The sequence below is a fragment of the Rattus norvegicus genome, chromosome 5 (assembly GCF_021556685.1).
Source record: "Rattus norvegicus strain SHRSP/BbbUtx chromosome 5, alternate assembly SHRSP_T2T, whole genome shotgun sequence".
Lineage (NCBI taxonomy): Eukaryota > Metazoa > Chordata > Mammalia > Rodentia > Muridae > Rattus > Rattus norvegicus.
The window spans coordinates 40,450-112,538 of NC_141538.1; the positions used below are offsets into that span (position 1 = coordinate 40,450).

At 43.9% G+C, this 72,089-nt stretch overlaps 2 pseudogenes; one reads left to right on the forward strand and one right to left on the reverse strand.

Moving 5' to 3' along the window:
- Positions 1 to 39,150: 39,150 nt before the first annotated feature.
- LOC148005532 (large ribosomal subunit protein eL8 pseudogene) lies at positions 39,151 to 39,777 on the reverse strand (annotated as a pseudogene).
- Positions 39,778 to 59,452: 19,675 nt separating this feature from the next.
- On the forward strand, positions 59,453 to 59,898 carry LOC148005533 (ubiquitin-conjugating enzyme E2 variant 1 pseudogene; annotated as a pseudogene).
- The last annotated feature ends 12,191 nt before the right edge of the window (positions 59,899 to 72,089 follow it).

Below are 72,089 nucleotides of genomic sequence, written 5' to 3' on the forward strand. Positions count from 1 at the left end.
TAACCCTAACCCTAACCCTAACCCTAACCCTAACCCTAACCCTAACCCTAACCCTAACCCTAACCCTAACCCTAACCCTAACCCTAACCCTAACCCTAACCCTAACCCTAACCCTAACCCTAACCCTAACCCTAACCCTAACCCTAACCCTAACCCTAACCCTAACCCTAACCCTAACCCTAACCCTAACCCTAACCCTAACCCTAACCCTAACCCTAACCCTAACCCTAACCCTAACCCTAACCCTAACCCTAACCCTAACCCTAACCCTAACCCTAACCCTAACCCTAACCCTAACCCTAACCCTAACCCTAACCCTAACCCTAACCCTAACCCTAACCCTAACCCTAACCCTAACCCTAACCCTAACCCTAACCCTAACCCTAACCCTAACCCTAACCCTAACCCTAACCCTAACCCTAACCCTAACCCTAACCCTAACCCTAACCCTAACCCTAACCCTAACCCTAACCCTAACCCTAACCCTAACCCTAACCCTAACCCTAACCCTAACCCTAACCCTAACCCTAACCCTAACCCTAACCCTAACCCTAACCCTAACCCTAACCCTAACCCTAACCCTAACCCTAACCCTAACCCTAACCCTAACCCTAACCCTAACCCTAACCCTAACCCTAACCCTAACCCTAACCCTAACCCTAACCCTAACCCTAACCCTAACCCTAACCCTAACCCTAACCCTAACCCTAACCCTAACCCTAACCCTAACCCTAACCCTAACCCTAACCCTAACCCTAACCCTAACCCTAACCCTAACCCTAACCCTAACCCTAACCCTAACCCTAACCCTAACCCTAACCCTAACCCTAACCCTAACCCTAACCCTAACCCTAACCCTAACCCTAACCCTAACCCTAACCCTAACCCTAACCCTAACCCTAACCCTAACCCTAACCCTAACCCTAACCCTAACCCTAACCCTAACCCTAACCCTAACCCTAACCCTAACCCTAACCCTAACCCTAACCCTAACCCTAACCCTAACCCTAACCCTAACCCTAACCCTAACCCTAACCCTAACCCTAACCCTAACCCTAACCCTAACCCTAACCCTAACCCTAACCCTAACCCTAACCCTAACCCTAACCCTAACCCTAACCCTAACCCTAACCCTAACCCTAACCCTAACCCTAACCCTAACCCTAACCCTAACCCTAACCCTAACCCTAACCCTAACCCTAACCCTAACCCTAACCCTAACCCTAACCCTAACCCTAACCCTAACCCTAACCCTAACCCTAACCCTAACCCTAACCCTAACCCTAACCCTAACCCTAACCCTAACCCTAACCCTAACCCTAACCCTAACCCTAACCCTAACCCTAACCCTAACCCTAACCCTAACCCTAACCCTAACCCTAACCCTAACCCTAACCCTAACCCTAACCCTAACCCTAACCCTAACCCTAACCCTAACCCTAACCCTAACCCTAACCCTAACCCTAACCCTAACCCTAACCCTAACCCTAACCCTAACCCTAACCCTAACCCTAACCCTAACCCTAACCCTAACCCTAACCCTAACCCTAACCCTAACCCTAACCCTAACCCTAACCCTAACCCTAACCCTAACCCTAACCCTAACCCTAACCCTAACCCTAACCCTAACCCTAACCCTAACCCTAACCCTAACCCTAACCCTAACCCTAACCCTAACCCTAACCCTAACCCTAACCCTAACCCTAACCCTAACCCTAACCCTAACCCTAACCCTAACCCTAACCCTAACCCTAACCCTAACCCTAACCCTAACCCTAACCCTAACCCTAACCCTAACCCTAACCCTAACCCTAACCCTAACCCTAACCCTAACCCTAACCCTAACCCTAACCCTAACCCTAACCCTAACCCTAACCCTAACCCTAACCCTAACCCTAACCCTAACCCTAACCCTAACCCTAACCCTAACCCTAACCCTAACCCTAACCCTAACCCTAACCCTAACCCTAACCCTAACCCTAACCCTAACCCTAACCCTAACCCTAACCCTAACCCTAACCCTAACCCTAACCCTAACCCTAACCCTAACCCTAACCCTAACCCTAACCCTAACCCTAACCCTAACCCTAACCCTAACCCTAACCCTAACCCTAACCCTAACCCTAACCCTAACCCTAACCCTAACCCTAACCCTAACCCTAACCCTAACCCTAACCCTAACCCTAACCCTAACCCTAACCCTAACCCTAACCCTAACCCTAACCCTAACCCTAACCCTAACCCTAACCCTAACCCTAACCCTAACCCTAACCCTAACCCTAACCCTAACCCTAACCCTAACCCTAACCCTAACCCTAACCCTAACCCTAACCCTAACCCTAACCCTAACCCTAACCCTAACCCTAACCCTAACCCTAACCCTAACCCTAACCCTAACCCTAACCCTAACCCTAACCCTAACCCTAACCCTAACCCTAACCCTAACCCTAACCCTAACCCTAACCCTAACCCTAACCCTAACCCTAACCCTAACCCTAACCCTAACCCTAACCCTAACCCTAACCCTAACCCTAACCCTAACCCTAACCCTAACCCTAACCCTAACCCTAACCCTAACCCTAACCCTAACCCTAACCCTAACCCTAACCCTAACCCTAACCCTAACCCTAACCCTAACCCTAACCCTAACCCTAACCCTAACCCTAACCCTAACCCTAACCCTAACCCTAACCCTAACCCTAACCCTAACCCTAACCCTAACCCTAACCCTAACCCTAACCCTAACCCTAACCCTAACCCTAACCCTAACCCTAACCCTAACCCTAACCCTAACCCTAACCCTAACCCTAACCCTAACCCTAACCCTAACCCTAACCCTAACCCTAACCCTAACCCTAACCCTAACCCTAACCCTAACCCTAACCCTAACCCTAACCCTAACCCTAACCCTAACCCTAACCCTAACCCTAACCCTAACCCTAACCCTAACCCTAACCCTAACCCTAACCCTAACCCTAACCCTAACCCTAACCCTAACCCTAACCCTAACCCTAACCCTAACCCTAACCCTAACCCTAACCCTAACCCTAACCCTAACCCTAACCCTAACCCTAACCCTAACCCTAACCCTAACCCTAACCCTAACCCTAACCCTAACCCTAACCCTAACCCTAACCCTAACCCTAACCCTAACCCTAACCCTAACCCTAACCCTAACCCTAACCCTAACCCTAACCCTAACCCTAACCCTAACCCTAACCCTAACCCTAACCCTAACCCTAACCCTAACCCTAACCCTAACCCTAACCCTAACCCTAACCCTAACCCTAACCCTAACCCTAACCCTAACCCTAACCCTAACCCTAACCCTAACCCTAACCCTAACCCTAACCCTAACCCTAACCCTAACCCTAACCCTAACCCTAACCCTAACCCTAACCCTAACCCTAACCCTAACCCTAACCCTAACCCTAACCCTAACCCTAACCCTAACCCTAACCCTAACCCTAACCCTAACCCTAACCCTAACCCTAACCCTAACCCTAACCCTAACCCTAACCCTAACCCTAACCCTAACCCTAACCCTAACCCTAACCCTAACCCTAACCCTAACCCTAACCCTAACCCTAACCCTAACCCTAACCCTAACCCTAACCCTAACTAACCCTAACCCTAACCCTAACCCTAACCCTAACCCTAACCCTAACCCTAACCCTAACCCTAACCCTAACCCTAACCCTAACCCTAACCCTAACCCTAACCCTAACCCTAACCCTAACCCTAACCCTAACCCTAACCCTAACCCTAACCCTAACCCTAACCCTAACCCTAACCCTAACCCTAACCCTAACCCTAACCCTAACCCTAACCCTAACCCTAACCCTAACCCTAACCCTAACCCTAACCCTAACCCTAACCCTAACCCTAACCCTAACCCTAACCCTAACCCTAACCCTAACCCTAACCCTAACCCTAACGCTAACCCTAACCCTAACCCTAACCCTAACCCTAACCCTAACCCTAACCCTAACCCTAACCCTAACCCTAACCCTAACCCTAACCCTAACCCTAACCCTAACCCTAACCCTAACCCTAACCCTAACCCTAACCCTAACCCTAACCCTAACCCTAACCCTAACCCTAACCCTAACCCTAACCCTAACCCTAACCCTAACCCTAACCCTAACCCTAACCCTAACCCTAACCCTAACCCTAACCCTAACCCTAACCCTAACCCTAACCCTAACCCTAACCCTAACCCTAACCCTAACCCTAACCCTAACCCTAACCCTAACCCTAACCCTAACCCTAACCCTAACCCTAACCCTAACCCTAACCCTAACCCTAACCCTAACCCTAACCCTAACCCTAACCCTAACCCTAACCCTAACCCTAACCCTAACCCTAACCCTAACCCTAACCCTAACCCTAACCCTAACCCTAACCCTAACCCTAACCCTAACCCTAACCCTAACCCTAACCCTAACCCTAACCCTAACCCTAACCCTAACCCTAACCCTAACCCTAACCCTAACCCTAACCCTAACCCTAACCCTAACCCTAACCCTAACCCTAACCCTAACCCTAACCCTAACCCTAACCCTAACCCTAACCCTAACCCTAACCCTAACCCTAACCCTAACCCTAACCCTAACCCTAACCCTAACCCTAACCCTAACCCTAACCCTAACCCTAACCCTAACCCTAACCCTAACCCTAACCCTAACCCTAACCCTAACCCTAACCCTAACCCTAACCCTAACCCTAACCCTAACCCTAACCCTAACCCTAACCCTAACCCTAACCCTAACCCTAACCCTAACCCTAACCCTAACCCTAACCCTAACCCTAACCCTAACCCTAACCCTAACCCTAACCCTAACCCTAACCCTAACCCTAACCCTAACCCTAACCCTAACCCTAACCCTAACCCTAACCCTAACCCTAACCCTAACCCTAACCCTAACCCTAACCCTAACCCTAACCCTAACCCTAACCCTAACCCTAACCCTAACCCTAACCCTAACCCTAACCCTAACCCTAACCCTAACCCTAACCCTAACCCTAACCCTAACCCTAACCCTAACCCTAACCCTAACCCTAACCCTAACCCTAACCCTAACCCTAACCCTAACCCTAACCCTAACCCTAACCCTAACCCTAACCCTAACCCTAACCCTAACCCTAACCCTAACCCTAACCCTAACCCTAACCCTAACCCTAACCCTAACCCTAACCCTAACCCTAACCCTAACCCTAACCCTAACCCTAACCCTAACCCTAACCCTAACCCTAACCCTAACCCTAACCCTAACCCTAACCCTAACCCTAACCCTAACCCTAACCCTAACCCTAACCCTAACCCTAACCCTAACCCTAACCCTAACCCTAACCCTAACCCTAACCCTAACCCTAACCCTAACCCTAACCCTAACCCTAACCCTAACCCTAACCCTAACCCTAACCCTAACCCTAACCCTAACCCTAACCCTAACCCTAACCCTAACCCTAACCCTAACCCTAACCCTAACCCTAACCCTAACCCTAACCCTAACCCTAACCCTAACCCTAACCCTAACCCTAACCCTAACCCTAACCCTAACCCTAACCCTAACCCTAACCCTAACCCTAACCCTAACCCTAACCCTAACCCTAACCCTAACCCTAACCCTAACCCTAACCCTAACCCTAACCCTAACCCTAACCCTAACCCTAACCCTAACCCTAACCCTAACCCTAACCCTAACCCTAACCCTAACCCTAACCCTAACCCTAACCCTAACCCTAACCCTAACCCTAACCCTAACCCTAACCCTAACCCTAACCCTAACCCTAACCCTAACCCTAACCCTAACCCTAACCCTAACCCTAACCCTAACCCTAACCCTAACCCTAACCCTAACCCTAACCCTAACCCTAACCCTAACCCTAACCCTAACCCTAACCCTAACCCTAACCCTAACCCTAACCCTAACCCTAACCCTAACCCTAACCCTAACCCTAACCCTAACCCTAACCCTAACCCTAACCCTAACCCTAACCCTAACCCTAACCCTAACCCTAACCCTAACCCTAACCCTAACCCTAACCCTAACCCTAACCCTAACCCTAACCCTAACCCTAACCCTAACCCTAACCCTAACCCTAACCCTAACCCTAACCCTAACCCTAACCCTAACCCTAACCCTAACCCTAACCCTAACCCTAACCCTAACCCTAACCCTAACCCTAACCCTAACCCTAACCCTAACCCTAACCCTAACCCTAACCCTAACCCTAACCCTAACCCTAACCCTAACCCTAACCCTAACCCTAACCCTAACCCTAACCCTAACCCTAACCCTAACCCTAACCCTAACCCTAACCCTAACCCTAACCCTAACCCTAACCCTAACCCTAACCCTAACCCTAACCCTAACCCTAACCCTAACCCTAACCCTAACCCTAACCCTAACCCTAACCCTAACCCTAACCCTAACCCTAACCCTAACCCTAACCCTAACCCTAACCCTAACCCTAACCCTAACCCTAACCCTAACCCTAACCCTAACCCTAACCCTAACCCTAACCCTAACCCTAACCCTAACCCTAACCCTAACCCTAACCCTAACCCTAACCCTAACCCTAACCCTAACCCTAACCCTAACCCTAACCCTAACCCTAACCCTAACCCTAACCCTAACCCTAACCCTAACCCTAACCCTAACCCTAACCCTAACCCTAACCCTAACCCTAACCCTAACCCTAACCCTAACCCTAACCCTAACCCTAACCCTAACCCTAACCCTAACCCTAACCCTAACCCTAACCCTAACCCTAACCCTAACCCTAACCCTAACCCTAACCCTAACCCTAACCCTAACCCTAACCCTAACCCTAACCCTAACCCTAACCCTAACCCTAACCCTAACCCTAACCCTAACCCTAACCCTAACCCTAACCCTAACCCTAACCCTAACCCTAACCCTAACCCTAACCCTAACCCTAACCCTAACCCTAACCCTAACCCTAACCCTAACCCTAACCCTAACCCTAACCCTAACCCTAACCCTAACCCTAACCCTAACCCTAACCCTAACCCTAACCCTAACCCTAACCCTAACCCTAACCCTAACCCTAACCCTAACCCTAACCCTAACCCTAACCCTAACCCTAACCCTAACCCTAACCCTAACCCTAACCCTAACCCTAACCCTAACCCTAACCCTAACCCTAACCCTAACCCTAACCCTAACCCTAACCCTAACCCTAACCCTAACCCTAACCCTAACCCTAACCCTAACCCTAACCCTAACCCTAACCCTAACCCTAACCCTAACCCTAACCCTAACCCTAACCCTAACCCTAACCCTAACCCTAACCCTAACCCTAACCCTAACCCTAACCCTAACCCTAACCCTAACCCTAACCCTAACCCTAACCCTAACCCTAACCCTAACCCTAACCCTAACCCTAACCCTAACCCTAACCCTAACCCTAACCCTAACCCTAACCCTAACCCTAACCCTAACCCTAACCCTAACCCTAACCCTAACCCTAACCCTAACCCTAACCCTAACCCTAACCCTAACCCTAACCCTAACCCTAACCCTAACCCTAACCCTAACCCTAACCCTAACCCTAACCCTAACCCTAACCCTAACCCTAACCCTAACCCTAACCCTAACCCTAACCCTAACCCTAACCCTAACCCTAACCCTAACCCTAACCCTAACCCTAACCCTAACCCTAACCCTAACCCTAACCCTAACCCTAACCCTAACCCTAACCCTAACCCTAACCCTAACCCTAACCCTAACCCTAACCCTAACCCTAACCCTAACCCTAACCCTAACCCTAACCCTAACCCTAACCCTAACCCTAACCCTAACCCTAACCCTAACCCTAACCCTAACCCTAACCCTAACCCTAACCCTAACCCTAACCCTAACCCTAACCCTAACCCTAACCCTAACCCTAACCCTAACCCTAACCCTAACCCTAACCCTAACCCTAACCCTAACCCTAACCCTAACCCTAACCCTAACCCTAACCCTAACCCTAACCCTAACCCTAACCCTAACCCTAACCCTAACCCTAACCCTAACCCTAACCCTAACCCTAACCCTAACCCTAACCCTAACCCTAACCCTAACCCTAACCCTAACCCTAACCCTAACCCTAACCCTAACCCTAACCCTAACCCTAACCCTAACCCTAACCCTAACCCTAACCCTAACCCTAACCCTAACCCTAACCCTAACCCTAACCCTAACCCTAACCCTAACCCTAACCCTAACCCTAACCCTAACCCTAACCCTAACCCTAACCCTAACCCTAACCCTAACCCTAACCCTAACCCTAACCCTAACCCTAACCCTAACCCTAACCCTAACCCTAACCCTAACCCTAACCCTAACCCTAACCCTAACCCTAACCCTAACCCTAACCCTAACCCTAACCCTAACCCTAACCCTAACCCTAACCCTAACCCTAACCCTAACCCTAACCCTAACCCTAACCCTAACCCTAACCCTAACCCTAACCCTAACCCTAACCCTAACCCTAACCCTAACCCTAACCCTAACCCTAACCCTAACCCTAACCCTAACCCTAACCCTAACCCTAACCCTAACCCTAACCCTAACCCTAACCCTAACCCTAACCCTAACCCTAACCCTAACCCTAACCCTAACCCTAACCCTAACCCTAACCCTAACCCTAACCCTAACCCTAACCCTAACCCTAACCCTAACCCTAACCCTAACCCTAACCCTAACCCTAACCCTAACCCTAACCCTAACCCTAACCCTAACCCTAACCCTAACCCTAACCCTAACCCTAACCCTAACCCTAACCCTAACCCTAACCCTAACCCTAACCCTAACCCTAACCCTAACCCTAACCCTAACCCTAACCCTAACCCTAACCCTAACCCTAACCCTAACCCTAACCCTAACCCTAACCCTAACCCTAACCCTAACCCTAACCCTAACCCTAACCCTAACCCTAACCCTAACCCTAACCCTAACCCTAACCCTAACCCTAACCCTAACCCTAACCCTAACCCTAACCCTAACCCTAACCCTAACCCTAACCCTAACCCTAACCCTAACCCTAACCCTAACCCTAACCCTAACCCTAACCCTAACCCTAACCCTAACCCTAACCCTAACCCTAACCCTAACCCTAACCCTAACCCTAACCCTAACCCTAACCCTAACCCTAACCCTAACCCTAACCCTAACCCTAACCCTAACCCTAACCCTAACCCTAACCCTAACCCTAACCCTAACCCTAACCCTAACCCTAACCCTAACCCTAACCCTAACCCTAACCCTAACCCTAACCCTAACCCTAACCCTAACCCTAACCCTAACCCTAACCCTAACCCTAACCCTAACCCTAACCCTAACCCTAACCCTAACCCTAACCCTAACCCTAACCCTAACCCTAACCCTAACCCTAACCCTAACCCTAACCCTAACCCTAACCCTAACCCTAACCCTAACCCTAACCCTAACCCTAACCCTAACCCTAACCCTAACCCTAACCCTAACCCTAACCCTAACCCTAACCCTAACCCTAACCCTAACCCTAACCCTAACCCTAACCCTAACCCTAACCCTAACCCTAACCCTAACCCTAACCCTAACCCTAACCCTAACCCTAACCCTAACCCTAACCCTAACCCTAACCCTAACCCTAACCCTAACCCTAACCCTAACCCTAACCCTAACCCTAACCCTAACCCTAACCCTAACCCTAACCCTAACCCTAACCCTAACCCTAACCCTAACCCTAACCCTAACCCTAACCCTAACCCTAACCCTAACCCTAACCCTAACCCTAACCCTAACCCTAACCCTAACCCTAACCCTAACCCTAACCCTAACCCTAACCCTAACCCTAACCCTAACCCTAACCCTAACCCTAACCCTAACCCTAACCCTAACCCTAACCCTAACCCTAACCCTAACCCTAACCCTAACCCTAACCCTAACCCTAACCCTAACCCTAACCCTAACCCTAACCCTAACCCTAACCCTAACCCTAACCCTAACCCTAACCCTAACCCTAACCCTAACCCTAACCCTAACCCTAACCCTAACCCTAACCCTAACCCTAACCCTAACCCTAACCCTAACCCTAACCCTAACCCTAACCCTAACCCTAACCCTAACCCTAACCCTAACCCTAACCCTAACCCTAACCCTAACCCTAACCCTAACCCTAACCCTAACCCTAACCCTAACCCTAACCCTAACCCTAACCCTAACCCTAACCCTAACCCTAACCCTAACCCTAACCCTAACCCTAACCCTAACCCTAACCCTAACCCTAACCCTAACCCTAACCCTAACCCTAACCCTAACCCTAACCCTAACCCTAACCCTAACCCTAACCCTAACCCTAACCCTAACCCTAACCCTAACCCTAACCCTAACCCTAACCCTAACCCTAACCCTAACCCTAACCCTAACCCTAACCCTAACCCTAACCCTAACCCTAACCCTAACCCTAACCCTAACCCTAACCCTAACCCTAACCCTAACCCTAACCCTAACCCTAACCCTAACCCTAACCCTAACCCTAACCCTAACCCTAACCCTAACCCTAACCCTAACCCTAACCCTAACCCTAACCCTAACCCTAACCCTAACCCTAACCCTAACCCTAACCCTAACCCTAACCCTAACCCTAACCCTAACCCTAACCCTAACCCTAACCCTAACCCTAACCCTAACCCTAACCCTAACCCTAACCCTAACCCTAACCCTAACCCTAACCCTAACCCTAACCCTAACCCTAACCCTAACCCTAACCCTAACCCTAACCCTAACCCTAACCCTAACCCTAACCCTAACCCTAACCCTAACCCTAACCCTAACCCTAACCCTAACCCTAACCCTAACCCTAACCCTAACCCTAACCCTAACCCTAACCCTAACCCTAACCCTAACCCTAACCCTAACCCTAACCCTAACCCTAACCCTAACCCTAACCCTAACCCTAACCCTAACCCTAACCCTAACCCTAACCCTAACCCTAACCCTAACCCTAACCCTAACCCTAACCCTAACCCTAACCCTAACCCTAACCCTAACCCTAACCCTAACCCTAACCCTAACCCTAACCCTAACCCTAACCCTAACCCTAACCCTAACCCTAACCCTAACCCTAACCCTAACCCTAACCCTAACCCTAACCCTAACCCTAACCCTAACCCTAACCCTAACCCTAACCCTAACCCTAACCCTAACCCTAACCCTAACCCTAACCCTAACCCTAACCCTAACCCTAACCCTAACCCTAACCCTAACCCTAACCCTAACCCTAACCCTAACCCTAACCCTAACCCTAACCCTAACCCTAACCCTAACCCTAACCCTAACCCTAACCCTAACCCTAACCCTAACCCTAACCCTAACCCTAACCCTAACCCTAACCCTAACCCTAACCCTAACCCTAACCCTAACCCTAACCCTAACCCTAACCCTAACCCTAACCCTAACCCTAACCCTAACCCTAACCCTAACCCTAACCCTAACCCTAACCCTAACCCTAACCCTAACCCTAACCCTAACCCTAACCCTAACCCTAACCCTAACCCTAACCCTAACCCTAACCCTAACCCTAACCCTAACCCTAACCCTAACCCTAACCCTAACCCTAACCCTAACCCTAACCCTAACCCTAACCCTAACCCTAACCCTAACCCTAACCCTAACCCTAACCCTAACCCTAACCCTAACCCTAACCCTAACCCTAACCCTAACCCTAACCCTAACCCTAACCCTAACCCTAACCCTAACCCTAACCCTAACCCTAACCCTAACCCTAACCCTAACCCTAACCCTAACCCTAACCCTAACCCTAACCCTAACCCTAACCCTAACCCTAACCCTAACCCTAACCCTAACCCTAACCCTAACCCTAACCCTAACCCTAACCCTAACCCTAACCCTAACCCTAACCCTAACCCTAACCCTAACCCTAACCCTAACCCTAACCCTAACCCTAACCCTAACCCTAACCCTAACCCTAACCCTAACCCTAACCCTAACCCTAACCCTAACCCTAACCCTAACCCTAACCCTAACCCTAACCCTAACCCTAACCCTAACCCTAACCCTAACCCTAACCCTAACCCTAACCCTAACCCTAACCCTAACCCTAACCCTAACCCTAACCCTAACCCTAACCCTAACCCTAACCCTAACCCTAACCCTAACCCTAACCCTAACCCTAACCCTAACCCTAACCCTAACCCTAACCCTAACCCTAACCCTAACCCTAACCCTAACCCTAACCCTAACCCTAACCCTAACCCTAACCCTAACCCTAACCCTAACCCTAACCCTAACCCTAACCCTAACCCTAACCCTAACCCTAACCCTAACCCTAACCCTAACCCTAACCCTAACCCTAACCCTAACCCTAACCCTAACCCTAACCCTAACCCTAACCCTAACCCTAACCCTAACCCTAACCCTAACCCTAACCCTAACCCTAACCCTAACCCTAACCCTAACCCTAACCCTAACCCTAACCCTAACCCTAACCCTAACCCTAACCCTAACCCTAACCCTAACCCTAACCCTAACCCTAACCCTAACCCTAACCCTAACCCTAACCCTAACCCTAACCCTAACCCTAACCCTAACCCTAACCCTAACCCTAACCCTAACCCTAACCCTAACCCTAACCCTAACCCTAACCCTAACCCTAACCCTAACCCTAACCCTAACCCTAACCCTAACCCTAACCCTAACCCTAACCCTAACCCTAACCCTAACCCTAACCCTAACCCTAACCCTAACCCTAACCCTAACCCTAACCCTAACCCTAACCCTAACCCTAACCCTAACCCTAACCCTAACCCTAACCCTAACCCTAACCCTAACCCTAACCCTAACCCTAACCCTAACCCTAACCCTAACCCTAACCCTAACCCTAACCCTAACCCTAACCCTAACCCTAACCCTAACCCTAACCCTAACCCTAACCCTAACCCTAACCCTAACCCTAACCCTAACCCTAACCCTAACCCTAACCCTAACCCTAACCCTAACCCTAACCCTAACCCTAACCCTAACCCTAACCCTAACCCTAACCCTAACCCTAACCCTAACCCTAACCCTAACCCTAACCCTAACCCTAACCCTAACCCTAACCCTAACCCTAACCCTAACCCTAACCCTAACCCTAACCCTAACCCTAACCCTAACCCTAACCCTAACCCTAACCCTAACCCTAACCCTAACCCTAACCCTAACCCTAACCCTAACCCTAACCCTAACCCTAACCCTAACCCTAACCCTAACCCTAACCCTAACCCTAACCCTAACCCTAACCCTAACCCTAACCCTAACCCTAACCCTAACCCTAACCCTAACCCTAACCCTAACCCTAACCCTAACCCTAACCCTAACCCTAACCCTAACCCTAACCCTAACCCTAACCCTAACCCTAACCCTAACCCTAACCCTAACCCTAACCCTAACCCTAACCCTAACCCTAACCCTAACCCTAACCCTAACCCTAACCCTAACCCTAACCCTAACCCTAACCCTAACCCTAACCCTAACCCTAACCCTAACCCTAACCCTAACCCTAACCCTAACCCTAACCCTAACCCTAACCCTAACCCTAACCCTAACCCTAACCCTAACCCTAACCCTAACCCTAACCCTAACCCTAACCCTAACCCTAACCCTAACCCTAACCCTAACCCTAACCCTAACCCTAACCCTAACCCTAACCCTAACCCTAACCCTAACCCTAACCCTAACCCCTAACCCTAACCCTAACCCTAACCCTAACCCTAACCCTAACCCTAACCCTAACCCTAACCCTAACCCTAACCCTAACCCTAACCCTAACCCTAACCCTAACCCTAACCCTAACCCTAACCCTAACCCTAACCCTAACCCTAACCCTAACCCTAACCCTAACCCTAACCCTAACCCTAACCCTAACCCTAACCCTAACCCTAACCCTAACCCTAACCCTAACCCTAACCCTAACCCTAACCCTAACCCTAACCCTAACCCTAACCCTAACCCTAACCCTAACCCTAACCCTAACCCTAACCCTAACCCTAACCCTAACCCTAACCCTAACCCTAACCCTAACCCTAACCCTAACCCTAACCCTAACCCTAACCCTAACCCTAACCCTAACCCTAACCCTAACCCTAACCCTAACCCTAACCCTAACCCTAACCCTAACCCTAACCCTAACCCTAACCCTAACCCTAACCCTAACCCTAACCCTAACCCCTAACCCTAACCCTAACCCTAACCCTAACCCTAACCCTAACCCTAACCCTAACCCTAACCCTAACCCTAACCCTAACCCTAACCCTAACCCTAACCCTAACCCTAACCCTAACCCTAACCCTAACCCTAACCCTAACCCTAACCCTAACCCTAACCCTAACCCTAACCCTAACCCTAACCCTAACCCTAACCCTAACCCTAACCCTAACCCTAACCCTAACCCTAACCCTAACCCTAACCCTAACCCTAACCCTAACCCTAACCCTAACCCTAACCCTAACCCTAACCCTAACCCTAACCCTAACCCTAACCCTAACCCTAACCCTAACCCTAACCCTAACGCTAACCCTAACCCTAACCCTAACCCTAACCCTAACCCTAACCCTAACCCTAACCCTAACCCTAACCCTAACCCTAACCCTAACCCTAACCCTAACCCTAACCCTAACCCTAACCCTAACCCTAACCCTAACCCTAACCCTAACCCTAACCCTAACCCTAACCCTAACCCTAACCCTAACCCTAACCCTAACCCTAACCCTAACCCTAACCCTAACCCTAACCCTAACCCTAACCCTAACCCTAACCCTAACCCTAACCCTAACCCTAACCCTAACCCTAACCCTAACCCTAACCCTAACCCTAACCCTAACCCTAACCCTAACCCTAACCCTAACCCTAACCCTAACCCTAACCCTAACCCTAACCCTAACCCTAACCCTAACCCTAACCCTAACCCTAACCCTAACCCTAACCCTAACCCTAACCCTAACCCTAACCCTAACCCTAACCCTAACCCTAACCCTAACCCTAACCCTAACCCTAACCCTAACCCTAACCCTAACCCTAACCCTAACCCTAACCCTAACCCTAACCCTAACCCTAACCCTAACCCTAACCCTAACCCTAACCCTAACCCTAACCCTAACCCTAACCCTAACCCTAACCCTAACCCTAACCCTAACCCTAACCCTAACCCTAACCCTAACCCTAACCCTAACCCTAACCCTAACCCTAACCCTAACCCTAACCCTAACCCTAACCCTAACCCTAACCCTAACCCTAACCCTAACCCTAACCCTAACCCTAACCCTAACCCTAACCCTAACCCTAACCCTAACCCTAACCCTAACCCTAACCCTAACCCTAACCCTAACCCTAACCCTAACCCTAACCCTAACCCTAACCCTAACCCTAACCCTAACCCTAACCCTAACCCTAACCCTAACCCTAACCCTAACCCTAACCCTAACCCTAACCCTAACCCTAACCCTAACCCTAACCCTAACCCTAACCCTAACCCTAACCCTAACCCTAACCCTAACCCTAACCCTAACCCTAACCCTAACCCTAACCCTAACCCTAACCCTAACCCTAACCCTAACCCTAACCCTAACCCTAACCCTAACCCTAACCCTAACCCTAACCCTAACCCTAACCCTAACCCTAACCCTAACCCTAACCCTAACCCTAACCCTAACCCTAACCCTAACCCTAACCCTAACCCTAACCCTAACCCTAACCCTAACCCTAACCCTAACCCTAACCCTAACCCTAACCCTAACCCTAACCCTAACCCTAACCCTAACCCTAACCCTAACCCTAACCCTAACCCTAACCCTAACCCTAACCCTAACCCTAACCCTAACCCTAACCCTAACCCTAACCCTAACCCTAACCCTAACCCTAACCCTAACCCTAACCCTAACCCTAACCCTAACCCTAACCCTAACCCTAACCCTAACCCTAACCCTAACCCTAACCCTAACCCTAACCCTAACCCTAACCCTAACCCTAACCCTAACCCTAACCCTAACCCTAACCCTAACCCTAACCCTAACCCTAACCCTAACCCTAACCCTAACCCTAACCCTAACCCTAACCCTAACCCTAACCCTAACCCTAACCCTAACCCTAACCCTAACCCTAACCCTAACCCTAACCCTAACCCTAACCCTAACCCTAACCCTAACCCTAACCCTAACCCTAACCCTAACCCTAACCCTAACCCTAACCCTAACCCTAACCCTAACCCTAACCCTAACCCTAACCCTAACCCTAACCCTAACCCTAACCCTAACCCTAACCCTAACCCTAACCCTAACCCTAACCCTAACCCTAACCCTAACCCTAACCCTAACCCTAACCCTAACCCTAACCCTAACCCTAACCCTAACCCTAACCCTAACCCTAACCCTAACCCTAACCCTAACCCTAACCCTAACCCTAACCCTAACCCTAACCCTAACCCTAACCCTAACCCTAACCCTAACCCTAACCCTAACCCTAACCCTAACCCTAACCCTAACCCTAACCCTAACCCTAACCCTAACCCTAACCCTAACCCTAACCCTAACCCTAACCCTAACCCTAACCCTAACCCTAACCCTAACCCTAACCCTAACCCTAACCCTAACCCTAACCCTAACCCTAACCCTAACCCTAACCCTAACCCTAACCCTAACCCTAACCCTAACCCTAACCCTAACCCTAACCCTAACCCTAACCCTAACCCTAACCCTAACCCTAACCCTAACCCTAACCCTAACCCTAACCCTAACCCTAACCCTAACCCTAACCCTAACCCTAACCCTAACCCTAACCCTAACCCTAACCCTAACCCTAACCCTAACCCTAACCCTAACCCTAACCCTAACCCTAACCCTAACCCTAACCCTAACCCTAACCCTAACCCTAACCCTAACCCTAACCCTAACCCTAACCCTAACCCTAACCCTAAACCCTAACCCTAACCCTAACCCTAACCCTAACCCTAACCCTAACCCTAACCCTAACCCTAAACCCTAACCCTAACCCTAACCCTAACCCTAACCCTAACCCTAACCCTAACCCTAACCCTAACCCTAACCCTAACCCTAACCCTAACCCTAACCCTAACCCTAACCCTAACCCTAACCCTAACCCTAACCCTAACCCTAACCCTAACCCTAACCCTAACCCTAACCCTAACCCTAACCCTAACCCTAACCCTAAACCCTAACCCTAACCCTAACCCTAACCCTAACCCTAACCCAAACCTAAACCCCCTAACCCTAACCCTAACCCTAACCCTAACCCTAACCCTAACCCTAACCCTAACCCTAACCCTAACCCTAACCCTAACCCTAACCCTAACCTAACCCTAACCCTAACCCTAACCCTAACCTAACCCTAACCCTAACCCTAACCCTAACCCTAACCCTAACCCTAACCCTAACCCTAACCCTAACCCTAACCCTAACCCTAACCCTAACCCTAACCCTAACCCTAACCCTAACCCTAACCCTAACCCTAACCCTAACCCTAACCCTAACCCTAACCCTAACCCTAACCCTAACCCTAACCCTAACCCTAACCCTAACCCTAACCCTAACCCTAACCCTAACCCTAACCCTAACCCTAACCCTAACCCTAACCCTAACCCTAACCCTAACCCTAACCCTAACCCTAACCCTAACCCTAACCCTAACCCTAACCCTAACCCTAACCCTAACCCTAACCCTAACCCTAACCCTAACCCTAACCCTAACCCTAACCCTAACCCTAACCCTAACCCTAACCCTAACCCTAACCCTAACCCTAACCCTAACCCTAACCCTAACCCTAACCCTAACCCTAACCCTAACCCTAACCCTAACCCTAACCCTAACCCTAACCCTAACCCTAACCCTAACCCTAACCCTAACCCTAACCCTAACCCTAACCCTAACCCTAACCCTAACCCTAACCCTAACCCTAACCCTAACCCTAACCCTAACCCTAACCCTAACCCTAACCCTAACCCTAACCCTAACCCTAACCCTAACCCTAACCCTAACCCTAACCCTAACCCTAACCCTAACCCTAACCCTAACCCTAACCCTAACCCTAACCCTAACCCTAACCCTAACCCTAACCCTAACCCTAACCCTAACCCTAACCCTAACCCTAACCCTAACCCTAACCCTAACCCTAACCCTAACCCTAACCCTAACCCTAACCCTAACCCTAACCCTAACCCTAACCCTAACCCTAACCCTAACCCTAACCCTAACCCTAACCCTAACCCTAACCCTAACCCTAACCCTAACCCTAACCCTAACCCTAACCCTAACCCTAACCCTAACCCTAACCCTAACCCTAACCCTAACCCTAACCCTAACCCTAACCCTAACCCTAACCCTAACCCTAACCCTAACCCTAACCCTAACCCTAACCCTAACCCTAACCCTAACCCTAACCCTAACCCTAACCCTAACCCTAACCCTAACCCTAACCCTAACCCTAACCCTAACCCTAACCCTAACCCTAACCCTAACCCTAACCCTAACCCTAACCCTAACCCTAACCCTAACCCTAACCCTAACCCTAACCCTAACCCTAACCCTAACCCTAACCCTAACCCTAACCCTAACCCTAACCCTAACCCTAACCCTAACCCTAACCCTAACCCTAACCCTAACCCTAACCCTAACCCTAACCCTAACCCTAACCCTAACCCTAACCCTAACCCTAACCCTAACCCTAACCCTAACCCTAACCCTAACCCTAACCCTAACCCTAACCCTAACCCTAACCCTAACCCTAACCCTAACCCTAACCCTAACCCTAACCCTAACCCTAACCCTAACCCTAACCCTAACCCTAACCCTAACCCTAACCCTAACCCTAACCCTAACCCTAACCCTAACCCTAACCCTAACCCTAACCCTAACCCTAACCCTAACCCTAACCCTAACCCTAACCCTAACCCTAACCCTAACCCTAACCCTAACCCTAACCCTAACCCTAACCCTAACCCTAACCCTAACCCTAACCCTAACCCTAACCCTAACCCTAACCCTAACCCTAACCCTAACCCTAACCCTAACCCTAACCCTAACCCTAACCCTAACCCTAACCCTAACCCTAACCCTAACCCTAACCCTAACCCTAACCCTAACCCTAACCCTAACCCTAACCCTAACCCTAACCCTAACCCTAACCCTAACCCTAACCCTAACCCTAACCCTAACCCTAACCCTAACCCTAACCCTAACCCTAACCCTAACCCTAACCCTAACCCTAACCCTAACCCTAACCCTAACCCTAACCCTAACCCTAACCCTAACCCTAACCCTAACCCTAACCCTAACCCTAACCCTAACCCTAACCCTAACCCTAACCCTAACCCTAACCCTAACCCTAACCCTAACCCTAACCCTAACCCTAACCCTAACCCTAACCCTAACCCTAACCCTAACCCTAACCCTAACCCTAACCCTAACCCTAACCCTAACCCTAACCCTAACCCTAACCCTAACCCTAACCCTAACCCTAACCCTAACCCTAACCCTAACCCTAACCCTAACCCTAACCCTAACCCTAACCCTAACCCTAACCCTAACCCTAACCCTAACCCTAACCCTAACCCTAACCCTAACCCTAACCCTAACCCTAACCCTAACCCTAACCCTAACCCTAACCCTAACCCTAACCCTAACCCTAACCCTAACCCTAACCCTAACCCTAACCCTAACCCTAACCCTAACCCTAACCCTAACCCTAACCCTAACCCTAACCCTAACCCTAACCCTAACCCTAACCCTAACCCTAACCCTAACCCTAACCCTAACCCTAACCCTAACCCTAACCCTAACCCTAACCCTAACCCTAACCCTAACCCTAACCCTAACCCTAACCCTAACCCTAACCCTAACCCTAACCCTAACCCTAACCCTAACCCTAACCCTAACCCTAACCCTAACCCTAACCCTAACCCTAACCCTAACCCTAACCCTAACCCTAACCCTAACCCTAACCCTAACCCTAACCCTAACCCTAACCCTAACCCTAACCCTAACCCTAACCCTAACCCTAACCCTAACCCTAACCCTAACCCTAACCCTAACCCTAACCCTAACCCTAACCCTAACCCTAACCCTAACCCTAACCCTAACCCTAACCCTAACCCTAACCCTAACCCTAACCCTAACCCTAACCCTAACCCTAACCCTAACCCTAACCCTAACCCTAACCCTAACCCTAACCCTAACCCTAACCCTAACCCTAACCCTAACCCTAACCCTAACCCTAACCCTAACCCTAACCCTAACCCTAACCCTAACCCTAACCCTAACCCTAACCCTAACCCTAACCCTAACCCTAACCCTAACCCTAACCCTAACCCTAACCCTAACCCTAACCCTAACCCTAACCCTAACCCTAACCCTAACCCTAACCCTAACCCTAACCCTAACCCTAACCCTAACCCTAACCCTAACCCTAACCCTAACCCTAACCCTAACCCTAACCCTAACCCTAACCCTAACCCTAACCCTAACCCTAACCCTAACCCTAACCCTAACCCTAACCCTAACCCTAACCCTAACCCTAACCCTAACCCTAACCCTAACCCTAACCCTAACCCTAACCCTAACCCTAACCCTAACCCTAACCCTAACCCTAACCCTAACCCTAACCCTAACCCTAACCCTAACCCTAACCCTAACCCTAACCCTAACCCTAACCCTAACCCTAACCCTAACCCTAACCCTAACCCTAACCCTAACGCTAACCCTAACCCTAACCCTAACCCTAACCCTAACCCTAACCCTAACCCTAACCCTAACCCTAACCCTAACCCTAACCCTAACCCTAACCCTAACCCTAACCCTAACCCTAACCCTAACCCTAACCCTAACCCTAACCCTAACCCTAACCCTAACCCTAACCCTAACCCTAACCCTAACCCTAACCCTAACCCTAACCCTAACCCTAACCCTAACCCTAACCCTAACCCTAACCCTAACCCTAACCCTAACCCTAACCCTAACCCTAACCCTAACCCTAACCCTAACCCTAACCCTAACCCTAACCCTAACCCTAACCCTAACCCTAACCCTAACCCTAACCCTAACCCTAACCCTAACCCTAACCCTAACCCTAACCCTAACCCTAACCCTAACCCTAACCCTAACCCTAACCCTAACCCTAACCCTAACCCTAACCCTAACCCTAACCCTAACCCTAACCCTAACCCTAACCCTAACCCTAACCCTAACCCTAACCCTAACCCTAACCCTAACCCTAACCCTAACCCTAACCCTAACCCTAACCCTAACCCTAACCCTAACCCTAACCCTAACCCTAACCCTAACCCTAACCCTAACCCTAACCCTAACCCTAACCCTAACCCTAACCCTAACCCTAACCCTAACCCTAACCCTAACCCTAACCCTAACCCTAACCCTAACCCTAACCCTAACCCTAACCCTAACCCTAACCCTAACCCTAACCCTAACCCTAACCCTAACCCTAACCCTAACCCTAACCCTAACCCTAACCCTAACCCTAACCCTAACCCTAACCCTAACCCTAACCCTAACCCTAACCCTAACCCTAACCCTAACCCTAACCCTAACCCTAACCCTAACCCTAACCCTAACCCTAACCCTAACCCTAACCCTAACCCTAACCCTAACCCTAACCCTAACCCTAACCCTAACCCTAACCCTAACCCTAACCCTAACCCTAACCCTAACCCTAACCCTAACCCTAACCCTAACCCTAACCCTAACCCTAACCCTAACCCTAACCCTAACCCTAACCCTAACCCTAACCCTAACCCTAACCCTAACCCTAACCCTAACCCTAACCCTAACCCTAACCCTAACCCTAACCCTAACCCTAACCCTAACCCTAACCCTAACCCTAACCCTAACCCTAACCCTAACCCTAACCCTAACCCTAACCCTAACCCTAACCCTAACCCTAACCCTAACCCTAACCCTAACCCTAACCCTAACCCTAACCCTAACCCTAACCCTAACCCTAACCCTAACCCTAACCCTAACCCTAACCCTAACCCTAACCCTAACCCTAACCCTAACCCTAACCCTAACCCTAACCCTAACCCTAACCCTAACCCTAACCCTAACCCTAACCCTAACCCTAACCCTAACCCTAACCCTAACCCTAACCCTAACCCTAACCCTAACCCTAACCCTAACCCTAACCCTAACCCTAACCCTAACCCTAACCCTAACCCTAACCCTAACCCTAACCCTAACCCTAACCCTAACCCTAACCCTAACCCTAACCCTAACCCTAACCCTAACCCTAACCCTAACCCTAACCCTAACCCTAACCCTAACCCTAACCCTAACCCTAACCCTAACCCTAACCCTAACCCTAACCCTAACCCTAACCCTAACCCTAACCCTAACCCTAACCCTAACCCTAACCCTAACCCTAACCCTAACCCTAACCCTAACCCTAACCCTAACCCTAACCCTAACCCTAACCCTAACCCTAACCCTAACCCTAACCCTAACCCTAACCCTAACCCTAACCCTAACCCTAACCCTAACCCTAACCCTAACCCTAACCCTAACCCTAACCCTAACCCTAACCCTAACCCTAACCCTAACCCTAACCCTAACCCTAACCCTAACCCTAACCCTAACCCTAACCCTAACCCTAACCCTAACCCTAACCCTAACCCTAACCCTAACCCTAACCCTAACCCTAACCCTAACCCTAACCCTAACCCTAACCCTAACCCTAACCCTAACCCTAACCCTAACCCTAACCCTAACCCTAACCCTAACCCTAACCCTAACCCTAACCCTAACCCTAACCCTAACCCTAACCCTAACCCTAACCCTAACCCTAACCCTAACCCTAACCCTAACCCTAACCCTAACCCTAACCCTAACCCTAACCCTAACCCTAACCCTAACCCTAACCCTAACCCTAACCCTAACCCTAACCCCTAACCCTAACCCTAACCCTAACCCTAACCCTAACCCTAACCCTAACCCTAACCCTAACCCTAACCCTAACCCTAACCCTAACCCTAACCCTAACCCTAACCCTAACCCTAACCCTAACCCTAACCCTAACCCTAACCCTAACCCTAACCCTAACCCTAACCCTAACCCTAACCCTAACCCTAACCCTAACCCTAACCCTAACCCTAACCCTAACCCTAACCCTAACCCTAACCCTAACCCTAACCCTAACCCTAACCCTAACCCTAACCCTAACCCTAACCCTAACCCTAACCCTAACCCTAACCCTAACCCTAACCCTAACCCTAACCCTAACCCTAACCCTAACCCTAACCCTAACCCTAACCCTAACCCTAACCCTAACCCTAACCCTAACCCTAACCCTAACCCTAACCCTAACCCTAACCCTAACCCTAACCCTAACCCTAACCCTAACCCTAACCCTAACCCTAACCCTAACCCTAACCCTAACCCTAACCCTAACCCTAACCCTAACCCTAACCCTAACCCTAACCCTAACCCTAACCCTAACCCTAACCCTAACCCTAACCCTAACCCTAACCCTAACCCTAACCCTAACCCTAACCCTAACCCTAACCCTAACCCTAACCCTAACCCTAACCCTAACCCTAACCCTAACCCTAACCCTAACCCTAACCCTAACCCTAACCCTAACCCTAACCCTAACCCTAACCCTAACCCTAACCCTAACCCTAACCCTAACCCTAACCCTAACCCTAACCCTAACCCTAACCCTAACCCTAACCCTAACCCTAACCCTAACCCTAACCCTAACCCTAACCCTAACCCTAACCCTAACCCTAACCCTAACCCTAACCCTAACCCTAACCCTAACCCTAACCCTAACCCTAACCCTAACCCTAACCCTAACCCTAACCCTAACCCTAACCCTAACCCTAACCCTAACCCTAACCCTAACCCTAACCCTAACCCTAACCCTAACCCTAACCCTAACCCTAACCCTAACCCTAACCCTAACCCTAACCCTAACCCTAACCCTAACCCTAACCCTAACCCTAACCCTAACCCTAACCCTAACCCTAACCCTAACCCTAACCCTAACCCTAACCCTAACCCTAACCCTAACCCTAACCCTAACCCTAACCCTAACCCTAACCCTAACCCTAACCCTAACCCTAACCCTAACCCTAACCCTAACCCTAACCCTAACCCTAACCCTAACCCTAACCCTAACCCTAACCCTAACCCTAACCCTAACCCTAACCCTAACCCTAACCCTAACCCTAACCCTAACCCTAACCCTAACCCTAACCCTAACCCTAACCCTAACCCTAACCCTAACCCTAACCCTAACCCTAACCCTAACCCTAACCCTAACCCTAACCCTAACCCTAACCCTAACCCTAACCCTAACCCTAACCCTAACCCTAACCCTAACCCTAACCCTAACCCTAACCCTAACCCTAACCCTAACCCTAACCCTAACCCTAACCCTAACCCTAACCCTAACCCTAACCCTAACCCTAACCCTAACCCTAACCCTAACCCTAACCCTAACCCTAACCCTAACCCTAACCCTAACCCTAACCCTAACCCCTAACCCTAACCCTAACCCTAACCCTAACCCTAACCCTAACCCTAACCCTAACCCTAACCCTAACCCTAACCCTAACCCTAACCCTAACCCTAACCCTAACCCTAACCCTAACCCTAACCCTAACCCTAACCCTAACCCTAACCCTAACCCTAACCCTAACCCTAACCCTAACCCTAACCCTAACCCTAACCCTAACCCTAACCCTAACCCTAACCCTAACCCTAACCCTAACCCTAACCCTAACCCTAACCCTAACCCTAACCCTAACCCTAACCCTAACCCTAACCCTAACCCTAACCCTAACCCTAACCCTAACCCTAACCCTAACCCTAACCCTAACCCTAACCCTAACCCTAACCCTAACCCTAACCCTAACCCTAACCCTAACCCTAACCCTAACCCTAACCCTAACCCTAACCCTAACCCTAACCCTAACCCTAACCCTAACCCTAACCCTAACCCTAACCCTAACCCTAACCCTAACCCTAACCCTAACCCTAACCCTAACCCTAACCCTAACCCTAACCCTAACCCTAACCCTAACCCTAACCCTAACCCTAACCCTAACCCTAACCCTAACCCTAACCCTAACCCTAACCCTAACCCTAACCCTAACCCTAACCCTAACCCTAACCCTAACCCTAACCCTAACCCTAACCCTAACCCTAACCCTAACCCTAACCCTAACCCTAACCCTAACCCTAACCCTAACCCTAACCCTAACCCTAACCCTAACCCTAACCCTAACCCTAACCCTAACCCTAACCCTAACCCTAACCCTAACCCTAACCCTAACCCTAACCCTAACCCTAACCCTAACCCTAACCCTAACCCTAACCCTAACCCTAACCCTAACCCTAACCCTAACCCTAACCCTAACCCTAACCCTAACCCTAACCCTAACCCTAACCCTAACCCTAACCCTAACCCTAACCCTAACCCTAACCCTAACCCTAACCCTAACCCTAACCCTAACCCTAACCCTAACCCTAACCCTAACCCTAACCCTAACCCTAACCCTAACCCTAACCCTAACCCTAACCCTAACCCTAACCCTAACCCTAACCCTAACCCTAACCCTAACCCTAACCCTAACCCTAACCCTAACCCTAACCCTAACCCTAACCCTAACCCTAACCCTAACCCTAACCCTAACCCTAACCCTAACCCTAACCCTAACCCTAACCCTAACCCTAACCCTAACCCTAACCCTAACCCTAACCCTAACCCTAACCCTAACCCTAACCCTAACCCTAACCCTAACCCTAACCCTAACCCTAACCCTAACCCTAACCCTAACCCTAACCCTAACCCTAACCCTAACCCTAACCCTAACCCTAACCCTAACCCTAACCCTAACCCTAACCCTAACCCTAACCCTAACCCTAACCCTAACCCTAACCCTAACCCTAACCCTAACCCTAACCCTAACCCTAACCCTAACCCTAACCCTAACCCTAACCCTAACCCTAACCCTAACCCTAACCCTAACCCTAACCCTAACCCTAACCCTAACCCTAACCCTAACCCTAACCCTAACCCTAACCCTAACCCTAACCCTAACCCTAACCCTAACCCTAACCCTAACCCTAACCCTAACCCTAACCCTAACCCTAACCCTAACCCTAACCCTAACCCTAACCCTAACCCTAACCCTAACCCTAACCCTAACCCTAACCCTAACCCTAACCCTAACCCTAACCCTAACCCTAACCCTAACCCTAACCCTAACCCTAACCCTAACCCTAACCCTAACCCTAACCCTAACCCTAACCCTAACCCTAACCCTAACCCTAACCCTAACCCTAACCCTAACCCTAACCCTAACCCTAACCCTAACCCTAACCCTAACCCTAACCCTAACCCTAACCCTAACCCTAACCCTAACCCTAACCCTAACCCTAACCCTAACCCTAACCCTAACCCTAACCCTAACCCTAACCCTAACCCTAACCCTAACCCTAACCCTAACCCTAACCCTAACCCTAACCCTAACCCTAACCCTAACCCTAACCCTAACCCTAACCCTAACCCTAACCCTAACCCTAACCCTAACCCTAACCCTAACCCTAACCCTAACCCTAACCCTAACCCTAACCCTAACCCTAACCCTAACCCTAACCCTAACCCTAACCCTAACCCTAACCCTAACCCTAACCCTAACCCTAACCCTAAACCCTAACCCTAACCCTAACCCTAACCCTAACCCTAACCCTAACCCTAACCCTAACCCTAACCCTAACCCTAACCCTAACCCTAACCCTAACCCTAACCCTAACCCTAACCCTAACCCTAACCCTAACCCTAACCCTAACCCTAACCCTAACCCTAACCCTAACCCTAACCCTAACCCTAACCCTAACCCTAACCCTAACCCTAACCCTAACCCTAACCCTAACCCTAACCCTAACCCTAACCCTAACCCTAACCCTAACCCTAACCCTAACCCTAACCCTAACCCTAACCCTAACCCTAACCCTAACCCTAACCCTAACCCTAACCCTAACCCTAACCCTAACCCTAACCCTAACCCTAACCCTAACCCTAACCCTAACCCTAACCCTAACCCTAACCCTAACCCTAACCCTAACCCTAACCCTAACCCTAACCCTAACCCTAACCCTAACCCTAACCCTAACCCTAACCCTAACCCTAACCCTAACCCTAACCCTAACCCTAACCCTAACCCTAACCCTAACCCTAACCCTAACCCTAACCCTAACCCTAACCCTAACCCTAACCCTAACCCTAACCCTAACCCTAACCCTAACCCTAACCCTAACCCTAACCCTAACCCTAACCCTAACCCTAACCCTAACCCTAACCCTAACCCTAACCCTAACCCTAACCCTAACCCTAACCCTAACCCTAACCCTAACCCTAACCCTAACCCTAACCCTAACCCTAACCCTAACCCTAACCCTAACCCTAACCCTAACCCTAACCCTAACCCTAACCCTAACCCTAACCCTAACCCTAACCCTAACCCTAACCCTAACCCTAACCCTAACCCTAACCCTAACCCTAACCCTAACCCTAACCCTAACCCTAACCCTAACCCTAACCCTAACCCTAACCCTAACCCTAACCCTAACCCTAACCCTAACCCTAACCCTAACCCTAACCCTAACCCTAACCCTAACCCTAACCCTAACCCTAACCCTAACCCTAACCCTAACCCTAACCCTAACCCTAACCCTAACCCTAACCCTAACCCTAACCCTAACCCTAACCCTAACCCTAACCCTAACCCTAACCCTAACCCTAACCCTAACCCTAACCCTAACCCTAACCCTAACCCTAACCCTAACCCTAACCCTAACCCTAACCCTAACCCTAACCCTAACCCTAACCCTAACCCTAACCCTAACCCTAACCCTAACCCTAACCCTAACCCTAACCCTAACCCTAACCCTAACCCTAACCCTAACCCTAACCCTAACCCTAACCCTAACCCTAACCCTAACCCTAACCCTAACCCTAACCCTAACCCTAACCCTAACCCTAACCCTAACCCTAACCCTAACCCTAACCCTAACCCTAACCCTAACCCTAACCCTAACCCTAACCCTAACCCTAACCCTAACCCTAACCCTAACCCTAACCCTAACCCTAACCCTAACCCTAACCCTAACCCTAACCCTAACCCTAACCCTAACCCTAACCCTAACCCTAACCCTAACCCTAACCCTAACCCTAACCCTAACCCTAACCCTAACCCTAACCCTAACCCTAACCCTAACCCTAACCCTAACCCTAACCCTAACCCTAACCCTAACCCTAACCCTAACCCTAACCCTAACCCTAACCCTAACCCTAACCCTAACCCTAACCCTAACCCTAACCCTAACCCTAACCCTAACCCTAACCCTAACCCTAACCCTAACCCTAACCCTAACCCTAACCCTAACCAACCCTAACCCTAACCCTAACCCTAACCCTAACCCTAACCCTAACCCTAACCCTAACCCTAACCCTAACCCTAACCCTAACCCTAACCCTAACCCTAACCCTAACCCTAACCCTAACCCTAACCCTAACCCTAACCCTAACCCTAACCCTAACCCTAACCCTAACCCTAACCCTAACCCTAACCCTAACCCTAACCCTAACCCTAACCCTAACCCTAACCCTAACCCTAACCCTAACCCTAACCCTAACCCTAACCCTAACCCTAACCCTAACCCTAACCCTAACCCTAACCCTAACCCTAACCCTAACCCTAACCCTAACCCTAACCCTAACCCTAACCCTAACCCTAACCCTAACCCTAACCCTAACCCTAACCCTAACCCTAACCCTAACCCTAACCCTAACCCTAACCCTAACCCTAACCCTAACCCTAACCCTAACCCTAACCCTAACCCTAACCCTAACCCTAACCCTAACCCTAACCCTAACCCTAACCCTAACCCTAACCCTAACCCTAACCCTAACCCTAACCCTAACCCTAACCCTAACCCTAACCCTAACCCTAACCCTAACCCTAACCCTAACCCTAACCCTAACCCTAACCCTAACCCTAACCCTAACCCTAACCCTAACCCTAACCCTAACCCTAACCCTAACCCTAACCCTAACCCTAACCCTAACCCTAACCCTAACCCTAACCCTAACCCTAACCCTAACCCTAACCCTAACCCTAACCCTAACCCTAACCCTAACCCTAACCCTAACCCTAACCCTAACCCTAACCCTAACCCTAACCCTAACCCTAACCCTAACCCTAACCCTAACCCTAACCCTAACCCTAACCCTAACCCTAACCCTAACCCTAACCCTAACCCTAACCCTAACCCTAACCCTAACCCTAACCCTAACCCTAACCCTAACCCTAACCCTAACCCTAACCCTAACCCTAACCCTAACCCTAACCCTAACCCTAACCCTAACCCTAACCCTAACCCTAACCCTAACCCTAACCCTAACCCTAACCCTAACCCTAACCCTAACCCTAACCCTAACCCTAACCCTAACCCTAACCCTAACCCTAACCCTAACCCTAACCCTAACCCTAACCCTAACCCTAACCCTAACCCTAACCCTAACCCTAACCCTAACCCTAACCCTAACCCTAACCCTAACCCTAACCCTAACCCTAACCCTAACCCTAACCCTAACCCTAACCCTAACCCTAACCCTAACCCTAACCCTAACCCTAACCCTAACCCTAACCCTAACCCTAACCCTAACCCTAACCCTAACCCTAACCCTAACCCTAACCCTAACCCTAACCCTAACCCTAACCCTAACCCTAACCCTAACCCTAACCCTAACCCTAACCCTAACCCTAACCCTAACCCTAACCCTAACCCTAACCCTAACCCTAACCCTAACCCTAACCCTAACCCTAACCCTAACCCTAACCCTAACCCTAACCCTAACCCTAACCCTAACCCTAACCCTAACCCTAACCCTAACCCTAACCCTAACCCTAACCCTAACCCTAACCCTAACCCTAACCCTAACCCTAACCCTAACCCTAACCCTAACCCTAACCCTAACCCTAACCCTAACCCTAACCCTAACCCTAACCCTAACCCTAACCCTAACCCTAACCCTAACCCTAACCCTAACCCTAACCCTAACCCTAACCCTAACCCTAACCCTAACCCTAACCCTAACCCTAACCCTAACCCTAACCCTAACCCTAACCCTAACCCTAACCCTAACCCTAACCCTAACCCTAACCCTAACCCTAACCCTAACCCTAACCCTAACCCTAACCCTAACCCTAACCCTAACCCTAACCCTAACCCTAACCCTAACCCTAACCCTAACCCTAACCCTAACCCTAACCCTAACCCTAACCCTAACCCTAACCCTAACCCTAACCCTAACCCTAACCCTAACCCTAACCCTAACCCTAACCCTAACCCTAACCCTAACCCTAACCCTAACCCTAACCCTAACCCTAACCCTAACCCTAACCCTAACCCTAACCCTAACCCTAACCCTAACCCTAACCCTAACCCTAACCCTAACCCTAACCCTAACCCTAACCCTAACCCTAACCCTAACCCTAACCCTAACCCTAACCCTAACCCTAACCCTAACCCTAACCCTAACCCTAACCCTAACCCTAACCCTAACCCTAACCCTAACCCTAACCCTAACCCTAACCCTAACCCTAACCCTAACCCTAACCCTAACCCTAACCCTAACCCTAACCCTAACCCTAACCCTAACCCTAACCCTAACCCTAACCCTAACCCTAACCCTAACCCTAACCCTAACCCTAACCCTAACCCTAACCCTAACCCTAACCCTAACCCTAACCCTAACCCTAACCCTAACCCTAACCCTAACCCTAACCCTAACCCTAACCCTAACCCTAACCCTAACCCTAACCCTAACCCTAACCCTAACCCTAACCCTAACCCTAACCCTAACCCTAACCCTAACCCTAACCCTAACCCTAACCCTAACCCTAACCCTAACCCTAACCCTAACCCTAACCCTAACCCTAACCCTAACCCTAACCCTAACCCTAACCCTAACCCTAACCCTAACCCTAACCCTAACCCTAACCCTAACCCTAACCCTAACCCTAACCCTAACCCTAACCCTAACCCTAACCCTAACCCTAACCCTAACCCTAACCCTAACCCTAACCCTAACCCTAACCCTAACCCTAACCCTAACCCTAACCCTAACCCTAACCCTAACCCTAACCCTAACCCTAACCCTAACCCTAACCCTAACCCTAACCCTAACCCTAACCCTAACCCTAACCCTAACCCTAACCCTAACCCTAACCCTAACCCTAACCCTAACCCTAACCCTAACCCTAACCCTAACCCTAACCCTAACCCTAACCCTAACCCTAACCCTAACCCTAACCCTAACCCTAACCCTAACCCTAACCCTAACCCTAACCCTAACCCTAACCCTAACCCTAACCCTAACCCTAACCCTAACCCTAACCCTAACCCTAACCCTAACCCTAACCCTAACCCTAACCCTAACCCTAACCCTAACCCTAACCCTAACCCTAACCCTAACCCTAACCCTAACCCTAACCCTAACCCTAACCCTAACCCTAACCCTAACCCTAACCCTAACCCTAACCCTAACCCTAACCCTAACCCTAACCCTAACCCTAACCCTAACCCTAACCCTAACCCTAACCCTAACCCTAACCCTAACCCTAACCCTAACCCTAACCCTAACCCTAACCCTAACCCTAACCCTAACCCTAACCCTAACCCTAACCCTAACCCTAACCCTAACCCTAACCCTAACCCTAACCCTAACCCTAACCCTAACCCTAACCCTAACCCTAACCCTAACCCTAACCCTAACCCTAACCCTAACCCTAACCCTAACCCTAACCCTAACCCTAACCCTAACCCTAACCCTAACCCTAACCCTAACCCTAACCCTAACCCTAACCCTAACCCTAACCCTAACCCTAACCCTAACCCTAACCCTAACCCTAACCCTAACCCTAACCCTAACCCTAACCCTAACCCTAACCCTAACCCTAACCCTAACCCTAACCCTAACCCTAACCCTAACCCTAACCCTAACCCTAACCCTAACCCTAACCCTAACCCTAACCCTAACCCTAACCCTAACCCTAACCCTAACCCTAACCCTAACCCTAACCCTAACCCTAACCCTAACCCTAACCCTAACCCTAACCCTAACCCTAACCCTAACCCTAACCCTAACCCTAACCCTAACCCTAACCCTAACCCTAACCCTAACCCTAACCCTAACCCTAACCCTAACCCTAACCCTAACCCTAACCCTAACCCTAACCCTAACCCTAACCCTAACCCTAACCCTAACCCTAACCCTAACCCTAACCCTAACCCTAACCCTAACCCTAACCCTAACCCTAACCCTAACCCTAACCCTAACCCTAACCCTAACCCTAACCCTAACCCTAACCCTAACCCTAACCCTAACCCTAACCCTAACCCTAACCCTAACCCTAACCCTAACCCTAACCCTAACCCTAACCCTAACCCTAACCCTAACCCTAACCCTAACCCTAACCCTAACCCTAACCCTAACCCTAACCCTAACCCTAACCCTAACCCTAACCCTAACCCTAACCCTAACCCTAACCCTAACCCTAACCCTAACCCTAACCCTAACCCTAACCCTAACCCTAACCCTAACCCTAACCCTAACCCTAACCCTAACCCTAACCCTAACCCTAACCCTAACCCTAACCCTAACCCTAACCCTAACCCTAACCCTAACCCTAACCCTAACCCTAACCCTAACCCTAACCCTAACCCTAACCCTAACCCTAACCCTAACCCTAACCCTAACCCTAACCCTAACCCTAACCCTAACCCTAACCCTAACCCTAACCCTAACCCTAACCCTAACCCTAACCCTAACCCTAACCCTAACCCTAACCCTAACCCTAACCCTAACCCTAACCCTAACCCTAACCCTAACCCTAACCCTAACCCTAACCCTAACCCTAACCCTAACCCTAACCCTAACCCTAACCCTAACCCTAACCCTAACCCTAACCCTAACCCTAACCCTAACCCTAACCCTAACCCTAACCCTAACCCTAACCCTAACCCTAACCCTAACCCTAACCCTAACCCTAACCCTAACCCTAACCCTAACCCTAACCCTAACCCTAACCCTAACCCTAACCCTAACCCTAACCCTAACCCTAACCCTAACCCTAACCCTAACCCTAACCCTAACCCTAACCCTAACCCTAACCCTAACCCTAACCCTAACCCTAACCCTAACCCTAACCCTAACCCTAACCCTAACCCTAACCCTAACCCTAACCCTAACCCTAACCCTAACCCTAACCCTAACCCTAACCCTAACCCTAACCCTAACCCTAACCCTAACCCTAACCCTAACCCTAACCCTAACCCTAACCCTAACCCTAACCCTAACCCTAACCCTAACCCTAACCCTAACCCTAACCCTAACCCTAACCCTAACCCTAACCCTAACCCTAACCCTAACCCTAACCCTAACCCTAACCCTAACCCTAACCCTAACCCTAACCCTAACCCTAACCCTAACCCTAACCCTAACCCTAACCCTAACCCTAACCCTAACCCCTAACCCTAACCCTAACCCTAACCCTAACCCTAACCCTAACCCTAACCCTAACCCTAACCCTAACCCTAACCCTAACCCTAACCCTAACCCTAACCCTAACCCTAACCCTAACCCTAACCCTAACCCTAACCCTAACCCTAACCCTAACCCTAACCCTAACCCTAACCCTAACCCTAACCCTAACCCTAACCCTAACCCTAACCCTAACCCTAACCCTAACCCTAACCCTAACCCTAACCCTAACCCTAACCCTAACCCTAACCCTAACCCTAACCCTAACCCTAACCCTAACCCTAACCCTAACCCTAACCCTAACCCTAACCCTAACCCTAACCCTAACCCTAACCCTAACCCTAACCCTAACCCTAACCCTAACCCTAACCCTAACCCTAACCCTAACCCTAACCCTAACCCTAACCCTAACCCTAACCCTAACCCTAACCCTAACCCTAACCCTAACCCTAACCCTAACCCTAACCCTAACCCTAACCCTAACCCTAACCCTAACCCTAACCCTAACCCTAACCCTAACCCTAACCCTAACCCTAACCCTAACCCTAACCCTAACCCTAACCCTAACCCTAACCCTAACCCTAACCCTAACCCTAACCCTAACCCTAACCCTAACCCTACCCCTAACCCTAACCCTACCCCTAACCCTAACCCTAACCCTAACCCTAACCCTAACCCTAACCCTAACCCTAACCCTAACCCTAACCCTAACCCTAACCCTACCCCTAACCCTAACCCTACCCCTAACCCTAACCCTAACCCTACCCCTAACCCTACCCCTAACCCTACCCCTAACCCTAACCCTAACCCTAACCCTAACCCTAACCCTAACCCTAACCCTAACCCTAACCCTAACCCTAACCCTAACCCTAACCCTAACCCTAACCCTACCCCTAACCCTAACCCTAACCCTAACCCTAACCCTAACCCTAACCCTAACCCTAACCCTAACCCTAACCCTAACCCTAACCCTAACCCTAACCCTAACCCTAACCCTAACCCTAACCCTAACCCTAACCCTAACCCTAACCCTAACCCTAACCCTAACCCTAACCCTAACACAGAGAGTGTGTCCAAATTAACAAAATCAGAAATGAAAACGGAGACATAACTACAGAATCAGAGGAAATTAAAAAATCATCAGATCTTACTATAAAAACCTATATTCAACAAAACTTGAAAATCTGCAGGAAATGGACAGTTTCCTAGACAGATAATAGGTACCTAAGTTAAATCAGGAACAGATAAACCAGTTAAACAACCCCATAACTCCTAAGGAAATAGAAGCAGTCATTAAAGGTCTCCCAACCAAAAAGAGCCCAGATCCAGACGGGTTTAGTGCAGAATTCTATCAGACCTTCATAGAAGACCTCATACCAATATTATCCAAACTATTCCACAAAATTGAAACAGATAGAGTGCTACTGAATTCCTTGTATGAAGCCACAGTTACTCTTATGCCTAAACCACACAAAGACCCAACAAAGCAAGAGAACTTCATACCAATTTCCCTTATAAATATCGACGCTAAAATACTCAATAAAATTCTGGCAAACTGAATCCAAGAGCACATCAAAACGATCATCCACCATGATCAAGTAGGCTTCATCCCAGTCATGCAGGGATGGTTTAATATACAGAAAACCAACAATGTAATCCATTATATAAACAAACTGAAAGGAGGAAACCACACGATCATTTCATTAGATGCTGAGAAAGCATTTGACAGAATTCAACACCCCTTCATGATAAAAGTCCTGAAAAGAATAGGAATTCAAGGCCCATACCTAAAATTAGTAAAAGCCATTACAGCAAACCAGTAGCTAACATTAAACTAAATGGAGAGAAACTTGAAGCAATCCCACTAAAATTGGGGACTAGACAAGGCTGCCCACTCTCTCCCTACTTATTCAATATAGTTCTCGAAATCCCAGCCAGAGCAATCAGGAAACAAAAGAAGATCAAAGGTATACAGATTGGAAAGGAAGAAGTCAAAATATCACGATTTGGAGACGATATGATTGTATACTTAAGTGATCCCAAAAGTTCCACCAGAGAACTACTAAACCTGATAAACACCTTCAGCAAAGTGGCTGGGTATAAAATTAACTCAAATAAATCAGTAGCCTCCCTCTACACAAAAGAGAAACAAGCAGAGAAAATAATTAGGGAAATGACACCCTTCATAGTAGTCACAAATAATATAAAGTACCTCGGTGTGACTTTAACCAAGCAAGAGAAAGACCTGTGTGATAAGAACTTCAAGCCTCTGAAGAAAGAAATTGAAGACGATCTCAGAAGATGGAAAGATCTCCCAAGCTCATGGATTGGCAGGATTAATATAGTAAAAATGGCCATTCTACCAAAAGCAATCTACAGATTCAATGCAGTCCCAATCAAAATACCAATCCAATTCTTCAGAGGGTTAGACAGAACAATTTGCAAATTCATCTGGAATAACAAAAAACCCAAGATAGCTAAAATTATCCTCAACAATAAAAGGACTTCCAAGGGAATCACTATCCCTGAACTCAAACAGTATTACAGAGCAATAGTGATAAAACACTTCATGATGGGGTTGAGGATTTAGCTCAGTGGTAGAGCGCTTCCCTAGAAAGCACAAGGCCCTGGGTTCAGTCCTCAGCTCCAAAAACAAAACAAAACAAAACAAAAACAAAAAAACCCTGCATGATATCAGTAGAGAGACAGACGGATAGACCAGTGGAATAGAATCGATGACCTAGAAATGAATTCACACACCTATGGTCACTTGATTTTTGACAAAGGAGCCTAAACCATCCAATGGAAAAAAGATAGCATTTTCAGCAAATGATGCTGGTTGAACTGGAGGTCAGCATGTAGAAGAATGCAGAAAGACCCATGCTTATAAGCCTGTACAAAGGTTAAATTCAAGTGGATCAAGGACCTCCACATCAAACCAGATACACTCAAACTAATAGAAGAAAAACTAGGGAAGCATCTCGAATACATGGACACTGGAAAAAATTTCCTGAACAAAACACCAATGACTTATGCTCTAAGATCAAGAATCGACAAATGGGATCTCATAAAACTGCAAAGCTTCTGTCAGGCAAAGGACATTGTTTTTAGGACAAAACAACAACCAACAGATTGGGAAAAGATCTTTACCAATCCTACAACTGATAGAGGGCTTATATCCAAAATATACAAAGAACTCAAGAAGTTAGACTGCAGGGAAACAAATAACCCTATTAAAAGATGGGGTTCAGGGGTTGGGGATTTAGCTCAGTGGTAGAGCACTTGCCTAGTAAGTGCAAGGCCCTGGGTTCGGTCCTCAGCTCCGAAAAAAAAAGAAAAAAGAAAAAAAATGGGGTTCAGAGCTAAACAAAGAATTCACAGCTGAGGAATGCCAAATGCCTGAGAAACACCTAAAGAAATGTTCAACATAGTCATAAGGGAAATGCAAATCAAAACAACCCTGAGATTTCACCTCACACCAGTCAGAATGCCTAAGATCAAAAACTCAGGTGACAGCAGATGCTGGTGAGGATGTGGAGAAAGAGGAACACTCCTCCATTGTTGGTGGCATTGCAGACTGGTACAACAATTCTGGAAATCATTCTGAAGGTTCCTCTGAAAATTGGACATCAAACTACCTGAGGACCCAGCTATACCTCTCTTGGGCATATACCCAAAAGATGCCCCAACCTATAACAAAGACACGTGCTCCACTCTGTTTAAAGCAGCCTCATTTATAATAGCCAGAAGCTGGAAAGAACCCGGATGCCCTTCAACAGAGGAATGGATATAGAAAATATGGTACATCTACACAATGGAATATTACTCAGCTATCAAAAACAAGGACTTTATGAAATTCATAGGCAAATGGAGGGAACTGGAAAATATCATCCTGAGTGAGGTAAGCTAATCACAGAAAAACACACATGGTATGCAATCATTGATAAGTGGATATTAGCCCAAATGCTTGAATTACCCTAGATGCACAGAACACATGAAACTCAAGAAGGATGACCTAAATGCGAATGCTTCACTCCTTCTGTAAAAGGGGAACAAGGATACCTTGGGAGGGAATAGGGAGGCAAAGTTTAGAACAGAGGCAGAAGGAACACCCATTCAGAGCCTGCCCCACATGTGGCCCATACATATACAGCCACCCAATTAGACAAGATGGATGAAGCAAAGAAGTGCAGACCGACAGGAACCGGATGTAGATCTCTCCTGAGAGACACAGCCAGAATACAGCAAATACAGAGGCGAATGCCAGCAGCAAACCACTGAACTGAGAACAGGACCCCCGTTGAAGGAATCAGAGAAAGAACTGGAAGAGCTTGAAGGGGCTCGAGACCCCATATGTACAACAATGCCAAGCAACCAGAGCTTCCAGGGACTAAGCCACTACCCAAAGACTATACCTTGACTGACCCTTGGCTTCATCCTCATAGGTAGCAATGAATAGCCTAGTAAGAGCACCAGTGGAAGGGGAAGCCCTTGTTCCTGCCAAGACTGAACCCCCAGTGAAGGTGATTGTTAGAGGGAGGGGGTACTCGGGGGAGGATGGGGAGGGGAACACCCATACAGAAGGGGAGATAAAGATGGAAGAAAAAAAAAGAAACCCAGTAAAATAATGTCCTGTTTTATTTTTAAGATGGGTTGGCTATTAAAAAGGTTTTGTCATTTTGTGTTAAAAAAAATAAGGGAGAGATGGCTTAGTGGTTAAGAGCACTGACTGCTCTTCCAGAGGTCCTGAGTTCAATTCCCAGCAATCACATGGTGGCTCACAGCCGTCTGTAATGGGATTCGATTCCCTCTTCTGGTATGTCTGAAGACAGCAGCAGAGTACTTATAAAATAAACAAATAAATCTTTAAAAAAATAAAAATAAACCTTGATGCCAGTCTAAAAAAAATAGAATTCCTCAGTTTCTGGTGATGCAGAACAGCAAATTCATCACACATCTCTGTGGAAAGAAAATTTTAGGCACACATACACTTCTGTTCTGTTGGGGAAAGATTTCTCCATAAATCAGCCATGCTAACATTCTCTTTATTAATGAGAATTAATGATTTGGAAAAATGGATCTTTTCCTGTTCATGATATATTTAGAAATATTTTCTCTAATGGTGTAAATCTGCACTAGTTTCTCTACTGATTCTCAGTTTTGCACAGACGGCACTTAAGTGAAGAACAAATGTCACCTGTACCATAGCTACAGAAAGGAAGGATCATGGCAGCAATGGGAAGGGCATCCATTTGGATAACTGAATTCTACCACATTGATACACTAATTTAAACCAAGACCGAAGATATATGTAAGTCAAATCATCTAACAAAATATTCTTGAGACCGTGTCTCATCTTCCACATAGAACTAACCAAATATGCTTGAGTGACCACTGAGACATAGATCACAGATTTCTTCCCCTCTGATTTTGCAAGAATGTATCACCACATCTGTATTTAATTTTATACTTTTTAAAAATTTTGTAATTATATTTAAGTACAGAAAACTTAAGTGTACATTTAACCCAATTTAGTGTCGAGTTCCTTAGCCTTTGCCTTTTCCAACTTGGCAATGCGAGTCACAGACTTAGGACCCAGGACGTTGCCTCCCCAGTGGCGGCGGATCTTGTCATATCTGTCATTATAATTGGTCCTAATAGCTTCCACCAGCTTAGCCAGAGCACCCTTGTCTTCCCAGTTAACCTGTGTGAAGACAACAGTGGTGCATGTCTTCCTGCGGACCAGGCGCCCCAGACTGGCTTTTCCTTAGATGATGCAGTAGGGCACCCCCATCTTTCGAAAAAGGGCCGGCAGGAAAACCACCAGCTCAATGGGGTCTACATCATGGGCAATCACCACCAGCTGAGCCTTCTTGTTCTCCACCAAGGTAGTGACTGTATTGACCCCTGCTCCTAGGACAAGTGGTCTCTTAGTTAAGATGTCCACTTTACCAGCAGCTTTCTTCTCAGCGTGGGCCAGCAGCCTTTGCTTCTCCTGCTTTGTCTCTGGCCTGTACTTGTGGGCAAGCTTAAGCAGCTGAGTCGCTGTTTGCCTGTCCAGGGCCTGGGTGAACTGGTTGATGGCAGGAGATATTTTGAGCTGCTGATAGAGGATGCCTCTTGCTGTAGCCTGATGTAGCAGGGCCATTGACGAAGCATGTGAGATCTCTTTTGGGCTGGATGTCCTGTCCAATGCCGAAGTTCTTAGGCCTTTTCTCAAACAAAGGATTGACCAAGTTTTTGGCCCCCTGTTTCTTGACTACGGTGAGGGCCGGGGCCACCTTCTTCCCCTTGGCCTTCTTTCCTTTGGGCATCTTGCTCGGCTGGAGGAGAGAGCAATTTTGTACTTTCATAATTTAATTAATACATATATATGTGAGATGGTGCTATCTGAGACTAGAAGAGAATATCCAATTTCCCTGGGAATGTAGTTATAGTCACTTGTGAGACAGCTGACCTGGAAGCAAGTGAGATCTCTAGGACAGCTCAAAAAAACTTAATTGTGGGGAGGTGGGGGAGAGTCCGCTATCCATAAGTTTTTAACATGTTTTCTTGCAGCATCAAACTCAAGTTCTCAGTCTAGACAGATATTTACTTTACCAAATAATCTACTACCTCAGCCCCAGTCAACAGTTTTAACTGAGAATGTAAGATATGAATAGAACACTATCAAGCTTGAGATAGTTACCACGAGTTACAGATTTCTTCACAACCACTTAGAAATAGTAGGGATTGGCATGCTTATAGCTGTTCATGAACTTGAATTTTCTAGAGATAGTACTCATTAAAAAAAAAACATTTGTGTTAAAATATTCTGCAAATTTTAGCTTGTATAAATTAAAATTTAAATAATACTTATATTTGTTTATTTGTATGTGTGTGGATGCACTTGAACCGAACCATGTTTGTTGGAGGTCAGAGGACAACTTGTACTCAGTTCTCCTATTTCTCCATGTTGTTCATGGGGATAAACCATGGGCACTATCAGGTCCGCAGGCTTGGCAGAAGCACTGAGCAAACTCTACTGCACTATGAATACATTTTTAATTAGATTTTTTGTTAAAGTTTGCATGCATGTGTTTGTGTCTGTGTCTCTGTGCCTGTATGATTTCATGTGTATCACACATATCCTGGAACCCAAGAAGAGGCATAACATCCTTTGTACCTGAAACAGGCAGTTGTAATCAGCCTGATATATGTGCTCTGAACCAACCCCAGTTCTCTGCAATAGCAGTAAGTGCTCATAGATGCTGATCCAAATATCTACAACCTTATAAACATATTTGATAAGTATTCTGAAAAGGCAATCATGAATACACAGATGTGTGTGTGTGTGTGTGTGTGTGTGTGTGTGTGTGCATGTTCCACTGAAAATTTGGAATGAGGTTTTCATTCCTCAAGTTCTTTAGAAATAAAAAATTCTGCTAAGAAAATCATTAGCTCAAAAGACAATGAAAGTAACATAAATTATTTAGCTCTTTCAAGTATGAAAATCATTTTAATTCAGCTGAGCAATTCTGTGCTCAATATACACTAGTTGTCTCAGAGGGCTGGAAAAATTCTGTAACATTCATTTTGTACATAAAGTCCTTGTCTAGGGCTGGAGAGATGGCTCAGTGGTTAAGAGCACCCGATTATTCTTCCACAGGTTATGAGTTCAATTCCCAGCAACCACATGGTGGCTCACAACCATCTGTAAAGAGATCCAATGCCCTCTTCTGGTGTGTCTGAAGACAGCTACAGTGTACTTATATATAATAAATAAATCTAAAAAAGAAAAAGTCCTTGTCTATGGAAACTATTTTTTGACTTTTAAATCAAACATTGAATTTCTGAAAATAATTCTTACTACCAAAATTCTGGCTTTAGCAGAGGAAAGTTTACAACTAGTCAAAGTGGATTATATTACACTGCAGTGTGGATGAAAAACTCAGCAGGAGAAATAGATTCTTTTTTGTTTCAAAACTGTTGATCCTGGCTGTAGTGTCACTGGGAAATTTCACTATATCTGTGTATCACACTGCATAGTAGGGTGAGATGATATTATCGAAATGGATCATATTTAATTGTTTTTAGCAGACATTTGCTTATTTCTTGTGGTATAAATATAATGTGGGGGTTTCTACACCACCTTAGATCATTTAGTTCCCACATAAAAGACACAAAACCTTCATATTTATTGTAAGACTTAGTAGCATTAAAGCTGGGTGGATATCAACTCTCTATTATGTCTACTTCCCTATCAATAACTCTGAGATATAACTTTCCATGATTCAGGTAGGCTACTCTTACTCCAAATGGCCAGCCCTCATGCCCATGTTCTCATGAACCATCTACTTCATGGCATCTCCTTCTTTCTTCTTCTCTCTGATCTCCTCCTCATGGTCTCTGCATCAGACTTCAAGCCCAGGAACTGCAGCTCTGCCTGCCTCTCTTCAGCTCAGCTACAGACTGTAGGCATCTTTATTCATACAGTAGTTTTAAACTAAGGAGGAATGTTATATTAGCATCAGTTGGTGCATGTGAGGATCTCCACATCCCTGGGAACAAACAGATTTTTGTGGTAGTATTTAGCATCATACATAGCAACAGAACACACATCAACAATTAGCAGTTTACCACTGTCACTATTTTTTCATTATTTATGTTTCATTCTTCTTCATTTGGTGGTGTTTGTATAAGAATTTAGTGATTCAGACTTTATCTAGTTTCTGATGAGAAATCAGGAAGGCCGAATGGTTAATTGAAATTGTCATTCAGAACAGTGTACCATACAGGTAAGATGTTTGCCACCAAACCTGGCAGTTTTATTGATTCCTAGTTCTTCTACGGTGGAAGGGAAGCTCTAACACCACAAACTGTATTCTGTCTTGTACATAAGATCAAGGCACATATACTAACACTTTCATAGGCATACAAAAATAAGAATAATGTTAAAAAAGTAAGATTGACATAAAAATGTAAGAAAACCAGAATATAAGGTCAAAATATGAGCAGAGTGGTCATTCAATGCTGCCATCTTAAAATTTTCTCACATATGAACTTAGCTGAGCTAATGAAACTGTGTAACCTTAAATGATTGTATAAGCTGTATATTTCTGCTGGTCTGGGCTCTTCACATTCCTCCTGCGTGAGGACCATGTCAAGCCCCAGTGCATTGGTATCCCAAAGTAAACCTCTTGTTTTTCCATCAAGACTGAGTCCCGCATGTTTGTGGGGTGGTGGGTATCCTCAGGATTGGAGCGAGAGACTCCTCGGGCTGAGGGTCTTTCAAAACATATCAGATCCCAGCTGTACCTCATTAAACTTAGAAGAAGATGATAATGAGCTCCAAAGAAACTCCATTTAGAGCTGTCTTCATTTGTGGCAAGCTAGCCTATGGGCAAAGAAAGTGCCCTAACTTAATCGGCAGACAGAATGCCATCCAGAAAAGAAAAGAAATCAAAATGAAAACAAATGCATTGAACTTGATTGCCAAGCTTTGCCAATACAGGGTAAGCAAATCCTTGGTAATTCCGGCTTCACATAAGGTTTGTCAGATACTTTGAACAAGAGGGCTGAAGACAGTGCTCCAATGTCTTGGAATACTTTGAAGTAGTCTCGACAGCCAACTGTCTGCCATTTTTAAAACTTTGAAAGTGTTTGTCTGCACTTCCTACTTAATCAGGAAATATTTCTTCTTAGTTGTCTTTTGGGGTTGAATACAAGATAATCATAGTCTCAATAAAAGCTTAAGTTGTTATATTTAAGAAGATTTATTAGACCTAAAAAGATGGTGTTAGGTTGTTAATGCAACTTAGGATAAAATGTGATTTAGATCCAGAACTCTGAACTCACCAGGATAGGATAGATAATAGGATATTTTTTTAAATTACCACATACTATGGACTTGACATTGTAAATATATATCACACCTTATAACTATTATAATTTTTATAATTTTATTCAATTTATATTTGAAAAAGAGACATTTATTGTACTTCAAAGGGGGATTATTGAGAGAATATCTAATATCGATATGACTATGGCACTTGTTAATAATAAATCTGACGGCTTATTATTTAGGTGGTAAATAAGAAGTGGAAAATCTGGGAGAAATCATAATTCTGAGATAGAATGCGGCAGGAGATTCACCTTGGAAGACGTGAGGAGAGAGACACATAGTACCTGAACATGGTTAAGTGGGCATGTTACAGGATGTAGGTTAAAATAAGTCAGTTATTCTAAATTGTGATCTAGTTAGAGAAGAGCCTCACTATATAGTCAAGGTATTTGTAAATATATCTTGAGTCTGAGTCTTAGTTCTCGGAGCATGGCGCTGTGTGGAAGAACTGGATCAAACCGCTACATTATATTGTTCATGAGTTTTAAGCCAAGCTAAGTTTACAGGGAATATTGTCTAAGCACATACTCAAATAATAAATTATAGATGCCATAAGTTATTAAAAGTTATGATTTTTGTAGTAGAATCATCCCTCATATTTGAGTTGAGGTCTTGCAGTTGATTTGGTAAACTAACCTGAAATTGATTAAATGAATGTATTTGAATTTAATTGATAAATTATTGATATTTATGTCCATGGAAATGGTTAAAGGGATAACTTTGTATGGTAAACTGTAGAAAAACACAGAATACATGTCATTACAGTGGATTTAAACTTTTTTTCTCCCAGATTTCAAGTTGTATTAAAAAGCTTACAGTAATAAAAAAAAAGCATATTATTGAAATAATAGACACATTGGTCAATGTATAGAATTGAAGACTCAGATCCAGATGTAATTCCATACAGGTAAAAACACCTTGTTTTTGACAAAGCAAACAAAATTACACACTGGGGAAAAGGTCAGCATCTTGACAGACAGATGGTGTGAATAGCAGCATACAGAGAAATGAAAATAGATCCATGTCACTCACCCTGAACACAACTCAACTCCAAAGGGATCAAGGACCACACTCAAGTCACTGAAAGACCAAAAGCCCTGAACCTGACCTCTTTTTTTCTTTTTTTCTTTTCTTTTTTTCTTTCTTTTTTTTGACTCCGTATTTCTGAACCCAAAATTCAGTTTCACAGACTGGATGTTTTCCTATCCTGAGTCTCACTGGTCACAGAGCTTCCCACAATGCCTTCTCCCACCACCTCCCACCAGCAACTGCACAGATGTTGGCTGACCTGCTTCGTGGACACCAGGATACATCCTCAATTTTTCCCTCTGCACATCAAAATGTGAACGTTCACGGTCTGTAGCTTTCCTGCCATAGATGTCCAAGAGGAAAGACATTTCTCCTGTCCTGTCAGGATGCTGGAGGTGTTGTGAGTGCCTGTGTGGCTCATTTGTTTGTTTTCTGGGATTTTCCTTTGCGTGTTTGCTTTCTGAGATAAGGTGTTACAAAGCTCAGCCTGGCCTCAAACACACTGATGTAGCCAAAGATGACCTTGAGCACTTTGCTCCTCCTGCTTCCACCCTCCAAGAGCTTGGAATATAAGAATCCCATGAATCCTTGCTCTTTGCTTTGGGGACTATGGAGATGGCCCGGATTGGGATCCTTCTCTCTCAAGTGTTCTTAGCTCACCTGCCCAGGGCTGGAGTTTCCCAGACAGTTGCTCCTGCAACCTCAGAGTCAGTCTGCTCACCAGGAGGCTGCATTAGATAACTTGATCACTTTTCTTTCATCAGGGTTGTTATTAGTTTTTTAAAATCTGTTCGAGTCTCAGCCTGATTGTTCTCCTGTGAGCTGACTTTTTAAAACATCAAAAAACAAAAACAAAACAATACAAACAAACAAAAACCTTAAAGTTTTACATTTCTCTGGGCCTTAAATGACTATCCCCAAATACCAGCACTTTCGTAGCTCTTAATCTCATCAGAGTCCTCATGAGCTCTCAGCTTTCTCTGCAGTTGAAGGCAGACTGGAAGAACCAGGGAGTAGTCTGAATGAATGTCACTGAGTCACTGTATGCAATGCTCTCTACTCTGCAGAAGGTTAGCTGCCACTTCTAGGGAAATCATTGGAACGCACTGGGTGGCACATAAATAATTAAGGGGCGACTTTTAATTAAGGCTTTGTAGTGAAAACGGCTTTGTGCAACATTAAGAGCTTTTGAATAACTAACTTTGATTCTCTTTTCAACCTGAACTTGTCATCCCTGAAAACTTCACAAATAGTGACTTTTAACAGCTTTGGTCTTTTGATGATACCAGAGACTCACTTCTTTCTTGTAAATGAATGCTTTGTGAAAAGTCAGCAATCTGTTGAGGTGGCCAGCACTTCTCCTTTCAGGGAGATGATGGTATTCGTTATTCTTCTCATTGCTGTGACAACATATTCGACTAAATCAACTTATCCATGGTTTGTGTCTAGTGGCCAGTTAGGACACCGGACTCATGGAGGAGGGGAAGGCAGGGCAGTCAGAGCAGCTCTGGCTATGGTGACAGGAGCCTGAGGCAGCTTACTTCTGGTTCTCTCTGTCTGCTCTGGATTTCTGTTACAAGATGTGATCTTGCAGTTTTTCGTCCTGCTTTGATACTTCCTAGACATGATGAAGTCTTCTCCCTCTGGAACTAGATAAGACAAATTGTCCTGTAATTATCCATTCCTTATAAGATATTCATAGCTACCTGTGGGCTATTTAATGCCACACAGAATCTGGATCATCTTTGTCTTCCTCCATCTTCCTTCCTTCCTCTGTGAATTTAAACTTTTACAATCAATGGTTGCACTCAATGGTCTCAACACAACATTGGTTGATTGTATAAGGGAGAGAAACTGGGTGTGTCTGTGTTTGCGTGCACGCACATGCGTGGTGTTTAAGCTCTTTCTTCTTACTATTTTTTTTGGGGGGGCCCAGGACCTTGCGCTTCCTAGGTAAGTGCTCTACCACTGAGCCAAATCCCCAACCCGTTTAAGCTCTTTCTTGTGTTGTTTCTTTTCAGCTATTTTGGGGACTGTGTAAATGTTAATAGCTTTTCTTACACATTTTGTCAAAAACAAATTTAAGCAAAGATTCCTCTGATAAGAAAAATGCTCATGCTATTTTCAGTGAAAGATTTAATAATGCCTCAGGTCATAATTGAAAGTATACTATATAAGAAGTGGAGAGATCACTTGGTAGTTGACAGTGCTTGCAGCTTTTCACTGGCCTCTAGTTCAGTTTGTAGCAAACACACTTAGTGGATAGCAACAGTTTGTAACTTCAACTGTGAAAAATCCAAGGCCAACTTTTGAACTTTTTGAGCAACTTCTCTCATCTGTCCACATCCATATATATGTATCCATAAATTTAAAAAAATAAAACGTTTTAAAACTTGTTTCATACAAATATTAAATAAATTAAACTTACTTTTGTCTCTGGTACATATCCTGAGTACTCTGAAATCTCAAATATTATAGTATTTGGGTTAGTTCCTGAAATTGTCTTAATGATCATTAGCTCACTAACAACACTGATGTCAGATAGGATCTCCAAAAGAAACCTAGACATTTTTCAGTAGCCAATTCTCACAGATACACAACTAGCATGTATGTAAACTATTTGATAAGTAAGTTCAGACTTACTTTACGAGTTTCAGGAAAACCAATTTATTTGACTGTGCTTATAAAATATAATAATCAGCTTTATATAATCCAGTGGTGTTTTCTTAGAGAAAAATCAGAACTTTGTCTCTTTATTATCAAGTCGTGTGTGTGTGTGTGTGTGTGTGTGTGTGTGTGTGTGCGTGTGTGTGTGTGTATGTGTGCGTGTTCAAATGCCATAATTCCCTTGTCTTGTGTTGGTTCCTCAGAAAATTGCTAATGATGAGATTTTCTAAGTAGGTTAACAGTTCTATAAAGTTATTCATAGTTTTCTTCTAAATTTATTAAACATGTATTCCTGAAAAAACCTACCGTGTATAAAACAGATCAGTGTGCATTTGTGGACATAGAGGAAGTATATGACCTCCCTAGCCTTGTCAATTTGACATGACCTAGATTCATCCAAAAAAGACATCTCAATGAAATAATCTGTCTTCAACATCCTGTCTGTAAGAGACTGCTTTGCTAATTGATTTAGAAAGACTCAGTCTATTATTGGTGGTACCAATCCCTCTGAAGGTTCACTCAGGATGTATTACAAAGTTAGTTAAGTATGAGCCTGAGCTAACCAGAGTGACTCCCCAAGCAGCCTGCCTCCATTGTTACTGTTTTAAGAGCCCACTTCAACCTTTCCCTAAATGTCTAATCTAGAAATACTCTTTCTTTCCCAAGTTGCTTTTAGTTCTAATGTTTTTCATAGCACATAAAGAAAACTAGAAGAGAAATTGAGACCAAAAGTTGTGGTATGAACATTTTTTAATATGAATTTCTGTCAAGACATACCAAAACATGTAAAAGGCATAGAAAAAAATGAATGTTCATCAAAACAAATAAATAATATATATTTTCCTTACTGGGATTATAGCTAGATTCGTTTTTTACATATTCTTTATAGTATAGCTGATGGAACAAGGTACACATGTTAAGCCAAATTTTGAAAAACCTTACTATGTCCATTGGACTATTCACACGCTTTGGAGGTTATGAGTTATTGTAGCCATGTAGCTTTAAAAATGAACCCATGCTAAAGTCAGCTATGTATTGGCATTGACGGTGTCTGTTCCTATCCTGGTACAGAGTCTGAGATCCATGACTGTGTGTTTTTCCTAGCCAACGCCTCTCTCACAAATGCCAGCTCTACCTTTCCAATCTCCAAGATCACTCTCTTGCCAGTTCACCACCCCATAGCCAGTTCCGGGCACATTCTTGCCAGCCTGGGCTCTCCAGTGGTTTTCTCTCCTCTGGAGCTTGGACTTTTCTTTCCATTCAAAACCCTAGCTGAATGCCGCCTGGCTACGTTCTTTCCCTCATGCTCATCTAGGTCACTTAGAATGGAAAACACCAGTACTCTTTGTTTAAAATAAACAGATGACACAACCACTAGGTGTGAAATCTATCCTAAACTCACCAATTATTCTATGTTAGAAATCTTCTTGTGGTGGAGGCTGCTACCAGGGGTAACAGTTCCCAGTCTATATCCTGCCTCCTCTCCCTCTTGCCTCCCTGTTTAAAGCCTCTTTCTTCTTCCTTAGCCCCCTTTTCCTCTCTAGGACCCGGAAGACTCACCTCCTCCTTCTCATTCAATAATTGGCTTCTTTTCATCTTTATTAGCCAATCAATTAATTAAGGGAATTCCCATACAAGTGATGTGTTCAAATTGAGTAGCTATGGAAAAAGATTTATTAACATGTCTGTAAACGTTGGGACAGAGTATCCCTGTATCATGGGAAAAAGAAAGAGTGGTAGAGAAAGATGCATTATGTCTTCCTCTGTCCTCTGTCACCAAACATACCCAGACATTATCATGTATATCACACACATACACACACACACACACAAACACACACACAAACACACACACACACACACACACACACACACACACACACAAAATAAGAGCAGTTCACTCCTTCTTTAAAAGAGGAACAGGAATACCCTTGGCAGGGAATAGGGAGGCAAAGTTTAGAAGAGGGGCAGAAGGAACACCCATTCAGAGCCTGCCCCACATGTGGCCCATACATATACAGCCACCAAACTAGATAAGATGGATGAAGCAAAGAAGTGCAGTCCGACAGGAGCCGAATGTAGATCGCTCCTGAGAGACACAGTCAGAATACAGCAAATACATAGGCAAATGCCAGCAGCAAACCACTGAACTGAGGACAGGACCCCAGTTGAAGGAATCAGAGAAAGGACTGGAAGAACTTGAAGGGGCTCGAGACCCCATGTAAACAACAATGCCAACCAACCAGAGCTTCAGGGACTAAGCCACTACCTAAAGACTATACATGGACTGACCCTGGACTCTGACCCCATAGGTAGCAATGAATAGCCTTGTAAGAGCACCAGTGGCAGGGGAAGCCCTTGGTCCTGCCAAGACTGGACACCTAGTGAACGTGATTGTTGGGGGGAGGGTGGTACTGGAGGGAGGATGGGGAGGGGAAGCCCATATAGAAGGGGCAGGGAGGGGTTAGGGGGATTTGGACCCAGAAACCGGGAAGGAGAATAACAATCGAAATGTAAATAAGAAGTACTCAAGTTAATAAAGATAAAAAAAAGAAGAGCAGTATGTGTTATCATAAAGCTAGGTTCTTCTATTTAAAGATTCTACCACATAAAGAGGAAACATATATTCAGACATACCCATGCCATACTTTACAGAGAAGATAAAACCAAGGGCAAGAAATAGATGTATGTAAACTTATCTGTGGGTCCAATATAGTTTTTAATATCAAATATAATCTAGAAGTAGATTAAAGTTAGTTTTTACCTTATGGCCAAGGAATATTTGTTAGGACCAAATTGGGATTATCTAAGGATCCAACTTGCCAATGTCTTCATTGGACATGAGGACAAAGGACCATTTTTCTTTCTAACATCCTATCTGTATCATTATGACAAATTACACATGAAATATCTTTTTCCCTTTGCCTGTTCTTATGCCAAAATATCTGAAAAAGACTACTTAACAAATAAATGGCTTATTTGAGATTAGAGTTCATGATACAGTGCACAGGAGAAGTAATAATACACAGCTAGTAACCCACCCTCTATTGTCAGCAAGCAGAAAGAGGTGAATGCTGATGTTGCCTATACATAGGTGGAGTCTTTCCCCATTAATCAATTAAATTCAGAACCCACATTACAGATATTTCCTGAAGTTTGTCTCCTAGGTGATTTTAGATCCTGTCACGTTGACAACAAAATTAATCGCCGTGATGAGTATAAATATTCATGAAAAGAATGAAATAAAAATTTTTGCTTTCAGTATAAAGACCATGCTGCAGATAGACGTGTTTCTTTCTTTTTTTTTTTTTTTTGGAATTGGGAACCGAACCCAGAGCCTTGCGCCTGCTAGGCAAGCACTCTACCACTGAGCTAAATCCCCAACCCAGATAGATGTGTTTCTTAAATTAAACTCTTTTCGAAAACCAAAAAAGGCCTGAAAGGTCAAAACTTTTATGCCTTCCAACTTTTCAAAAACATACAAGATTAAACTATCATATTTTTAAGTAAATTTTTATGGCAATACAATGATACTTTCTCCATGTTACTTGATAAACCCTAATTTTTTTCTGTTTTTGTGAGTGTAGTGTTTTTATTATCCACTGTTATTTGTAGAAATTTAGTGTTTACTTAGTGTGCATTCCTTTTGGTATAGGTGACTGTAGAAACTAGAGGTTGCCATCCAAAGTCTTCTTCATTTCTTTCCTACCTTATTTGTTATTTATTTATTTAAAGTTTTACTTCTTTAATTAAAAAATAAAATTACAGAAAATACATTTTGGTTGTATTTTTTCTTCTCATTGAAATCTACACAAATACTCCAAACCTATCTACAAATCCGTGTTTATGCTTTTTCTAGAACTCTATCTTTCCCTTTCTTAAGAATATAAAGCCTACCCAAAAATCAACTAAAAATAAACACAAAAGTAATAAGACAAAATAATACCCAAACAAACAAAATAAGACAAGGTATACACAGAGACACACAAAGAATTTTAGAGTCAACAATGTGCTGCCCAACATTCCAGGGTATGTTTTTTTTTCCTTTCTAGTGAGTGAAGTTGGTATACCATGATACTCCTTTGGAGAAAATTGGTTTTCACTTTGTCAGCAAGTTTCAATCACCAACAGCTTCTTGCCTGGGGATGAGACTTTGTATATATGTTTCCTTCTCAGTGCTAGCTTTTTAATCTGGTTTGAGCTTGCGCAGAACTTGTGCAAGCTGTCAGAGTTCCTATGACTTCATATGTGTATCTGTATGATTGTGTTTTGAAAATACGATTTCTTTGAAGTCATCACCTACCTCTGGCTCTTTCATTCTTTCTGCCTCCTCTTCCATATAGATGCCTGACATTTTAGGTAAGGCGTATGATAAAAAAATCTCACTTATGATAGAGAGCTCAAAATTCCATCACTATCCGAACTCTATATTAGTTCCCTTCAACTGAAAGAAAGCTTCTCTTACTAAGGCTGAACATGGCACAGATCTACACGTATAACAACAGTACATTAGCAGGAGCCATTCACTTTATTGCTATGTTCCTTTAGAATAATAAAATTATTGCTTTTCTCTTAATGTATGTGAAAATACACACACACACACAAACACACTCATATATATACATATATATACATATATACATATATATATATTATCAGGTTTGTGGCTACTTTATCAGTGTCAGATATGAATTCTGTCTCACAGAGGGGGGTTCAAATACAATGTAAAAGAAAAGAGGTTGTTTATTCACACATTTATACCACTATTAAGTGAAGACATTTTTTAACCAACTGACTGTTATAGATTATAGGACTTATATCTAAATATTTTTTTCCCTTCCAGCATCACAAACTCTAGTCAATAGGAATGAAACATTTATCTGGGCTCTGGCTCTACTTCTCCATGTTTGACATTGTATGTTATCCTCAGCACTATACATTTATGATCATGTTATAGAGAGTAAATAATGCCCAGAAGAATGGCCTGTGATGGGAGGGGTGATCTATGGTATCGTCCTTCATCAAAGATTTAACAATATGCAAGGTATTCCTGGCCGAACGTTTTACATGGTGACATATGATACCTATTTAGAACTTCATCTTTGATGACTCCATCTATCTTCTTTTCATATAATGTGTGTGTGTGAGTGTGTGTGTGTGTGTGTGTGTAGCTTAGGAAGGTTCTACAGTGGTAGTGTCCCAAATGTATATTCAAGGGGTGTTTATAGTTACTTGTCTGTCACAGTAGTCCCTATAATAGCCTACCACCTCATCCCTTCCCCCTTTAATCCTCTTATTAAGGTTCCTCTTTATCTCCTTTAAATATCTTCTTCTTGACATAAGTTTTCATAGCAGAAGCTGTATCTTGAAAATTGGTTAAACTGACTATTCCTAGCACACAAGAGCTATTTCTGCTTAACTTCCTTATTTTCTCACTGGTAGAATTAGAAATTTTTTAGTTGTCCTCCTTTTTACATTGCATACTGCTTGACTACTTTCTTTTGTCAACTTGAAACAAACTAGGGTCATCTGGGAAGAGGAATCTTCAACTGAAAAAAAATGAGCCCAGTGCCAACTTTGGCAGGGTCTTCTTTCTTGTCAGTTTTTCATAAGGCAGGAGAAAGGAAAGAGCATCAGGAGAGGATACGACTGTTCCTTACAAGATACAGGGATAAGACTTTGTCTTATGACACATTTAGGGTTGCTGTGTAATAATAAAAAAAAATTACTTATCTGAGACTAAATTACCTTGCTACTGTAGCTGAACTGCCTAGAAACTGCAAGTTTCTGGCACTTAACACCTCTTCCTAAAACAGCAAAGGATTAAGTAAGTAGACTTTGTGCTATCTCAGCAGGAACTGCACAGATAGAACTTTCCACCAGCTAGTCAAAAGTTACAGGAAAAGGGGGGTACTTTGAGAAGTGATTATAATATTTATTACTAAGTTGTAAAACATTTCTTATGAAAGCTATTTAAGGGGAGAAGCAGAAAGATCCTGAATGGGAAAAGGGAAAAATTCTCTTTCTCATCTTTTTGTCCTCAGTACTTATACAACTTTCAGTATACATGATCACATGTTAAAAAGTTCACCACACGTTCACACATAAAAGCAAATCATAAATGACATAGAAGTTTACAACTGAGAGTGTTTACATGTATAGCCATTAGGAGTAATTATCTAGTTAAATATCCACCACCTGTCACATCTTCACAGGTTCGTAGAGAGTTGAAAACCATAACTAAGCTATTAGTGAAGTTTTGTATAGATTAACCCAGACGATATTTTATCTTCTTTTACCTATAATAAATTGTTAGTTCCCTTTACGTGACCTTAGTTAATTGTTTTGACAATCTCTTGGAATGTGTTCTGAGTAATAGAAAGTATGGTTACTGTCTAAGAATCAATTACTTGGTGACACATGGGAGACTGACAGAATTCTCATTGCAGTTTTGCAATGAGAAAGGGATCTACTAGCAATACTACTATTAAGAGAGCTTAATAATCACTGATATTTCAGTAATTTATGTAGGATCATCCTTAAGAATTAAGAAGTCATCTATTTGTCTATATAGCATCACTGCAAGAGAGTACATCTTCATAGATCTGCAGCTATCTGCTCAAAAGGGATGGACTAGTACCTAATGATTGCTATATATGTTTAATAATAACAAGAAACATATATTAATATCAGGAATCTTTCCTAAAATGAATTCTCTTGGGCTTCGCCTATAAAGCAAAACTGTTGCAGACTATAATCTGAAGCATACCTCCTACTATGGATTCTGACAAAAATGTTCCCAAAAGACTGGTTCCTGGGCCTTTTCCTTGTAAAGAATGAGTATTGGAGTTTGGAATATTGTGGGGCCTCACCTTGGCAGTTTGTTTTGGGTTGTAGAAGATAGCAGGCTGAGAATGACATGGATAACAAAGAATTAAGCAGTGTTTCTTTGTGGCAGCTTTGGTTTCTATCTTCAAGTTTCTGCCATCACTTTCCCTTATGATGATCTAATCTTAAGACAAAGTGTTTCTGTATTAAGTTGTAATTGGTTATGATGTTTTATCCTAGTAATAGAAATCAAGCTGCAGGACATGGTTTCTGGTGCTCAAACTCAGGTCTTGATGAAGTGTGGCAAGCCCTTTGTTGACTAAACCATCTTTTCAGCATCAACCCTTAATATTTCTAAAAGATAGTATTTTCAGTGTAAACAAAGTGCAGTTTTCCATAAGGATATATCATAGGTCTGAAATTTTAATTGAAGGAACCTGGATATTACAAAACAACACACACTTTAGCAAAATCTCTCCTGGTCAACTGCTATTACACTGAGTGTGCATCTGTGAATTTGCAAGACAAAACAGTTGTCAAGGAAGTGTGGTATAGTGATTAGCATGCCAAACAAATTAGAAAGGGAAGGAGCAAAATGCTTGACTGGTTTGTTAGCTAAAATTAATTTGCATGGGGATTTTGTACATGACACACAGTGTCTTTACCTGTGAAAACTGAACAAATAGACAGAGCTGTGATATGAATGTGTGTGTGTGTGTGTGTGTGTGTGTGTGTGTGTGTGTGTCTCAAATATCTTGAGTCACAGCTCCTCCTCCACATGTCTTGTACATTAGATGAATTGTTCATTATTATTTTTCTGGCAAGGAAGAAAGAAAAAACTCGGTGTGGCAGCACACAGCTGTACTTCCAGCATTCGAGAAGTAGGCACGCAAAGAACAGAAATTCAAGGTCATTTTCAATTACACAGTAAAATTAAAACCAACATAATGTTCATGAGATGCTGCCTCAACAATTTAAAGCTAGAAAATGTTGTGCTTTAGGAAGTGGATGGGGGCTGGAGATAAACTTCAGAACAATGCATCCCTAGCATGTACAAGGCACTGATATACATTCTTCTATAACTTAACCAGATATAATGACTTGAGCTGTTCATCCCAGGACTCAGAATAAGTTTTTATCATACATAAGGAATTAGAGGCTTGCCTTACCCTAGATCTTCTAAGAAACGGCAAGTGTGTGTGTGTGTGTGTGTGTGTGTGTGTGTGTGTGTGTGTGTGTGTGTGAGAGAGAGAGAGAGAGAGAGAGAGAGAGAGAGAGAGCAAAAAGAGGAGGAGGGGAGGAGGGAGGCGGAGGAAGAATGAAGAAGAAGAAGAAGAAGAAGAAGAAGAAGAAGAAGAAGAAGAAGAAGAAGAAGAAGAAGAAGAAGAAGAGGAAAAGTCATGTGGAGTTTCATAGAATATGTATTCTATGAGGTTTTAGATAAGCAACTGTTTTCAGTAGAGGCATTCTTTTCAGTTATATTTTGAATACTAATTGATAACAGACTTTCTGTGAAAGAACAGCATCAAGAAGAGAGTCCAAATAACAATTGCTATCATGTATGGTTATTAGTTTGACATAGTTCCCACTACGACTATTGCATGATCAATTTAATTTTCTCCTCACAGTGAACAGAGGAGGAATGTTACATCTCTAAGAATATGTAGATTTTCACAGTGTTATATCTTTTAGACATCCACAGATGAAACACAGGTCTGTCAGAAACCAACTATGTTGATCACCATGTTACCTTGCAGCATTAGCTAGAGTATGCTTTGCTCAGTTTGAATCTTCTCCTTTTAGATATCATTTCCAGTTCTTTCTATACTGAAATGGCCAGTGAATGCAGCAATATTTCAAATCACTGCTTCAGTTAGATCAGGTATCTGGAATTAGTCAGATGGATCAAGAGAAAAGAGACAACATTGATTGCTGACACTGCAGTGCATCGGGAGGAAATCCTCAGTCTGACAGAGAAGATCAGTCATTTCAACTACTTGTACCCAGAACTAGCAAAATTTCTGACTTTTTAGTTTATTTTTTCACAGGACACCTTTGTAAACATGTCAGTTAGAGAAATGCTTGTTGGCTGCTTAAGCCTTAGCTGTGTAGATACAGTGTGCCTAAACTTTTATTTCTGCTTGAACTTACTATTTCCAGAAGCCCAAATCATGTCATGATACAAAAAAAAAAAAAAAAAAGAAATGAAATGAATTAACAATTTGAAGTAACATTTTAAATCAGTTGGAAACATTCTAGATTATGATTATCAAAACACATTGATTTCTGTTTAGGAGGAGACATTTGAAATTATGAAAAGTAAATAGCAATGGCCACATTCTAAAAGCTCTTAGTCGACATCGGGTAGGTTTTATATCAGACCTTAGAAATTCCAAATCCTGACTGTAAATACAATTTACCAAGTTTACAGAGAGTGAAAACAGCAGTCATCAGAATTACTCAGAAGTGATGATAAGAGATAACCTAGTGTGGGAAAGAATTTGCTGCAGAAAGAAAAGAATTCAAATTTCTGTGCCCGCACTTTAAAACAGTCATGGTTGTATACAGGTATAACCCCAGTGCTATGATGACAGGGAAAGGATTTCTGGAGCTTGTGCACGGCAAGATAGCATCAGTATAAGTGAAAGGCTTTGAATTGAGAAAATTGTGTAGAAAGTTATAAAAGAGAATACTATTTTCTTTCTCTGTCTTCTGCTTGAACACATAGGCATGAAGACATAGACAGACAGACAGACACACACACACACACACACACACACACACACACGCACACCATATCACACACACTAATTCTTGGTGGTCATGTACTGAGGCATATTAAATTAAAAATTTATAACCTTGAACTCATGGATATGTCCACTTGACCTTTATAATTGCCATTGATCATGAATACTATTTTGTGAACCATGAATCCACATATGTAAAATAAATCAGTTGTCAGAATAAAGAAAGGGCATGACATATTAATATTAGAAATTTTAAAAAACATTAGTTTATTATTTTTTGGGGTGTGTGTGTGTGTGTGTATGTGTGTGTGTGTGTTGCATGTGTGTGTGTTCACGTAGGTCTTCTGATTCCACAGCATGTTTATACGCCAGATGGCCAACTTCTGTAATGGGTCATTATCTATGGATTCCTATGTTTAAAGTGAGGGTGTTAAGCTTGTTTTGCAAGTCCTTTTTCCCTCTTGCTGGCCCAACATAATTGTCAAAATTTAAATGAATTTCTTATAAGCAATTGATGAAGGTTATTTACTCATCATGAAGTTAGAAGTTCATATTGAAGCTCAGCAAGCCTCTGGAGTGACAATTCCATTTTTTGTCAGCATAGGAGACTTGGATATCATTTGATAAGGGCTTATGACTAGTTATATTAATATTCATAGAATGACCAAATTGTTTGATCCTTGAAGAAGTTACCATTAAATTGGAAGACAAAGAACAAGAGCCACATAAGTCCAGCAGCTACTGAGATGCAGTCACTGACTGAGCTGAATCTGAGCAAACATCAAAGAAACAGTGAGCTGTACTGTAGCCTAAGTAACGATACAAGCAAAAGCACTAAAATTCCTTGAATGAGGCATATAGGTATGGGAAAATCACTTCAACATGGGACTTCACTTGACTTAGGCTGCATAAAAATCTACCTTCCAGAAATATACCTAACAATGAAGTTGCTCACCTCATCTCACCTGCATGAAGCTGTATATGTATCAAACAATGGACTAAGACTCCCTGCACATAAATTGTTTATAAACTTCTCTTTCATGATCAACTTCCATTCAAAAGTATTCAAGAGCATATCCACATAATGGAGGGAGAAATCTGTTTCAACTGGCCTGAGACAGTTTAGAATATATACTCAGTAAGTCATATTGAATCCTCTGGAACAACTTTCAAGGGAAACATCCTGTTTAATGTCATATACCTAGTGATAATGAATATGCATTTGATTAAATCAAATGCATCATGGTAACTGATGTTCACAGTTAATTAAGGCTTGCCTAATCAAAAAAAAAAAGCCAATCAAAACAGAAATATCGACACTGAACTCTGAGTAAACAATTCCTCCTTCTCAAGAGGTCCACATATTAAAGCTACACTGAATACCAGTGTTTCTCACTTTGCTTTTGAATAAAGTTTCTTTGTCACCTTGCTCTCTGTGACTTCTTGTAATAAGATGAAAACATCCTGGAAACACCTCACCTAAACAGTAACCTCAGATAAAACTGATAAGCATCTTCTTCAAATAATGACACGAATTATGGAAGCTCCAAAAGAATTCTCCTGTTACTTTCTTGTAAGAACTTCTAAGAATGACCCAAGCCATGTCTACTCTCATGCCTATTCAAAGAAATCAGAAGTTATAAAAAAATTCACCCTAGTGTTGTTTTTTGTACCAATTTCAACTTTAAGATATTAAGTACAATCACATTGGAATTTCTTTTTTCTCAGAAGTTTTGATAATGTCACCTACAATTAAGCAAGAGGAGAATCCTTAATGAATTTCTCTAAAATACATTTGCATGATAGATAAAATATTAACTCTAGAATGAGAATATTAGAAAAATGCTTGTTTCTGTGTTACTGCATTGAAAATGTAATTTATACCCCTTTGTCATTTTCAAAATGCAGATGTTCATAGTATACATATTAGATTATGTGGACTATTAATAATAATAAAAGTTTCTAACAATAATTGAAGAACAGAGCCAGTACTTTGAGACAATAATGCTTCTGTCACCTTTAATGTATATAGTTTTTGCTATAGGTACACAATGATTTCTACATATGAAAGTCTAAATGCTCTACAGCTCATGCTTTCTCGTTTCAAGAAGTGAAAACTTCAGAAATAGCTTTTAACTTCAAAATCAAAATGAAAACAAAATGCATGAACAGAAAGAACAGAAGGAAAATAAAAGAAGAGAAGAAAGAAAGCATGGAAGGAAGGAACGAAGGAAGGAATGAACAAAGGAAGGAAGGAAAGAAGGAAGGAAAGAAGGAAGGAAGGAAGGAAGGAAGGAAGGAAGGAAAGAAGGAAGGGAACAAGGAAGAAACAGGAAGAGATTTGGTAAGTTGCTCATTTGACAAGCTACATGCAAGTATTGAAGACACCCTTGGATGAGTTCCAAAACTGTACAAGATCAGGCATGGTTGTTCGTATCTATACTTTATTGGTGAATATCAGACATTCAAGGTCATCACTGGATATAGAGTGAGCTTCAGGCAAGTATGGGGTTTATGAGACCCTGTGGTAAAAAGAGAGAGAGAGAGAGAAAGAGAGAGAGAGAGAGAGAGAGAGAGAGAGAGAGAGAGAGAGAGAGAGAGAGAAGGAGCTAAGGACCTAGGGGTAGAGGAAGAAAGGAAGGACTGACTTCGAGTGATAGCGACGCAAGATGGCAGCCACCCCAGGCTCGGGAGTAAAAGTCCTTCGAGATTTCTGACTGTTGGAAGGGCTGGAAGAAGGCCAGAAAGGAGTAGGTGACAGCACAGTTAGCTAGGGTCTGGAGGACGATGAGGACAAGACACTCACAAGATGGACAGGCATGATAATTGGGCTTCCACAAACAATTTATGAAAACCGAATATGCAGCCTTAAGATAGAGTGTGGGCCACGCTAGTATCCAGAAGCATCCCAGTCTGTGAGATTTGTAACAAGAGTCAATATGAACGGCGTGAGCAGTTCCAATGGAGTGGTGGATCCACGAGCCATGGCAGTGCTGGCAAAGTGACAGAATTCCCACAGCATCAAAGTCATCCTGCAGGAACTTGGCGCTTGATGATGTCAAAAGAGAACATGAAGCTGCCACAGCCACCAGAAGGACAGTGTTACAGCCATTAGTCACCAAGGCCCCGGCCTCCCTTCCCCATCCAACCATGTCAGGTCTTCATCTTCCACAGTAGTGAATTTTCTAGATCCATCTGTAGACCTCAAAGTACTGGAGAGGAAGCCCCATTTAGACTTCATCCTGAGACACTGCTCTGATACTAACTTCTTGTCAATTTTAAATACCTAATTTGTGCTGTGTAACATCATCTGTCGAGTATAACTGCTGTCTGCCTGGTTGAACTTATGGGATCAATAAGGTGTGTTGAAATCGGTTTCCTTTGGGAGTGGTGGGCACAGCTAACGCAACTGTGGACAGACACGTCTCACACAATCACCTGCTGCTGGCACTTGGCCTGGGTATGCCTTTGCCCGCCCCGCCCTCTGCCACAGCTGTGTGGTGGCCCTTAGAATAGATGGGGAGGTTTCAGGTAGCAGCTGTGGGACTGACCACCACTAGGCTTGGGGTTTTCTGGCTGTACCCATGCTTTCTTAAGTCTTAAGTGATTACCCCATCCGAGCCATGGTCCCCACTCCTCCACTCCCACCCTTGGTCAAAGCTTAGATTGTAACCTCCCCTCCCCTGAAATTGGCCGTGGGTGGGGAATTCAGAGCTTCCAGTCTCCCTACCTTTATCAAGGGGTGCTGCATTCCCCTCCTCAAGTCCCTTGTTGCCCATCATCACCCAACACTTGCTGTGGCCAGAAGCCATCAGATGAGGTTGAAAAAGCCTGGCCTCCCTCCCTTAGCTCTGGACCACACTTGTTCACCTGCCACCAGCCTGGGAAGGGAGCGCTGGGTCTGCGGCCCTGCCACCACCATCAGCTCTTGAGCTTTGAGCTCAGGTCTAGAGGTGAACAGAGCAGTCACAGGGCGACTCAGACGGGCCACCGCTCAGGGTCCTTGGATATATGCCTAGAGAAAGGCCATGTGGAGAGTCCTGGGTGCACATGGTTCTGAGTTGGTTCCTTTTCCCATAATTGCTTTGTTTTTACAAGTTGAAGAGGTTTGAACAGGGCTCTCAGTCACCCTGATCACCCACTGGGTCTGGAGTGGAGTCTGACAGCTGGAGCACGAGGCCCTGACTCTGCCAACTCGGGTTTCAGTGTTGCTCCTCAGACCCTGGGCAGGGACACAGAGGAGCTCTGTGTCACCATGTTCACAGATCCTTTGCATATAGGTGGGCCTGGCTCCTGGCTCATTGACAAGCTCCCCACTCTGCTCAGGACCACTAAATGTTGAAATGTGGATGCATACTGAAATAAAGGCAATTGGAGGTGTTGCAAAGGAAAAAAAAAAAGGACTGAGCAAATGAAACACTGGTGATTCTTTCTTAGTCCATTCAAGCCTCATTAAGTTTCAAATTTTTCAAACTGGCCTTATGTACAGCAAAATTCAAAAAGACAATGATAATAACCACAGGGCAGTCACCTGGGGAGGGAATTTGCTCACAGTGGTAGAATGTAAATGAGCTGAGTTGATAGTATAAGAATAATGCAAATCCTCAACTGATTGATTTGAAGTATCTTTTCCCACATATGAGCTTACTTTAATGAGAGGAATCGTGGACATGTCAAGCTTTAATGAAGTACAATTTTTTAAGCCTTCTCTATTCCTATTTTCAGTCATGGTGACTTCATGCAGGATTTTGTGATAGGTATATCAGTATGATATCATCTTACTAAAATCAATAGGAAATATAGTCCAAATTTTTGAATCCCAATTAATTAAAGATGAATATTTACACAAAATTGTTTGTATCAAATTCGACAAAGTTTTTTTCGTGAATAAGAAAGGTACACAGAACTAAACCCTTAACAAAAATTAAAATCAGGACCTATAGAAAAGGCTCATGGGTTCAGTGTCCAGTATCTATACTTGGTGGGTCATTATTACTTGTCAATCGAGCTCTGGAAATTGGGTACCCTCTCCTACATTTTGCAAGTACCTGTACTCATTTGTACACACATGTACAGATGCATGAAGCAAATACTTAAAACTGCTTTTAAATATGAAAAACTAAAAAAAGTCAAAAAGAAAATGAAGGATAAAGAACAATGATTTGAATATACGTCATGTTAATGCTGTACATATCTATAAAAAAAGTCATTTAACATAACCTAGAAATGGCATAATTCAGATAGTTAAAAATGCAGTCCCATACTCCTACCCAGTATTTAATATCAAATTATTCTCTATAGTTATTCAAATCAATATTCAAATCAATAATTTCTACAGGTGCATTTAATAGTCTTTGTTCATTAAACTAATCAAAATCTACGTTGTAGTTATTTGGAGAGAAAGAATTTTATGAATCACATGATATCCACTGAATAAATATGAAAATTATGTATGCAAACTTTACAAAACTTAGTTTCAACACAAAAGTACAAATTTACAATTTAATAAACAAGGAACTAATTGATCAACCAAATGTTAACAACTAAAATTCATCTATGTATGCAATAGAAAATAATATTTGAGATATAAAATTAAGACTTATGTTAGTAAAATAATGCATAAGTTATTTTACTTAAAAAGAAAATCTTATGATCGTATTAATACAGCTAGAAAACATTAAGAAAAAAACTTAATACTCTTAAAAATGGGATACACATGCACACAAATTTAGAAAAGTTTGATACATATACATTATATTATAATGTCATTTCAAAAGTTAGAACTATCATTGTGTTTGTTATGAATGAAAGGAAGATGTTTCAGACCATAAACAGAAATAAAATTACATAAATAAAAGGCATTTAGAAACTAAAATTTTTAATAGCATCTCCATCATAATTAGATGAGTATGTTCCTGCCTTCTTGCAATGAACATTGAATTGATCTCTATTGTATCAAGAAAATTGTGATAGTTGTTCAGTATAGAGAATGTCCTCTGGACAGCTCATGGTTATCACACTCATGAACCCACAGCACCTGTGTTAACACAATACTTTCACATGATCAAGCCAGCTAGAGTCAGGGCTTAGATGGGTGACCAACCCTTGCCAATGCCATATTGAGGGGCTTTTGGCATTTGATGGCTACTGGTGAATGAAGAATCATTCATTTTGGGGGGGGTATTGCCTTGGTAATTTGCTTGTGCTTCAATAGATTCCCTTCACGAGTGACACTAGATTCTGATTCTTTGATGAGATCTAAAAGGTAAACAGATGAAGACATAGTGTCAGGAGATGTATTATAGGAAATCTGGTGAGATTTGGTAAAGAGAATGTAGAGTGCATACAAGTATATTTCTTTATATAAAAAATAAAGAAAAGTATGAAAGGACAAATGTTTACTTAATTAACAGAAGATAGAATATCTCTACAGACAAATTCTAAATAGCTTATATACATAAAGCTAGAAATAATAGATGAGTTTAAAAGATGTACAAATTTTCTTCACTGTTTAAGAGATCATCGTAAGAGATCATGGGAGAGAATGTAATGTATTATAATATACTTTCAAATGTAAAAGATCATAACTTTAGCTTACTAATAAATACAAGGTTTTTCACCGACTTAGATTATGTATAATCAGTTTGAGCTAATTCCTCCCTGTTAAATTATACGCATTTCTAAATTCCTCAGAAAACCACCTCAGAATAACTACTTTTAGTCCCCCAAAGTCCAGGGAATTGGGGCAAAAACTATTCAATGGTTTCTTCAAGCTGTACATAATTATTTTTATATTTATTACTAAACTAAAATTATGATATTTTACATTGGCACAGAATTTATTTGATACAAATTTAGATTTTTAAGATTTTCTTTAATATAAATTTCTCATTGATTTAAAATTAATATTGTTACTCTGATGTACACGTATTGTGCCTATACAACACATTTCAGCATAGATGGCTTATACCCAGTCCTTTTCTGCTATTAAAAAATGAAGCAGAGCTGATTAAGCACGTGAGTTTAAGGCCAAATAGCAAATTCATGTCTCTAAGTTTATTGTTAGAATGCTTTCAAGATAATTTATTAAGATAATTAATCGACAACAGTCCAGATTACTTATATAGTTAGATTGTTTCTAAAAAAACCAGAAGTCCACAAAATATGACATTTAATGTTCTTTAACTTTTATTGAGACATGTCCACTCCCACCAGCTCCCCTTTGGTATATTCAAAGAAGAAACTGAAAATCTCCACCTCCACGTGAGGTGATTTATTGTGGCAGACAGGCACTATGCAAAAATTGCTCCAATTCTTCTACAAACTAATTACTGTCCAGAAAAGGAAACATTGCAGAATAAGTTGGCTGAAAATTTCTGCCAAGCCAGAATGATTAGCCGTTCAAAATTCAGTGTTTCAAAAGTCTGTCTGATGATCCTAGGCCAGAAGGCTAAAGACTTGCTCTCACGTGTTGCCTCACAAGGGACTGTGCAAATAGAAAATTGTCTCTATAACCTGTCTCAGTTCTAGAAGCCATGCTAGGCTTCCTTTATTTACAGATATATGGATCATTCTCAGATTACTGGCAGGGTTGAAAACTTAGTATAATCTTATAACCCACTCAGACTATTTAACTTTGAGAATACATATTTTTTTTATTAACTTGAGTATTTCTGATTTACATTTCGAGTGTTATTCCCTTTCCTGGTTTCCGGGCAACCATCCCCCTAATCCCTCCCGCTCCCCTTCTTTATGGGTGTTCCCCTCCCCATCCTCCCTGCATTGCCGCCCTCCCCCCAACAATCTAGTTCACTGGGGGTTCAGTCTTAGCAGGACCAAGGGCTTCCCCTTCCACTGGTGATCTTACTAGGATATGCATTGCTACCTATGAGGTCAGAGTCCAGGGTCAGTCCATGTATAGTCTTTAGGTATTGGCTTAGTCCTTGGAAGCTCTGGTTGCTTGGCATTGCTGTTCATAAGGGGTCTCGAGTTCCTTCAAGCTCTTCCAGTTCTTTCTCTGATTCCTTTAATGGGGGTCCCGTTCTCAGTTCAGTGGTTTGCTGCTGGCATTCGCCTCTGTATTTGCTGTGTTCTCGCTGTGTCTCTCAGGAGAGATCTACATCCGGCTCCTGTCGGTCTGCACTTCTTTGCTTCATCTATCTTGTCTAATTGGATGGCTGTATATGTATGGGCCACATGTGGGGCAGGCTCTGAATGGGTGTTCCTTCTGTGTCTGTTTTAATCTTTGCCTCTTTATTCCCTGTCAAGGGTATTCTTGTTCCCCTTTTAAAGAAGGAGTGAAGCATTCACATTTTGATCATCCGTCTTGAGTTTCATTTGTTCTACGCATCTAGGGTAATTCAAGCATTTGGGCTAATAGCCACTTATCAATGAGTGCATACCATGTATGTCTTTCTGTGATTGGGTTACCTCACTCAGGATGATATTTTCCAGTTCTGACCATTTGCCTACGAATTTCATAAAGTCATTGTTTTTGATAGCTGAGTAATATTCCATTGTGTAGATGTACCACATTTTCTGTATCCATTCCTCTGTTGAAGGGCATCTGGGTTCTTTCCAGCTTCTGGCTATTATAAATAAGGCTGCGATGAACATAGTGGAGCACGTGTCTTTTTTATATGTTGGGGCATCTTTTGGGTATATGCACAAGAGCGGTATAGCTGGATCCTCAGGCAGTTCAATGTCCAATTTTCTGAGGAACCTCCAGACTGATTTCCAGAATGGTTATACCAGTCTGCAATCCCGCCAACAATGGAAGAGTGTTCCTCTTTCTCCACATCCTCGCCAGCATCTGCTGTCACCTGAGTTTTGATATTAGCCATTCTCACTGGTGTGAGGTGAAATCTCAGGGTTGTTTTGATTTGCATTTCCCTTATGACTAAAGATGTTGAACATTTCTTTAGGTGTTTCTCAGGCATTTGGCATTCCTCAGCTGTGAACTCTTTATTTAGCTCTGAACCCCATTTTTTAATAGGGTTATTTGTCTCCCTGTGGTCTAACTTCTTGAGTTCTTTGTATATTTTGGATATAAGGCCTCTGTTGTAGGATTAGTAAAGATCTTTTCCCAATCTGTTGGTTGCCGTTTTGTCCTAACCACAGTGTCCTTTGCCTTACAGAAGCTTTGCAGTTTTATGAGATCCCATTTGTCGATTCTTGATCTTAGAGCATAAGCCATTGGTGTTTTGTTCAGGAAATTTTTTCCAGTGCCCATGTGTTCGAGTTGTTTCCCCAATTTTTTTTCTATTAGTTTGCGTGTATCTGGTTTGATGTGTAGGTCCTTGATCCACTTGGAATTAAGCTTTGTACAGGGTGATAAGCATGGATCGATCTGCATTCTTCTACATGTTGACCTCCTGTTGAACCAGAACCATTTGCTGAAAATGCTATCTTTTTTCCATTGGATGGTTTTGGCTCCTTTGTCAAAAATCAAGTGCCCATAGGTGTGTGGGTTCATTTCTAGGTCTTCAATTCTGTTTCATTTGTCTATCTATCTGTCTCTGTACCAATACCATGCAGTTTTTATCACTATTGCTCTGTAATACTGCTTGAGTTCAGGGATAGTGATTCCCCCTGAAGTCCTTTTATTATTGATGATACTTTTAGGTATCCTGGGTTTTTTGTTATTCCAGATGAATTTGCAAATTGTTCTGTCTAACTCTTTGAAGAATTGGATTGGTATTTTGATGGGGATTGCATTGAATCTGTAGATCACTTTTGGTAGAATGGCCATTTTTACTGTATTAATCCTGTCAATCCATGAGCATGGGAGATCTTTCCATCTTCTGAGGTCTTCTTCAATTTCTTTCTTCAGAGTCTTAAAGTTCTTATTGTACAGATCTTTTACTTGCTTTGTTAAAGTCACACCGAGGTACTTTATATTATTTGGGTCTATTATGAAGGGTGTCGTTTCCCTAATTTCTTTCTCGGCTTGTTTCTCTTTTGTGTAGAGGAACGCTATTGATTTATTTGAGTTAATTTTTTACCCAGCCACTTTGCTGAAGATGTTTATCAGCTTTAGTAGTTCTCCGGTGGAACTTTTGGGATCACTTAAATATACTATCATATCATCTGCAAATAGTGATATTTTGACTTCTTCTTTTCCGATCTGTATCCCCTTGACCTCCTTTTGTTGTCTGATTGCTCTGACTAGAACTTCAAGAACTATATTGAATAAGTAGGGAGAGAGTGGGCAGCCTTGTCTAGTCCCTGATTTTAGTGGGATTGCTTCAAGTTGCTCTCCATTTAGTTAGCAACTGGTTTGCTGTATATGGCTTTTACTATGTTTAGGTATGGGCCTTGAATTCCTATTCTTTCCAGGACTTTTATCATGAAGGGGTGTTGAATTTTGTCAAATGTTTTCTCAGCATCTAATGAAATGATCATGTGGTTTTGTTCTTTCAGTTTGTTTATATAATGGATCACGTTGATGGTTTTCCATATATTAAACCATCCCTGCATGCCTGGGATGAAGCCTACTTGATCATGGTGGATGATTGTTTTGATGTGCTCTTGGATTCCGTTGGCCAGACAACACACCTAAAAGTTCTATAACAAAAAGAAGCAAATACACCCAGGAGAAGTAGAAGGCAGGAAATAATCAAACTCAGAGCTGAAATCAACCAAGTAGAAACAAAAAGGACCATAGAAAGAATCAACAGAACCAAAAGTTGGTTCTTTGAGAAAATCAACAAGATAGATAAACCCTTAGCCAGACTAACGAGAGGACACAGAGAGTGTGTCCAAATTTACAAAATCAGAAATGAAAAGGGAGACATAACTACAGATTCAGAGGAAATTAAAAAAATCATCAGATCTTACTATAAAAGCCTATATTCAACAAAACTTGAAAATCTGCAGGAAATGGACATTTTCCTAGACAGATAACAGGTACCGAAGTTAAATCAGGAACAGATAAACCAGTTAAACAACCCCATAACTCCTAAGGAAATAGAAGCCTTCATTAAAGGTCTCCCAACCAAAAAGAGCCCAGGTCCAGACGGGTTTAGTGCAGAATTCTATCAGACCTTCATAGAAGACCTCATACCAATATTATCCAAACTATTCCACAAAATTGAAACAGATGGAGCACTACCGAATTCCTTCTATGAAGCCACAATTACTCTTATACCTAAACCACACAAAGACCCAACAAAGAAAGAGAACTTCAGACCAATTTCCCTTGAATATCGACGCAAAAATACTCAATAAAATTCTGGCATACCGCATCTGAGAATACATATTTAATTAGCTAGTTATTAGATAATACATGAGCTAGCCAGGATATAACAGATTTTAAGCCTTTTAAAAGCTAAAATATATCTAAATATTCTGTTTAACTGATAAAAGTTGGCTGGGTGTTAGGTACACCTTATACTTTTAAATTACAGAATGATTATAGTTGTGCTCAACTTATATTTGAGGAAAAAGTTTCTTTTTTTTTAATTAAAAGTGTAAAAGAGTAGATTGATGTCATTATTAAGGTGAAGGGAGGTACAGGATAGAACCAGGCCTGTCATTGGATAAGAAGGAAGGATGGGTGGGAGAAAAGTTTTAGAGGGGCAGAGGAAGCCAGAGTGAGAATGTGAGAGCACAGAGAACATGGCAGTCGATGTTTAGATGCCTCTCTGTACATATTACAGGTTGTTATGACTATTATCAAGGGATGGGTGTGTACAGGATTTTGTGCCATCTAGATTGGCAAATTATATCTTACCAATTGGATCAGAAAATATTGTTTGATGTGTTCTTTCATAAGGCAACTTAATTGAGTTTAAGAGAGTGTATGGTGGCCAGATGCATGGGCCTACCAAAGAATTGGGATGTGTTTGCCTGGCATGGTGGAAACCCAACCAAGAGGGCTGTGGGTGAGGGAGGAGCAGCCTGACAGGGTGCCATGTTGGGAAGATTAGTGTGTCAGAAAGTAGATGGGGGCAGTATGGAGCCACTGAGATAAATTATTGCGATTTCCAATGGCACTAGAAATATTAAGGGAGTGAGACAGCTAGGGTATACCTGGGAACCAAGTTCTGTCGGCTTTTTTGTTTTGTTTTGTTGTTTTTATTTTTACTGCAGCACATACATTGTGTGTCGAGTGTCCTGAAGGGAAAACATGCTTAAGTCCTTGAGTATGAAGTGATTTATTGCATCATGGCCACATATAACCATGATGGGATACTAAAGACAAAGATTGGTGAGTGAGGATTTTTAATTTCCAAGAAATTATAGGATTTTGGTGTTTCTCAGTCGTAGGATTTTTTTTGGGTAGGATATCTACCTTGTGATCTAGACTAATAGATGAATCACAGAAAGAAAAAAGGTGGAGGCAGAGTTACCATTAAAGGTTTTTGGGGCCTGGGAATCAGATGCAAGGGACAGAGAGACTACAAGTCCACAGAATGTGTTGCTTATCAATTATATTGAGAGGTTACAAAGGGAATGGCAGGTTTGAGGAAAGCAGACAGTTAGACAGGACTGTGATCTAACACTTCCCTGCTTATGAAAGAAAATTCAAAAGTCACATCCAGCTGGAAAGTCTTATGAATACTATGAAGTACCTATTAATGTGGGTAGCCAGGACTGCCCTAGACTGTCTGAAAGACCTGGACAAAAGAATAACTGGAACACTAGTTCTATGCCCTTACCCAGGATCAAACTTGTCAAGGCCTGTCTGATGCTGAAGCCAATGTCTTAAAGGAGTCAAGGTTGAGGGAAGAGACTCTTCCCTTAGGTTGTGGATATCAGTTCTTAGGCAGCTGTAACTGTGGTATCCCATGTTCTGTTCGTCAGCATTGTCTGACTTAATCATTTGCTGACTTAGTTGTTCCCCGTGTACAACCACCAGTACCCCCAGGACTGAAAATTATAAATATGATTCTACAATTTCTAATAAAGTGCAAATAAATTTCAAGCAATCATCACAAAAATGTTTGCTAACAGCAATCACATTTTAAATCAGACAAACTAAAAATAAATTGAACACCATGTGCTCCAGCTGTATATCCTGTGAACATAACCCCAAGACACCAAATTACTACAGAGGTACTTGTACAGTTTCACCCATTGTTGCTTAGTTCCCAGCAGGGAGGAAATGCAATTCATATGAATCCTAATGGGATGACTGCTCTGCTTTTCCTATCAGTTATTTTGCTATACTGCCACTATGCCATCCTCATCGTGCAATCCTAGATAGCACAGTGATCTATGACTCCAAGATATAATGTTTGACTATGTAATTGCAAATATTGGAAGAGAAATGAAGTCTTAAATACTGCTATATATTTATTTAAATGTCCCCGTTTTTTTTATTCCAGAGACTGTGCTGCAAAAAGTATATACACACTTCTCCCTCATTTCCTCTGCTGAAGGCTATGTAGCTCAGTTTTAATTCTCATGTGATAAAGTATCACATTCTCTATGCTATTTCAAGAGATGTATCTCTCTTATTCTTTTCTATTTAAAGAGTCTAAACTGTCCTTATATCAAACTATGCTGTGTATATAACAGGCAAACCCAGAAATATCAACTGTGCTTCACAAGGTAAGTATGCAAAATATGGTTTTATACAATTCCTTGTAATGCATCTACTCCTATTTTTATTTTCTGGTCTATTCAGGTGTCTTTTATAATATCCACCTGCTTGTTACCTATGGAAAATTACAAACAAAAGCAAAAACAGAAAACAATTAAGGTCTGTTATCAAATCTTAAGCAAACATTCATCACTCTAGGACTGGGAATTGCTCAGAGGGTAGAAACATATGGACCTGGGTGTGAATATTCAGCATGTATACATAATGCCAGGCATAGGGGATAGCTACACATAACTATTACCTCTGAATCCTGAGGGCTCACTGACCAGTTCTCCAATCCCACACTGAATTTCTAGTTCAACAAGAGAACTTATGTCAAGAACAGTGAACAGCACTAAAGAAGACGCTTGAAATCCTTCTCAGAACTCCAAAAACACATGCACAGATGGGTAAAGCCACACAGTTACAGGCATGCACCACACACTCACATCCACCAACATTCTTACAACACACAACACCACAGATACATAGAAAATGGTTAAGGGACTGCAGGATAATTCTTAATTTGCTGTTGTCACCCAGTACGTATCTTAGATACTGATAATAACCAAGAAAAGATTAAGCTGGAAGAGAGTTTATCCATAGTTTTAACTTTTGCTATATTTTAATTTAATTAAAATGCTTTTGTAATTTTACACAAAATATTATGTCCAGATTTATGGGATTCTAGAATCACCCAGGACAAAAAGTTTTTTTTTTGAATTTTTTTTTTACATTTCTTTTTTTTTAATTTATTTAATACTTAATAATAATTCTTTGGTTTCCGGGCAAACATCCCCCTCCTCCCTCCCCTTCCTTATGGGTGTTCCCCTCCCAACCCTACCCCCATTGCCGCCCTCCCCCCAACAGTCTAGTTCACTTGGGGTTCAGTCTTAGTAGGACCCAGGGCTTCCCCTTCCACTGGTGATCTTACTAGGATATTCATTGCTACCTTTGAGATCAGAGTCCAGGGTCAGTCCATGTATAGTCTTTAGGTATTGGCTTAGTCCCTGGAAGCTCTGGTTGGTTGGCATTGTTGTACATATGGGGTCTCGAGCCCCTTCAAGCTCTTCCAGTTCTTTCTCTGATTCCTTCAACGGGGGTCCTATTCTCAGATCAGTGGTTTGCTGCTGGCATTTGCCTCTGTATTTGCTGTATTCTGGCTGTGTCTCTCAGGAGCGATCTACATCCGGCTCCTGTCGGTCTGCACTTCTTTGCTTCATCCATCTTGTCTAATTGGGTGGCTGTATATGTATGGGCCACATGTGGGACAGGCTCTGAATGGGTGTTCCTTCAGTCTCTGTTTTAATCTAGGACAAAAACTTTTGAGCATGTCTGAGAGACATCAGTCTGGAAGAGTTCTAGTGCAAAGGCCCTCCAGCCAGAAGCTGGAACCCAGATACCCTTCAACAAAGGAATGGATACAGAAAATGTGGCATATTTACACAATGAAGTACTACTCAGCCTTCAAAAACAATGACTTCCTAGGCAAATGGATAGAACTAGGAAATACCATCCTGAGTGAATTAACACAGTTAGTAGATACTAGTCCAAAGCTTGGAATACCCAAGATACAATTCATAGACCATATGATGCTCAAGAAGGAGGAAGAACAAAATGTGTACACTTCAGTCCTTCCTAGGAGGGGGAACAAAATACTCAAGAGGGAGGGGAATATAGGGACACAGTGGAGCAGAGACTTAAGGAAAGGCCATCTA